General features: G+C 38.6%; 1 protein-coding gene across 4 annotated transcripts; it reads left to right on the top strand.

Annotated features, from left to right (window-relative positions):
• Nucleotides 1-18,016: 18,016 nt before the first annotated feature.
• On the top strand, nucleotides 18,017-65,366 carry ZCCHC4 (zinc finger CCHC-type containing 4). 4 transcript variants are annotated; one of them, XM_067036326.1, is made up of 13 exons: nucleotides 18,017-18,179; nucleotides 18,957-19,075; nucleotides 19,815-19,897; nucleotides 34,581-34,856; nucleotides 35,367-35,447; nucleotides 43,492-43,564; nucleotides 47,754-47,904; nucleotides 49,475-49,575; nucleotides 56,678-56,799; nucleotides 57,044-57,119; nucleotides 58,556-58,607; nucleotides 59,122-59,266; nucleotides 63,200-65,366. In XM_067036326.1, the coding sequence occupies exons 1-13, from the start codon at nucleotides 18,053-18,055 to the stop codon at nucleotides 63,333-63,335; spliced, it is 1,542 nt and encodes a 513-aa protein (XP_066892427.1). In that variant the 5' UTR covers nucleotides 18,017-18,052; the 3' UTR covers nucleotides 63,336-65,366. The 4 variants fall into 4 exon arrangements, with proteins under 4 accessions (XP_066892427.1, XP_066892428.1, XP_066892429.1 ...); XM_067036327.1 differs by lacking the exon at nucleotides 63,200-65,366 and adding an exon at nucleotides 59,399-59,499 and having other exon boundaries at nucleotides 18,030-18,179; XM_067036328.1 differs by lacking the exon at nucleotides 35,367-35,447 and having other exon boundaries at nucleotides 18,030-18,179.
• The last annotated feature ends 5,553 nt before the right edge of the window (nucleotides 65,367-70,919 follow it).

The following is a 70,919-nucleotide window of genomic DNA, read 5'->3' as shown; positions in this document are numbered from 1 at the left end:
TTACTGCATGTGTTAGTAATATAGTTTAATACTTTATCATTCCAAAAGACATATATATTTAACTGGAATCTTTACAACTAGAGACATTTTCATTTTTATTTGAATATAAGCTGCCTTACTCTTCCCCAAACTTGTCAGCAGTTGAAGACTACGGAAACATGTTTTTGCAGTCTTGAAAACGATTTGATTAACAAATTTTTTTTTTAATTAAAGTTTTGTACTAATGGAATTAAAACCTTATTAAAAACAATGGTGACCAGTCCTTTGATCAGATTACATCTTAAATCCTTTTACAGATGTATGAAGAGACAGGCAGCATCTTATGTTTTATAGTCTGCCTTCTTTCCCAAAGTTGCTTGGGCAGCTGTACAGATAGTGGCAGAGATCCTCAGTGTGGCTCTGTTTCCAAGCCTCTCTTATGGTGAGTTTGGAGACATGTAACCAAGTTCTGGCCAGTAAGATGTGGGGATGAGGGGCATATGTGGCTTCCAGACCTGGCAGTAAAACTCACTGCGGCACAACCAGTGGTCACCGTTGACCACTCTCTTGTCTTCCTGTTTGGCTGTAAACAAAGAATTTGCAAAGTGGAAGCAGCCAGGGCATGTGAGTCACTGCTTGGAAACCTACCAGGAGAGCGTACTGACTGCATTGGACTGTGACATGAGCAAGAAACAGTGCTTGTGTTTAGTCACTAAAATTTTGCATTTATTTGTTACAACTTACAATAGTCTGTCCTATCCTGGGCGTTAACAGTGTAAATAGAAAAAAAAATCATTTTAAAATAAAAAACCAATTATAGAAGGCTGAATGGCAGCAGCAGTGAGTATTTAATCTCAAATCCCCATAGAACAACTAGGATAGCAAAAGAAAAATCATTGACACCATCTTCACTAAAATTAGATGATAGAATATCTCTATGGATCCCAGTGGGAACAACAGCTTTGGAGGAGTGAACGGAGGGAAAGTGAGGGGGGCCTGTGATGGTACAAAGAGCCCAGAATCTGCTGACACATGTCGTCAGCCCCAAAAGGAGGCACCCCCAGTGTTCGTGGCAGTCTCAACTGGTGCATCGAAAACCACAATCAAAATTGGGAGAGGGCTGTCCAGCATTCAACTGGCAGCTGTAAAGGGAGCCTGCAGGAAGGTATGAGGGTGCCAGGGCAACCTGGTCTTCAGGGTTCCCAGAAGTAGCTGGTGAGAGCACACAGGCCTGCCCTGAGAGAAGCTACTGGATATAGAAGAGACACTGACAAGGGAAGGACCCTGGAGATAAAGGAGACAAGGTTCTGATACAGATAGAGGAGGGGACCAGATGAGACAATTCAGAAAGTACTAAGAAGGTTCATAAAAAAACATGTCATCTGGGAATTCCCTGCTGGTCCAGTAGTTAGGACTCAGCACCTTCACTGCTGGGCCCAGGTTCCATCCCTGGTCCAAGAACTAAGATACTGCAAGCCAAGCAGCACGGTCAAATAAATAAATAAATAAGAATAAAATATCAGCTATTACAAAAATAATAATAAAAATAAAAGTTATCTTAAAAAATGTTATCTAATACTTTGTAGTAACTATAGAATAGAGAACCCTAGAACTACAAAACCAGGGAACTCCAGGCCTACCTCACCACCTACCCAGGAATCTTCTGAAAATATAGGAGGAAAGTATGACAAAGTCCATCTCACTTAAACATGACTACATCATACAATATGCTTTAAGAAAACAGGATAAAAAAAAAAAAAAAAGAAAACAGGATAACAGTGTGTATAACATACCCACAGAAAATGAAGATATCCTAGAAACTTTTACAAAGCAGAAGAAAACAGTAATATTTGTTAAAATGCTGAAGAAATTCAAGAAATGATAGAAGCTGAGAAAGAACAATATATAACATCAAAATCAGAAAAGCTCAAAAATTAGATGGACGAGCAACAGGAGGAAATAAAATGAGAGCTGACAGAGCTCAGAGGAAATATTGGAGTTAACAGTATGTTTCAGAAATAAACTAGAAGGAACCCAAGAGCAAAATAGACAACATATCCACAGGAACTCTACAGCAGACATCAAACTTAGTGCTGGAAAATCTAAAGCTTTCTATATTTGTGTTCTGTTGCTGTGGTAATAAATTACCACAAATGTTAGTGTTTTAAACAACACAAGTTCATTATCTGACAGTTCTGCGGGTTAGAAGCCTGATACAGGTGTCACTGGACTAAAATCAGGGTGTCAGCAGGGCTGTGTTTCTTTCTGGAGGCTCTAGGGGGGAATCTGTTTCCTTGTCCTTTCTAGTATCGAGGAGCCTCACACATCCCTTGGCTTGTAGCCCTCTCTCTCCATCTCCAAAGCCAGCAACAGCGGGCTGAATACTTTTCTCATCGCATCATTCTGACATTGACTCTTCTGCCTCCCTCTTGCACTTTTAAGGACACTTGTTATTACACTGGGCCCACCCGGGTAACCTAGAATAATCTCCCTATTTTAAGGCCTGCTTATATGTAACCTTAATTCCATCTTCAACTTTAATTCCCCTTTGCCATGTAATATGTTCAAAAATTCTGGAGATTAGGACATGGACATCTTTGGGGGCCAGTATTCTGCCTTCTGCACTTTCTCTCTGAGATCAGTAATGTGACAAGGGTGCCTACTTTCACAATTCATATTCAGTATTGTACTGGAGAGCATAACCAGTGCAGTAAAGGCAGGGAAGAGGTGAAAGGAAGGAGGTTCAGAAAGAAGGAAAGAAAATTGTCATTATTTAAGGATGACATAATTATGCATGTAGAAAATTAAAAAGAATCTACCAATAGCTATTAGAATTGATAAGTGAATTTTGCAAGGTTTATATACCAGCAACATTAGTTAGAAAAAGAAAATTTTAGAAGATACCATTTATAGCAGGAGCAGAACACATCAGATTTCTAGAGATAAGTCCAACCAAAGATGTGTAAGCTTTCTATACCAACTATAAAAAGAGTATTGAGAAAAATTCAAGATTTAAATAAGTGGAGGGCAATACCATGCTTATGTATAAATAATATTAGGATGTGGATGCTCCCAGGTTTGTCTATAGTTTCAACACAATCAAATCCCATCAGGATTTTTTTTTAATTGATAAGCTAATTCTAAAATGTATATGGAAATGTTCTGGCCAACCTATGAGACAAGAGCAAAAGTTGGAGGACTTATATGCTACCTGGTCTCAGAACTTATAAAGCTACAGCAGTCAAAACAGTGGTAATTGGGGTAAAGATAGACATAAGATCAAGGACACAGAAAAGAGAATCCAGAAATAAACCCTACATACATGGTAAACTGATTTTCAACAAAGGTGCCAAGGCATGTCAATAGAAAATAAAATTTCTAGTCACAAACCGGGAGAAAATATTTGACAAATATATCTGACAAAGAATTCCAGAATATATAAAGAGATTGCACAACTCAAGAATAAGAAGTAAAATAACCCATTTAAGAAATGAACATAGGGGCAGGACAGGGAATAAAGATGCAGACGTAGAGAATGGACTTGAAGACACGGGGAGGGGGAAGGGTAAGCTGGGACGAAGCGAGAGAGAGGCATGGACATATATACACTACCAAATGTAAAATAGATAGCTAGCGGAAGCAGCCGCATAGCACAGGGAGGTCAGCTTGGTGCTTTGTGTCCACCTAGAGGGGTGGAATAGGGAGGGTGGGAGGGAGACACAAAAGGGAGGAGATATGGGGATGTACGTATATGTGTAGCAGGTTCACTTTGTTATACAGCAGAAACTAACACAACACTGTAAAGCAATTATACTCCAATAAAGATGTTTAAAAAAAAAGAAGAAATGGGGGTTCCCTGGTGGCGCAGTGGTTGAGAATCTGCCTGCCGATGCAGGGGACTCGGGTTCGTGCCCCGGTCCAGGAAGATCCCACATGCCGTGGAGCGGCTGGGCCCCTGAGCCATGGCCGCTGAGCCTGTGCTCTGCAACGGGAGGGGCCACAACAGTGAGAGGCCCGCATACCGCAAAAAAAAAAAAAAAAAAAAAAAAAAAAAAAAGAAAAGAAAAAAAAAAGAAATGAACAAAATATTTTACACAGACACTTCACAAAACAAGATAAATGAATGGCCAATAAGCACATGAAAAGATGCTCAACATTACCACTAGGGAAATGCAAATAAAACCCACAATGAGTAAAGTTAAACTTACACCTATCACACACCCAGCCATTCCTTTTCTTTTACCCACCCAAGAGAAATGAAAGCAAACGGCTACATAGAAATGTTCACAGCAAACTTTTTTGTAATACCCTAATCTGGACACAACCCAAGTTCACCAACAAGTGAATGGGTAGGCAAAAAATACATCCATACAATGAAAAGGAAAAGTCTATGTGCTGATAAACCCAAAAACATGGATGAATCTCAAAATGATTATGCTAACTGAAAGAAGCCAAACACAAAGAGAACGTACCATATGGTTCCTTTTGTATAAAATTTTCTAAAATAAAAACTAATCCATTGTTAAAGAAAACAATCCAGTGATTGCTTGGGGACTGAGGTGGATTATTGGGGTGGGGGGGATGGTTTGCTTGGGAGCCTGAGGAAATTTCAAGGAATGATGGAAATACTTTGTGTCTTGAGTGTGGTCCTGATTTCACAGGTGAGTACATTTATCAAAGATCATCAAATTGCACAGCTCATTGTATGTATTCTTCATGAAACAATAAACCATGAATTACCACTTCAAACCTATCGGATTCGGGCAAAAGTAAAAGCCTGACAGTTGGTAGAATCATTTCGGAGAGCAGTCTCTAGTAAAATTGAAGATGCAAGTACCTGGTAGTATGTGCATTCAAGGAAACATATACAAGATTGGTCAATGCTGTAGTGTTTATAGTACTGAAAAATTGAGAACAACCTGAATATTAGCAGGAAATGGATAAACTGTGGTTTACCCATACAATAGAAGACCACAGAGCACTAAAAATAAACTGTAGCCACATGTATTGAAATGTACACATAAACTTGAAAACGATGTTGAAGGAAAAAAACTACGTTGCAAAAGGGTTTACACATCTCATTTATGTAAATACAAAACAGTACTACGGTACTTTTTTATAGTTGCTTTTTGACATATGCATACATGTAAGTATATTAAGAAGTGGACGGGAATGTCCTTCTCCAGCTTCAAAACTAGTTGTTACCTCTGGGCTAGGAGGATATAGAAGCAGATCTAAAGGTTACCAAGTACACTTTAAGTATAAAATTTTATCTCTTTAAAAAATAACTGAAGCAAATATGACCAGATGGCCACATTTGTTAAAATCTGGGTGGTAGGTGAGTTTTTATATGTTATTCTCTGTTTTTTTCCGTATGCTTCAATTATTTCAATTTTAAAAGTAAGCTTTTATATGGGAGCACATTTATGTGAATGTTTGCCACAAAGCATTTCGTAATATGCTATGGCAGTCATGAAAAAATATCACAGAGTGGCTTTAAACAATGGAAATATATTTTCTCACAGTTCTGAAGCCTGGGAGTCCAAGATCAAGATGCCAGCAGGGTTGCTTTCTGATGAGGACTTTCTCCAGGCTTACAAATCGCTGCCTTATTGTGTCCTCACATGGCCTTTTCTTATTGCAGTCACATCCTGAGGAAACGGTTCTATTGAATTAGGGCCCACCTCATTTAACTGTAATTACCTCTTTAAGGGCTGTATCTCCAAATATAGTCACATGGGGGCTAGAACTTCAGCATATGAATTTGGGGGAGGGGACACAATGCAGTCCATAGCACTACCCAAACTAAAAAACTATTAGGCACCTCCATATGCATTAGGCTCTCTGAATGTGGCCAAGCTCAGCCTTGACTTTGGCTACTGCTGCAGTCCCAGGTACCACCTTAGAGTCATATCCTCAGTGGAACACTGAAATAATAACACCCATCTGTAAATATTTTCTGAAGTGAAGTCTGAGAGGCTTTCTTCTTAATAATGTGTAGAATTTTTCAACCTGGATTTGTAATAATTATTTTTACAACTGAGATAAATGTCATGCTTGCTGCCTTGCTCCTGGTTCTGTTCTGCATAGTTGTGAACCAGAACAGCTCCGTTTCTCAATCATGGCAGATACATGAATTTACTTTAGCCTTTTCTCATTTGCTAAAATCCCAACACCTGTATGGACAACAGTTTGTATGATAGATAGAAGTCACTCACTGAATTCAACAAACATTTATGGGTACTCACTGTATGCCAGATTCTCCAAAAGGCAGTAGGAAGACAGAAATCAGTAAAATATAGTTTCAGCTCTTGGATTCACTCTTCAGATACTGCTCAAAGGCAGAAGGAAAACCGGAAAATGGTGATAGGTCTAAAGTGAAGTATTTTTGAGGGAATAATGTCTTAATCTTTGATCGTGTGTGCACATCTCTACCTTTGCCTCGTAGACTGTAAATTCTTTGCCTACAGGAGAGGGAAATGAAATGCTTTGTAAACAAAATGCTTCACTGGCTTTGACCTGAGCTGTCAACATTTTTCTTATTTATTAATAGAAGCATATTTTCAATGTCTATGTTTGTATTGTGGAGAGCGTGGCTTTCATTCAACATCTCAATATATTTAATCCATTCTTTGGAGGTATGGGAGTAGATAGTCTCCAAAGATGGCTGTCATCACTTCCTTCCCTCTTTGCAAGCATGTACTTTTCCACCCATGAGGAAGTGGAGTCCACCTCTCCCCCATTTCTATCTGGGCTGGGCTTGCAACTTGCTTTAATCATCAGAATGTAACAAAAATGCAACTATGCCAGTTTGGGCTTAGTCTTTAAGAAGGCTGGCAGCCTCCACTCACCCTGGGAAATCGGCTGCCATGTAAGAAGTCAAATGGGACTTCCCTGGCAGTCCAGTGGTTAAGAGTCCATGCTTCCACTGCAAGGGGCATGGGTTTGATCCCTGGCCAGGAAGCTAAGATCCCACACACCATGTGGCACAGCCAATAAAAAAAAAAAAAGTCCAACTACCCAGAGTCCACCATGCTGTGAGGAAGCCCAAGCTAGTCATGTAGAAAGACTACAATGAAAGAGAAGAGGGTAAGACCATTCTACTTACCATAACATCATCTCTCTAAATTAACAAAAAATTCCTATTATCTGTTATATAGACTGTATTCATATATCTTTAATTATTCACCAAATATATATTTTATAACTAGGTTTCTTTGAATCAAGATCCAATCAAGTTTTATACATTGCATTTGTTGTTCTAGCTTTTAATCTAGAACAGTTCTTTCACTTTCCCCATGACATTAACTTTTGGGATGTTCCCCATACTGGATCTGTCTCATTATTTCCTCTTAGTGTTCAACTTGATTCTCTATCCCCTGTATTTCCTATAAATTGGAAATGAGATCTAAAAGCTTGAATAGGTTCAGGTTAAACATTTTGGGCAAGAATATTTCATAAATGAGTCTGTGTACTTCATGTTGCATTTATATCAGGAGTTAGAAAAGAGAGATTTAATTTTTATCAACGAATTCATCATGTTAGGAGAGGAAATCCCAAAAAAGCCAGAGAGCTGTGGCAGCAGGAACTCTTTTAACAAATCAAAACATATTCTTGTCTATGGAGTGTGGTTAGATTTCCTCCTACCCCCATTTCTTTGAAAACTTTATTCTTGTCCCATCTTTTTTTATCAATGAGTTTTTCTTATTTAGCTTTCTTTTTTGATGATGATAATGATAATGACGATGAGTTGGTTTCCATCAAGCAAGTCTACTAATCTGTCATAATATCAAAAAAATATTGTCATGAATGGTAGTAATTAAGCATAAAATCTGAGGAACAAAATACATAACTTGGAACAAAGTTGTGTATGACTTCTGAGAGCTTTTATGCATTGCCGTGAGCTATTTTGCTTTTACTCAGTGTTTCTCATCTGAAGATCCCTAAATGTTAAGTGGGCCCATGGATTGAACTGTGAAAGTATATAACAAAAATACATTTATCTAACAAATTGCATTATTAATCAGCATCATCTTATTCCGTAAATTTTAACCTGCTTCAGATTCCATGTAAAGAGTTCTCTGAGAAAACAAATCCTTAAGCTTTGAAGTTTTTATTCTAAAGCTAAATAATACAATAGATTTAACTTTTGTCTTTTTGAAATACTGCAAACTTACTTATGTTCTAATATTGCTTATCTTCAATAAATAGAAGATAGGCCACGATTCTCTTTGGCTGAGTCTGAGATTGGAAAAGACCTGTATTGAAGTCCTGCTCTGCTCATTAGCTCCATGCCCCTGGGCAGATCTTACAATCTCCCAGACCAGCTTTCTCTCCACATGTAAAATACATGAGCTAATGCTAACTTCAAAGTTTTGTAACAAAGATGACATATAATGTCATTTCACGTATTTTGTGAAAAGTGTGGTACACATTCTGTTATGGATTCAGTTTTTATCGGAGCAGCTGTCTGTGTGTGTTAGTGGCATTTTTGGATTTTTGGTTTTAGATGATGAAATAAAGCGTACATCTGTGTTTATGGGTTTGGATTATTGCATAAAGTTTTAGATTGGATATCATCTTTCCTGGAGCATGGTGACAGATTTGGAATCAAAGCCTATTTTAAAGTGTTCCGTTGTGTGACACCCGAGGTTGATCTGGGGTTGAGAGGAAAAAGGCACCTGAGGTCACTGGGTAATAGAGATTTGTCCGAACCTGACTCCCTGAGAAACTAAGCAACATTTCAAAAAGGTATCTGTTCATAATCCTGACATCTGGTTCCAGCTGGTGAAATGCTAATCTGGCAGCCGGTGGCTGGTACCTCTGCAGGTCACCTTGTGGGTTTTTTAAGACCTGAAAATGGAAAGCGTGTGATATCAAAAGCAGTTAGGGCTTCCCTGGTGGCGCAGTGGTTGAGAGTCCGCCTACTGATGCAGGGGACACGGGTTCGTGCCCCGGTCCAGGAAGATCCCACATGCCGTGTTGCGGCTGGGCCCATGAGCCATGGCGGCTGAGCCTGTGAGTCCGGAGCCTGTGCTCCGCAACGGGAGACGCCTCAACAGTGAGAGGCCCATGTACCGCAAAAAAAAAAAAGCAGCAGCTAATCTACTCTGTATGCAAAGAGATGTGTTTATATTTCCTTTGACTCCAGGAACCCTGGCTGCTCCTTACCTCTGGTTACACAATTCCCACCTGACTGTTAAGGCTTCTGAAACTATTGAAGCCTTCAGAAGCAGTAGAAAAATCAGGTAGCCCTGCCTTTCCCAAGAGTCAGAAAGTTGTGTAAACATTTAGGGCTGATCCCCTGGGCTGCCGGAACTGGTTTAACCAGGCTCAGCGATGCTTGTGCCCAAAGGCCTGTCAGGGTGAATAAGACTGCCTTTAATCTCAGTGTGGCTTTGGAAACAATCCAGAAAACTATTCTACCCTTCAAGTGTTTGTTTTAAATTGCAGCACTTACAGGTAACTGTATTTCAACCAAGGCACCGGTTTAGACCAAGGTCGCCACTGCCCTGGCATAGTTGCTCAGCAATGTAACATTCAGCTATGCTTACTCTCCGTGCTGTAGATGAGGAATTGGATATGCTTAATTCCCTGAATCTCTCGCTTAAATGCTGCTCAATTACTGGGACAACATCCCCCTTAATATGTTTTGAGGGCAAATATTACTATCTTTATTTTAAAGTTTCGAAAGTCTGTGGCTCAGAGAGGGCAAGTTGTCATTGCTGACGTGGAAATTTGATATAATCTATAGAGGAACGCAGTAGAAAAAGCCTTTGACTCTGAACGAAGAGACGGAAAGGTAGCAGAATATGCCACTTTGGTTTAGGGATGATTTGGAGCTGAAGGCAATTGAAAATCAGCAGATATAAGAAAAGCTCTCTGCCTTCCCCTTATTTGCCTAAATGCAGAACATAATTTGTAAAGATGCCCTCCTCCTCGCCACCTCCCCTCTCTATCAAGAACAGAAGTAAATCACGATAGACAATTCTAGACCTTATTTACCATTAGTTTCCCCATCTCCTCGCCTTCCCACAATTTGCCACCTGTAGGAGCTCAAAGTCCTTCTCATGTCATGTCTCTAAAAATATATTGTTCTTTTGTCAAGATGCTGTGTAAGCCTAGGTTCCAACCACCTCTTTGAGATACTCATCTCTAAGCGCTCCCATGTGTATGCTTGACACACGTGTTTATAAATGTCTGCTTGTTTTTTCTCTTTTTAATCTGTTTATTTGTTAGTTTAATTTGTGGGGCCTCAGCCAGAGAACCCAAGATGGGTAGAGGAAAGAGATTGTTTTTCCTTCCCTACAAGATCAGCTAGATTCTAGTGGAGGTTCTATTCATACATTGGGGAGGTTATTTGAGTTTCCCCTGGATGTATGTGTATATGTATATATGTATATGTATATGTATGTGTGTGGGTGTGTTTACTTATTTAGTTAACTGTGCTACACCACTTATAAAGTTCTTATTTTGCCGTGTACTGTGTTTCTCATGCTGTGTAATCATCCTCTTTTTTCTCCTCCAGATCTGCTCCCCGCTTTCCCCTTCTGCTCTATGTTCTGGGAGGCTGACCTTTATGGACGCCATCAAAAGGCATCTCCACATCTCATCTCTGGCTGTTGTTTTTTTTTTTTTTTCCAGTAAGAGACACTGACAGATGAAAGATCTGAGGGCCAAAGGAGGAGACTGAGGCTGGATATTTATCCCCCCAGCTTCTTCCCTGTGGGCCTGTCATGGTTGGCTGAGGCCCTCTGCTGAAGGCCATAGCTCTGTAGGGGTGTTCCTTCCACATAATTATTCTCTTTGGGTTTCAAGTAACTTCCTTGGCCCTGTAGACCTGGGGTGGAAATAACTTCCTGCTAGTAATAGCCCTAAGGGAATGCACTTTCCCTGGGTAGTTTAACTTAACTCTGCCCACAACCTGGTAAACAGACCCCTTATGAAGCTTCCTTCAGTTACCCCACGTGAATGTGCCATCTGTTTCCTGCCAGGATCCTGAATGTCACACATGTGCGTTCATTTCTTTCTTTACACAACCCAGAAGCCAAGTGTATTATTACACATAGTACAGCTGAGAAAGGCTCAGAGATGTTAAACAACTTGCCTGAAGTGATATAATTAATTTGTGAAGGGTGGAGCACGATTCAAAGTGGGGGTCTGTATGGCTCAGCTACTCCGCTCATCAGGCTGAGCTGTACTGGATTACCTCTATGGTCCCAACCTTTTCCCTTTGTCCTCTTCTCGTAAAAAATACTTTGCCGACCCTCTTGACCCTCTTAAAATGAAATTCATAGATAATGTAATCTAACTAAACACCTAATTTCAAATAAAATACACAAAATATTTTATTTTATTTATTTATCTTTGGTGGTATTGGGTCTTTGTTGCTGCACGCAGGCTTCCTCTAGTTGTGGTGAGCAGGGGCTACTCTTCGTTGCGGTGCGTGGGCTTCTCACTGCGGTGGCTTCTCTTGTTGCAGAGCATGGGCTCTGGGTGCACAGGCTTCAGGAGTTGTGGCTCATGGGCTCTGGAGCACAGGCTCAGCAGTTGTGGCTCACGGGCCCAGCTACTCTGCGGCATGTGTCATCCTCCCGGACCAGGGCTCGAACCCATGTCCCCTGCATTGGCAGGTGGATTCTTAACCACTGTGCCACCAGGAAAGCCCACAAGATATTTGAAAATAAAAGGATGGCTACTTACAATAAAATATGTGTTTCACATGTAAATGCTCAGCATTACCACACTGTTACGGTATAATGAAGTTCTCAGGTACACATACTTTCTTGTAATGAATACCCTTGGATTCAAGATAAGTAAGACAAAACTGAATTTTTCTTTATATATGACATTTTGAAATCAGAGCTAAATTAGGATATTTGTGTAAAATCACTGAGGTGGATTAGATTTTGCTCAAAAATATTCATTCTCTGCCCGCCACCTCCATGGGAAGAGTGTACTTTTATTTTTCCACCCCTTGATTTTGGACTTGCCAGTGTGGCCTGCTTTGGCCAAGTGGGAGAGTCAGGCAAGACTGAAATAAGGCATGAAATGTGCTGTGCAGTGGGACTCGTCCTTTTGTGCCTCTGCCATTATCATGAAAATAACTGCTCCCAGGTGTCTGCTGCCCCTCCAGCCTGGGCCCACGATGAGACACAGTGAGCAGACCTGAGCCCAACCCAAGCTGAGAGCAGGCTCAGCTGACCAAGTGTGAAGCAGGACCACTCCGCTGAGCCCAGCCAAATCAGTCAACCCCCAGCTAACCCAGAGATGTATGCAAGAGAATGACTTGTTTTAAGCCACTATGTTTTAGAATAACTTATTATACAGAAATTGCTGACAAATAAGCAATGAAGGTAACAGCTTTAAAGGAAGATACAGATGGGGTGTACTGGGAGTTTGGATTACATTAGCCGTGTTGTTGTTGATCACGTGAGTTTTCCAGAGTGGTGAAGAATTTTTTTTTTTCTAGACAAAGCAAAGTATAATTGGCCCCCGATATACACAGTTGTTGCATTCCTGGCATATTCAGATATATTAAAACTGTAAGAAACTACTTTGTGTAAATTAAAGTTGGAGTGTAGATTCAAATAACTATAAACAGGTTACTCACCTACATAAGTGTCTTTCCAGACTCTAGAGGAAGTTGTGCAGGATTGAGAGTAGTTAATTCTTCATTGCACAGGACTATCCTAACCATTACAGATCTTTTAGCACAGCCCCTGCCCTCCACATTCCAGTAGTGTCCCCCAATCACTGTCACAACCAAAAACACCTCCTGGCACTTCCAAAATGTGCCCGTAGGAGGTGGCACGGCCCTTGCTGGAATCACTAGATGAGATGACACAATGGTTCCTTCCAACTCAAACATCCTCAGGTTTTTAAAGTCTGATTTTAGTTGTCGTTTAATCAGTAATATGTATTAAATGTCTCTTATGTGCTAGCACTGTGGATATAAGGATTATATATGATCATTGCTCTCAAAGGGCTTACAGGGTAAAGGGTAGCACAAGCCAGCAATCAGGCAATTATAATGTAGAGTGATCATCAATTCCACTGATGTACATTCAGGATGCTACAGGAGGACATAAGAGGAGCATCTAACCTAATCTTGGGGCTCAGGGAAGGCTCTCCCAGAGGAGGTGATGTCTAAGCAATCATGAGAATGGGACTAGGTGTTAACCAAGCAAACAGGAGTAAGAGGTGAACAGATGAGAAGCAGTCAGCATGCTCTTTCCCTGAAGCCAGGACTAGGGTGGCCTATCTGCTGCAGAGGTTGCTGAAGGAGCGTGAGCACTGGAGTTGGAGGGACCTTGGTTCAAATCCTGCCTCATCTCTAACCCTGAGCCATTATAATAACTGCTCACTAAGTTCCAGGCACTTCGGTAAGTGCACTACATGAATTATCTCTTTTTATCCTCCCAACAGTACCTCATCCCTCTGTATACAGAATGAGAAACTGAGGCACAGAAAGGTTAAGTAACTTGCCTAACCTAGCGAGTGGCGGAGTGGGATTAGAACCAAGACCATCTGACTCCAGAGCCAACTTTCCTCACAATTGCCATACACAGCCCAACCTCCGATCCTGTTTCCTCATCTGTAAAGTGTATATAATAGTATAGCTCCCGCGAGTTGATATATAAATGAAACATTTATATATTTAAGCACCAGACGTGGTGGTAGAATTTTTTTTTTTTAATAGCTCTTCAGATTGTAATCCTCCCATTTTCAAAGGAGGAGCATCATAATCTGGAGAGCATATAGTACATGATTTTAGTTACAAATAACATTTTTGAAACCTGAAGTGCCATTACAAAAAGAAAAAAAACCCTACTTTAAAATTAAGTTTGATTATATATCAGAGAAAACACAAAAAACAAGTGGCTTAAACAGACAAGAATTTATTGTCACATAAAAGGAGTTGAGTTTGATAGTCCAGTTCCTCCTATTTGGACCTCAGGGTCCAAAAATGACTGCTGGAGCTTCCATCACTGTATCTGCATTCCACCAGCAGGGAGGAGTAGGGGGAAAGAATAAGGAGATAAACCTCCCAGTTGAGTTGGTTCCCTTAAGAAGGACTCCTACTTAGTCTGGGCTTGGGACTGACAGATGGCAGGGTACAATAGCCCCCATCCCCCGCCAAAGCAGGAAACACCACGGTGCTGTCATGCACCATAGCACCCTGTGCATCAGGCTGAGGCTGGACTCTGCCTCACTTCTACCCCTGCCTTCTCCTGCTTCTCTCACTTCCTTACAGGTTTCTCCTTCAAAAAATCACTTGCACAAGAATCTCCATCCTGGGCTCTGCTTCTAGGAACTCCACAGTATGTTCTTTTTCAGCCAAAATCTGCCTCCTCATAATTTCACCCAGGTTCTACCGTGTTGAGTAATCCAGAATAAATGGAATTCTCTTCCATAGAGTAGCACCTTTATAGGTTGGAACATAGCTGTAAAAGAGGAATGTAATAATATGTACGTATCATTTGGCTGTTGACAAAGAGCTCTTGTGTTCATTTTCTCACGTACTCGAACACTCCCTCTCCTTGACGGTAGATAGTGCTATATTTTTTTTTTAATTCATTTTTGGCTGCATTGGGTCTTCATTGCTCCGCACCAGCTTTCTCTAGTTGTGGCGAACGGGGGCTACTCTTCCTTGTGGTGCGCGGGCTTCTTATTGCAGCGCACGGGCTCATGCCAGCTTCAGTAGCTGTGGTGCACAGGCTTGGTTACTCTGCAGCATGTGGGATCTTCCTGGCCCAGGGCTCAAACCTGTGTCCCCTGCACTGGCAGGCAGATTCTTAACCACTGCGCCCCCAGGGAAGCCCAATAGTGCTATTTTTACAGATGAGGAACCTGAAGCTTAGCTAGTGACTTCTCCAGGGTCACCTGGAAAGTAAACGGTGGGGCTGTCAGCAAGAAGGTCTCAAGACAAAGCCTCAGACAAGGTGCATTAGTTTCCTAGGGCTGCTGTGACACAGTGCCACAAGCCAGGTGACTTCAAACAACAGAAATGTCTTCTCCTACACCTCTGGAGGCTGGATGTCCAAAATCAAGGGGTCAGCAGGGCCATGTTCCCTCCAAAGTCTCTAGGGGAGGAGGAGACTTTCTTGCTTCTTCCTAGATTCTAGTGGCCCCTGGCATTCCTTGGCTTGTGCCAGCATAACCCCAATCTCTGTCCACCTCTGTCCTTACATGGCCTTCTTCTCTATGTCCTCTCCCCTTCTTATAAGGACATTCTCATTGGATTTAGGGCTCACCCTAATCCAGTATGACCTCATCTTGATCATTAACTAATTACTCTGCAAAGACCCTATTTCCAAATAAGGTCACGTTCAAGGTTCTGACTGGACATGGATCTTTGGGGGACACTATTTAGCCCACTACCCATAGGATTTTAACTTTCAGAAGATTTATTTATCTCCAGGTTTCATTTGTATGTGTAGACAAGGAACAGTCACTTTCATGCACGTAAATTCATGCTCTTTTTTAAAAAAAATTATTTATTTAATTTTGGCTGCATTGGGTCTTCGTTTCTGTGCAAGGGCTTTCTCTAGTTGCGGCGAATGGGGGCCACTCTTCATCGCAGTGCGCGGGCCTCTCACTGTCACGGCCTCTCTTGTTGCGGAGCACAGGCTCCAGACGCGCAGGCTCAGTAGTTGTGGCTCATGGGCCCAGTTGCTCTGCGGCATGTGGGATCTTCCCAGACCAGGGCTCGAACCTGTGTCCCCTGCATCGGCAGGCGGACTCTCAACCACTGCGCCACCAGGGAAGCCCCATGCTCTTTTTTGCAACTTGCTCCTGGCTCTCTCACTAGAGGGACATATGCAGGCAGGAAGAAACGTGGAGGGCCAGCCCCTTCAGCGCGCTGATGGTATGCCTGCCGGGGTCCATGTCCTCTGGTCTGCACTGGATTCTAAACGGCCTCCTCCATAATGGCTGCTGTCTGTCGTGTCCTGGGATGCATGCCAAGCCTGGCACATCAGAAATGACCGGTGAATCTCGGTAACTTATTGAAAGGTGTCCTTACTTTCGGGGTGTTTGGTTCAGCAGGGTTGTTGCTGTTTTTCAAAGATGTGTGGAAGGCTACACAAAGCCCCTCTGTGTCCAAGTCCTTCCCCAACCAAACTGTTACAGTTAAGGCTTTTCAGAGGTGGGGAGAGGTCTGCTCTCAGAATTTAAAGCAGAGATCAGAAGTCAAGGGGCATAATGAGTGTCTTAGTCAGTGCAGGCTGCTATGACAGGACTCCATAGACTAGGTGTCTTAAATATCAGACATCTATTTCTCACAGTGCTGGCGGCTGAGAGGTCCAAGATCAAGGTGCCAGAAGATTCAGTTTCTGGTGAGGATACTGTTCCTTGCTTGTGGATGGCCCCCTTCTTACTGTGTCCTCCCTCACATGGCAGAGAGAGAGAGAGAGAGACAGAGACAGAGACAGAGAGAGAGACAGAGAGAAGGAGAGGGAGAGAGAAGGAGAGGGAGAAGGAGAGCATGTGCATTCTGGTGTCTCTGTTTTTTTTTTTTTGTTTTTTGTTGTTTTCTTTTTTTGTGGTATGCGGGCCTCTCACTGTTGTGGCCTCTCCCGTTGCGGAGCACAGGCTCTGGACGAGCAGGCTCAGCGGCCATGGCTCACGGGCCCAGCCGCTCTGCGGCACGTGGGATCTTCCCGGACCGGGGCATGAACCCGTGTCCCCTGCATCGGCAGGTGGACTCTCAACCACTGCGCCACCAGGGAATCCCCTGGTGTCTCTTCTTATGAGGGTACGAATCCCATTTTGGGGGCCTACCTTCATGCCTTCATTTAAACCTAATTATCTTCCAAAGATCCCACCTGTAATACCATCACATTGGGGGGCAAGGCTTCAACATATGAACTTTGGCGGGGGACACAATTCAGTCCATAGAAGTGACCCTTTCAGCAGGGGAGTCAGGATCCAGAACAAGAGAGCAGAGACTGACATGGTAAAGTCTTTTGTAGGATTCCTTTCTTGTCTCCCCTGACAGTTTTCCCCTTAAAGAGAAGTAGGTCTGTGTGCTGATTTTTGGGCAGCAAGGCAAAAGGCAGCTGAGGAGACTGGGTTCCACCACAAGGGCCAAAAGGGACAGATTGGATGGAGGGGAGCATAGCAGGCCGACTGACAGGGATCGTAGCAGGGAGAATGGAGAGCAGAATTAGCTGGTCTTGACTGGAAAAGGGCATCCAGGCATATTAATGAACAGATATATCCATCCAATATTGTGCTGTGACCACAGAGCATTAGTTGACATTCTTGGTTGTGATAGATAGAACCAACCTCATCTCAAACTGTCTTAAGCAGACAGAGGAGTTTGTGATTCAGGTAACTGGAAACTTCAGGCATGGTTGGATCTAGGTGCTCACATGGTATCATCACACATTCCTACCTCCTAGTTTTGCTTTCTCCTTATTGTCTTCTTGCTGAGGCCGGTGCTCCTTAAGTGGTGGGAAACAGTACCACCAGACACGTGGTTGCCCCAGTGAAGAGTGCTTTTGTGATAGACTGTGTCATTGGCTCCAATTCTTCACCCCTTTCTGACCTATGCCCTTTGCCATGTAACTCTGCAATGTTTGACCACATGACTTGCTTGAGCCAAAAGGATGAGGTAGAAGTGACAGTGGCAGCTCTGAGCCTAGGCCTTAAGAACCTTGTCTGTTTCTCCTAGCTCTGTTGTGCTTCTGTCATTCCCATGAAAGGAATATGCCCAGGCTGGCCGGCTGGTTACAGCAGGAGGATGAGAGACACATGGAGCAGAGCTGAGTTACTCTTGCAAGGTGAACCTAGATCAGCCGGTCACTAGACACATGACTTAGCTCAGGTAAGATTAGAGAGCTGAACCCCTCAGATACATGACAAATCACTGAGATGACACATGGAACTCTTACGGCTTCTTTCTCAGACATTGCAGCAGAAGTTGGGTTTCGGGGCGTGACCTCTGCCCCAGGGGCTGAAGCTCCTCCTAGGCGCGCGGGGGCGCTCTGAGTCACGGCGGGTCACGGCGGCGCTCTTTCTCAGCCTCTTTGGTTCGGACTGAGGCTTTCGGGACGGCGGCGGGAAGATGGCGGCCCCCAGGGCGCGGCTCGGAACCGTAGAGGCAGAGGGGAGCTCGGGTCGCCAGGAGAACTCGGGAGTCGAGGTGGTGGTTTCCTCCGATCCTGCCCCGCCCGCCCCGCTGTGCCCTCACGGTGGGTCCGCGTCTGGGCTCAGCCTGGCTGTCGGGAGCCAAGGGGCGTGGGTGAGCCTGATTGTGCGTTGGGCTTTTAGGGCTCCCGGATTCAGATCTCCCTCTCTCTCTCTTCCACCGAGTGTGTTATATAGAAAACGCTCCTTCCTCGGGAAGTTGTGGTTTTCCACTTACTTAAGAAACCGTCATAGAAAGTCCCCACTGTTGTGGTTTTGGCTTTACGGCTGTTACATGTTTTTTGAAGGGACGAGGCAGAGGCTAGGCAAAAAGGATATGTTATTGAATAATTCCCGTTGCCAAGTACTTGAAGATTTCATTTGTTGTTTTACTGTCTTTTCCATTAAAGTTAAAAAAACGTTAGGGGGCACGATAGAATGAATTCTTGCTTAACTAGACCCAGTTTTTCTTGCAGAGAGAGTGTCCAACTCTAAAAGCTCAGATTTTCACTGAAAGGATAACCGAGCGGAGGTGGCAGAGTGCTCAGTTGTTTGGACTCCGTCTTTGTTGTTGTGTCAGGACGCAGGCCGTTCACCATGTGGACTGCAACTGTACTGACGATAGCATTTTCCTTCTGGAGAGACCAGTTTTCAAAATTAATTTCTTAAGTAGTCTTTGCCTGAATGTTGTGACTTTGGGGGAAAAAAATATTGAACAGAGTAGTGCATTTAATTGTGACAAATTGTGCATAAAACTGAAACAAATTTTATTTAAAGCCGATGAAAACTAGGAACTTGAGGTAGATGACTGTTTGACTTATTTTTTCCTATTCTGGAACTAGGACCCACTCTTCTGTTTGTAAAGGCGAACCAAGGGAAAGAAGAAACACGGAGGTTTTATGCCTGCTCAGCTTGTAGAGATAGAAAAGATTGTAATTTTTTTCAATGGGAAGATGAAAAGGTATATCAACTTTTTGGATTATATATATATATATATTTTTTTTTTTAAATTGTTGATGTCTGTGACATTTCATTAAGAATGTATGAGAGAAATCTCTTAAGAGATTAAGATACCATGTTTTTTGGTTTGAGAGACTGGAGTTTATATTTACTCTGAACTTACTCCGATTACTGATGTCTTAAACTACTGTCTCAAAGTCTGAGTTCCCTTTAAGGCTTTCTGAGGTGTTAGTATTGGTTTTGCCAATACAGATTTCTCCCTAAAGAGTGCAGGTCATGATCATTCCAGGAAGTGCTTTAGAAAAACACTTTTTGGGAAGCATTTGCATTGACCATCCCTTATTCTGCTACTGGATGACTGATGATGGCCCTTGGAGATACAGTTATGAGCTTGGAATTCTCTTGGACTCAGCTCCAATTAAAATTTCTGAAAGTTTTGACTAGAAAACTTTGAGCTTTGTTAGGTTTGTTGGAAAACAGTCTGTATGCCACTCTTCTGTAGACTTGTTAAGATCACTATCTGAATTAATCCCTCAGTGCTTTAATATGTTGATTATTGTTTCAAACTGCTCTAGAATTTTCCCAGGTTAATGTGTTGTGTTTTCCCGTGGAATGAATGCTTGTCTACAGCTTAGAGTTGCTCAAATTTCTGGCCTCTTGATGGCAGAATGCGATACCAGTTTTTCTAGGATAGTAGCAAGTTTGATGGTTTATTAAGTTTATTTTGTACTCTGTTTCAGTTGTCAGGAGCCAGACTTGCTGCCCGAGAAGCTCATAACCGAAGATGTCAGCCTCCTTTATCCCGTTCGCAGTGTGTGGAAAGGTACTGATGCCGTGTCATTTTCATTTATTATCCTATTGTTTTTTCCCTCTGTGCCTTTAAGTTTACTTTCAGTAATTAATTTCTTTTTATTGTGGTAAAATATATATATAAGATAACATTTGCCAATTCAGTGACAATTAATTACATTAATCGTGTTGTTCAACTATCGCCACTATCTGTTTCCAAACTTTTTCATCACCCCAAACAAATTCTGTCACCAGTAAGCAATAACTCCCCATTCCACCTCCCTCCCATCCCTGGTAACCTCTAATCTACTTTTTGCCTCTGTGATTTGACCATTCTGGGTACCTCAGATAAGCAGAATCATCAATATTTGTCCTTTTGTGTCTGGCTTATTTCACTTAGTGTCGTGTTTTCAAGGCTCATCCATGTTGTAGCATGTATCAGAACTTCATCCTTCTTATGGCTGAATGATATTCCTTTGTATCCATGTACCACATCTTTTTATTTTTATAAATTTATTTATTTATTCATTTATTTTTTGGCCACGTTGGGTCTTCGTTGCTGTGCGCGGGCTTTCTCTAGTTGCGGCAGACAGGTTCTAGGCGTGGGGGCTCAGTAGTTGTGGCTCGCAGGCTCTAGAGTGCAGGCTCAGTAGTTGTGGCACATGGGCTTAGTTGCTCTGTGGCGTATGGTATCTTCCCGGACCAGGGCTCGAACCTCTGTCCCCTGCATTGGCAGGCAGTTTCTTAACTACTGTGCCACCAGGGAAGTCCCTGTACCACATCTTGTTTATCCATTCATCCATCAGTGGACACTCAGGTGTTTCCACCTTTTGGCTATTGTGAATAATAATCAACACATGCTGGTGTATAGATACCTGTTTGAGCCCCTGTTTTCATTTCTTTTGCATATATACCTAGGAGTGGAACGACTGGATAATATGATAATACTATGCTACTTTTTTTTTTTTTTTTTTTTGCGGTACATGGGCCTGTCACTGTTGTGGCCTCTCCCGTTGCAGAGCACAGGCTCCGGTCGCACAGGCTCAGCTGCCATAGCTCATGGGCCTAGTGGCTCCGCGGCACGTGCGATCTTCCCGGACTGGGGCACGAATCCATGTCCCCTGCATTGGCAGGCGGACTCTCAATTACTGCGCCACCAGGGAAGCCCCTGCTTCATTTTTTGAGGAACTGCCAACCTGTTTTCTTCAGCGGCTGCACTGAAGAAATCCCCATCAGCAGTGAATGAGGGTTCCAATTTTTCTATGTCCTTGCCAACATATATTATCTTCTGTTTTTTTGATTATAGCCATCCTAGCAATTGTGAAGTGGTATGTCATTGTAGTTTTGATTTTCATTTCCCTCATTATTACTGACGTTGACCATCTTTTCATATGCTTTTTGGCCATTTGTATATCTTTTTGGAGAAATGGCTATTCAAGTCCTTTGTCCATTTTTAATGAGGTCAGTTGTCTTTTTGTAGTTGAGCTTCAGGAGTTCTTTATATGTTCTAGATATTACACTCTTATCATATGATTTGAAAATATTTTCTCTCATTCTGTAGATTGTCTTTTCACTTTCTCAATGATGTCCTTTGATAACAAGAGTTTTTAACTTTGATGAAGTCCAGCTTTCAATTTTTTTGTTGTTGTTGCTGTGCTTTTGGTATCATAGCTAAGAATCCATTGCCAAATCCAATCTCATGAAGATTTACTGTAATCTTCCTTTTTGAAATACTAAACCAAACAAAAAAAAAACTTTTAAAAGTTGTAAACATCTGTTTTTAAAAATCTTCATTTAAAAATTTTTTTTTAAGTTTTTTTTTTTTATGTGGACCATTTTTGAAGTCTTTATTGAATTTGTTACAATATTGCTTCTGTTTTATATTTTGGTTTTTTGGCTGTGAGGCATGTGGGATCTTAGCTCCCTGACCAGGGATTGAACCTGCACCCCCTGCATTGGAAGATGAAGTCTTAACCACTGGACTGCCAGGGAAGTCCCTAAAAATCTGCATTTTTAAATTGTTTTATTGGGTGAACTGGAATTGAGTCATAGATTTAATTTTTTGGCAAACTTGTGAAAAGAATTCATCCCTCTCCTTTGTTAATAGGCGTTGTGTTCTGTGTGCTGGGAGAGACTTCTTAAGAAGCCTCTGTCTGGGTTGCTGATGACAAATAGGTTTTCACTCTCATGATAACTACTGCTGGTTACCTGGGCTGCTGTGTTTAGAAGGATTCTGAGGTCATATCTAGGCTAAGTGTAAAGGAATACTGGGATCTGTTAAAAATGTCTTCTTGAGCTTCTTAGTAGCTTTTAAAGTCCTGTGATAGGGGGTGCTTTTCTTGAGATAACTTGATTGCCCCTTAACTGCAATACTTAATCAGTGATTAAGTCTACTTAATTTATGGGAATTAAATCAACAACAAAAAATGTTGAAAAAGGAATTAATGTAAATTGAGCACCACTGAGCTAGGCACTATGCGAGGTGTTTTCCATGATACATTGTTTAAATTCTGCCAAGATGGTTTACTTAGATGAGAAAATTGAGGCCTTGGAGAAGTAAAGTAACTTCATCAACTTCATACTATTAGAATGAATGAGCAGTGACTCAAATTTATGTCTCCCAGATTCTAAAAAGGTATTTTTAAGCATATAAGCAGATAGTAATTAATATGTGATGTGTAGTGATTTAATTTAAGGAGATATAAGGATATAAAACAATTATATAGAGATATATTATTATGAGATTTATTATAATGAGATAGAATATCGAAGATGCAGAAAGTAGAAAAATATCACTAATAGTTTCTCCCTTTGAACCCATCACCTTGGTCATTTTATAGTCTTCCTTCTGGCCTTTTTTCCCATGCAGAGGTTTGTTGTACAAGATTGTGGTCATAATAGGGACATAGTTTTGTTCTCTGCCATATCACTTTTAGCTGATAAGCATGTACTTCATATTATTACATAAGGATATTGGTGATGCAGTTGCACTCTATAAGAAAATTTAGATGATCTTCTTTCCTTGCGTAATAAGATTTTAGTCTGGAGCTAAACCACTGTGCAAGTCTTTGTACTGCCAGAGTATGGTTTTTGATACTGAAGAATTTTCGAAATTCACATTTCATGTTAATTAGAATTTAAAAACACTGGCTAGACTATGGAATATTAAAGAATTTTCAAAAGGTTATTTCTTGGGGGCCATAATTTCATCTGTTATTTAGTGCTGATTCTTGAAAGCATGTCTTAATAAAGCCATTTTCAACATCCTAAATCATCTGTGACCCAAAACCTCAGATTTGTTGCGCAAGCTTCCATCCATTCCGTCCATCCACTCATTTTTTCACTATCTGTTGAGGGTTCAAAAAGAACTTAAAATGCTAGTAATGGAGTTTAGATATATTTAAACATAATACAGTGCAAAAGAAGATTATTTTGTGTTGACAGTATTCATAGAAAAGATTGAGTACTCTGGAAGGTTAGAAGCTTTACAGCTAACTTGTGCCTTAGCTGATCAATTCAGTTTAAGGATATAGTATTCGAACAGGTTTTGGAGGATGGGTAAAAGTTTTTGCTTTTGAAATGTAGTATTGATTTCACTGGATCACTTTATAATTGATGCTCTTATGCTTTCTTACGTGCTTTCGACAAGAGTGAAAAGTTTGAAATCAGTCATTTCTCAAAATTAAAAATTTTGCCTTTTTAAAACCAAAGGCTTACTAAATTACCTCTTCTATGTTATTAATTACTTACTCTCTTAGTTTGTCTTCAGCTTGAGACTGGCAGATTATTCTTGTGTGTAAATGGATGTAAGGATGACGTACTGTTACTTGAGATAATAATTGTTTTCTAATTTAACTTTATACAACTCATGTTATCTATTAAATAACTACTATATTTGAAAGTGTTAAAATGCATTAAAACATTATACCTATTCTATAAAGCAAACTTATCTGTTACTGTGACATAACAATAGCTTTTCATTGACTGATTTAGTTTTGAAATTATTAGAAAGGAATAATGGTAGCTATTGAGATAAATTGACCTTTTTTACTTGATTTTTATTATGGAACTGGCAGTGCTGCACAGACTTCTAGGTTCTACCGAATAGGATTTGATATTCATTTTTCTAATTTCAACCATGCTTTATATTTCATATGTGTTCAGTTGACAGATTTACATTTTGTGCCTGAGACTTGACTTTCCTTATAGTTTTTAGCTGCCTGTTATGCCCTGAAATGTGTTATTCTATTATGTAGTATGTTGACATCTTTATCGTGACTGCTGAAGTGCTAGGGAAGATATATTTTAATGCTAAAATCAGCATTAATTTATGTGCATCTTGATAGTTTTGTTTAGTTGATATTTCATTCGGTTATATTTTTTTCAGAGCTCATTTAAACTCAGATTTTCAAGGTCTGCTATTAGGGAAATGCCATAAACATAATTTGTCTACTCCCAGAAAGTCAAATGGAACATCAAATGGAGATCAATAAAAATGACATTTCAAAATGCTAGCCTGCAGTTTGTGAGTCATGCTGAGCCATGCAGCAGAATGAATTTCTTCTCCGCGCCCCCACCCCCCGGGTATGTGTAGTAAGTACAAGTGAGGAAGGAGCACTGAGTAATCCTTAGTTCCTGAGAGTCTCAAGTTCTTCCTACCAAACTTAAGAAAAACCCCTTGTGTCTGAATGTTACATTTAAAGCCATACAGTTGAATGATAATGATATAGTTTTAAATAGAAATATGCACAGGACATCAGTTGATCTTTTGTCAAGAGAAGGTTAATAAACTAGCAATGAAAGCTTTCTGAAGGACAGTTTTGACCAGGCACAAAATACATCAGTGGAGGTTCATTTAACATTGTTCTTTTTTTCCTTCATTTAAAAATAATTAAACTTAGTGCCTTAAGATAGTCCCATGTAGTGAGTGAATTGCCACACTAGCCTCACTTTGAACTTTCATCTCTTCCTGGTGATTTGGCAGCTTCTGCTGCCTTCAGTTGGCTTCACTTGGTGTGTGATAGGCAGTGCTTTTGACCATATTTGAGTAGCAGAAGCTGGCACAGTATCATCTATTTGGGGAGCTTCCTTTCTCCTTTTTCCTATAAAGCCCTTGATTGCTTTCATCATTAATTCAATGACAAGTATTTACTTCTCTAATATCAAAAGTGTGCTTCTGCTCCATTTCTCTGTTTTGGTCTCTGAGTGCATATACAATAACTTTGTGTTTTGGGACTGAGTCATAGGATAATGGCAGTGACACTCCACCTACAGTCTGGCTGATGGCAGTTATAAATCATGTCTCAATATCCTAGATGCTAAAATGTGAAAATGTTTGCATCTTAGAAGTGATTGGATTTTGCTTTGTGATCCAATCTGACAGGCTTTCTTTTTTAAAAAAAATTTTATTTATTTGTTTTATTTTTGGCTGCGTTGGGTCTTTGTTGCTGTGCATGGGCTTTTCTCTAATTGTGGCGAGCAGGGACTACTGCTGCTACCTCGTTGAGGAGTGGGCGTCTCATTGTGGTGGCTTCTCTCATTGCGGAGTGCCGACTCTAGATGTGCAGGCTTCAGTAGTTGTGGCACACGGGCTCAGTAATTGTGGCTCGCAGGCTCTAGAGCTCAGGCTCAGTAGTTGGGGCTCATGGGCTTAGTTGCTCCACGGCATGTGGGGTCTTCCCGGACCAGGGCTCAAACCTGTGTCCCCTGCATTGGCAGGTGGATTCCTAACCACTGTGCCACCAGGGAAGTCCCCAGGCTTTCTTTAATGGGTGGGTTTAGCCCGTTTTCATAGTGGATATGACATATATGCTTGGTCTTAGATTTGTTATATTATTTTTATACTTCCTGTTTTTATTGCTTCTTTTTATGCTCTTTCACTCTATGGTCTGTGTTTGTTTTTCTTTTTTAAATGTGTGTTTCTTCTGTATTTTTGTTTTAATGGTTGCCTTTGTAACTTTTTTTTTAATGTATATTTTTATTTTTGGCTGTGTTGGGTCTTCATTTCTGTGCGAGGGCTTTCTCTAGTTGTGGCAAGTGGAGGCCACTCTTCATCGTGGTGCACGGGCCTCTCACTATCGCAGCCTCTCTTGTTGCTGAGCACAGGCTCCAGACGCGCAGGCTCAGTAGTTGTGGCTCAGCTATACAGTAGGACTTTGTTGTTTCTGTTTTGTATATAGTAGTATGTATCTGCTAGTCCCAAACTTCTAATTTATCTCTCGCCACCCACCTTCCCCCTGTGGTAACCATAAGTTTGTTTTTTATGTCTGTGTAACTCCTTTATTCTTGAATGGCACGGTACTTAAGTATAAAATTATTTGGGTGTATGTTTTACTTGGGGACTTTGCAGGATTGCTTCATGTCCTCCAGATCAGTGCTTCTTAAATGATCTATGTTAAAGGGTCAGTCTTTTGCTCGTTTGATGTTTTTATTTTTATTTCTAGTCCACTGGGATCAGATACTTCTGTAAATATAATAGAAATAAATAACTAGAAAATAAAATGAAAAAAAGAGAAGACATGCAAAATACAAGGCCACATTTTTTATTATTAGATTGAACAGACCTAAAAGTACTCTGTCTAATTGCTATAAAAGTTTCTGAGCACGTACTCTGGATGTCTGTCTTTGTCTCATCAGGAACTGGAAACATTTGGCGGCCAGCTCCAGTGCATGGCCCTCTTTGCGGAGCACTGTTCTAGAGTACAGTAGGTACTGTAGATATCTGGGGCCAGTTTGATTTTGACCACCCAGCAGTTGACTTGATCTTTTTCCTGCATGCTTAAAAGGAAGTAAATATTTTGAGATCTTGCATTTCTGAAAATACCTTTATGCTAATACTTGATTTATAACCTATACAGATGATAGAATTCTAGGTTGGGAATATCTTTCCTTCAGGGTTTGGAAGGCAGTGCTCCATTGTCTTCTGTCTTCATTATAGCTGTTGAGAAGTTCAAGTTCAACAGGTTCATTCTTGATCTCTTATGTGTGACCTGTGTGACCTCTGTCAGTTGTTTAGAATCTTTTTATTCCTAGGGATGTCACATGTCATGATGATCTATCTGATGTAAGTGTGTTTTATTTTATTTTGCTTGGTGTTAGGTAAATCCTTTCAAACTGGAAACTCATGTTCTTGAGTTCTGAGAAATTTCCCAGATTATGTCCCTATTGCCAAAGAATGAAAAACCAAGTCTCACATGATTTTAGGGCTGAGTACAACCCAGTTCTTGCTTAGTGATCTTCTGGAGTTGTCTTTGTTTTCTTTGAATTTAACTCTTCCCTTTCCTTTAAAGCACTTCTTAATAACTTTTATTTAGGAAAATTTCAAGCATACACAAGAGCAAAGAGAACAGTATACTAAGAACCTCCTGCACCCACACCCAGCTTCATCAGTCATCAGTACGAGGCTAATTTTGTTTCCCCTGTACCCTCTACCCCGACCTCCAATCTGGACATTATATAGTTCTACCTGGAAACACTTCTCTATGTATCTTAAGAGATAAAGCCTTTTAAAAAAACCATGATCACGATACTATTAAAATACCTAAAACATAAACTTTTTTTTTTTGGCGGTACACGGGCCTCTCACTGTTGTGGCCTCTCTCTCCCGTTGTGGAGCACAGGCTCCGGACACGCACGCTCAGCAGCCATGCCTCATGGGCCTAGCCGCTCCGCGGCATGTGGGATCTTCCCGGACTGGGGCACGAACCCCTGTCCCATGCATCGGCAGGCGGACTCTCAACCACTGCACCACCAGGGAAGCCCAACAATTTTTTAATATTACGTAGCATGCAGTTAGTGTTCAGCGTTTCTCTGGTTACCTCATAAATGCCAGTTTATAATTGGTCTGTTCAAATCAGGATCCATAGAAGCTTAACACATGGCAGTTGGTTGATATCTTGAATCTTTTATTCATTGAAGAAACAGAGTCATTTGTCTGATAGAAATTTCCATATTCTGAATTTCGTTGATTGCATCCTATAGTGTCAGCTAACATTTATTCTATCCCCTGTATTTCTTGGAAAGTAGAGGCATCCCCAGAATCAAGTTCAGTTTTAGGAGCAACACTCTTTTGTAAGTTGTGTGGTCTGTTTACTTTTATATCACATCAAAAGGCAGATAATGTCTGGCTGTTCACTTAGTGTGTTATAAGATTGGTTGTGTGTTCAGGTCATATAGGTATAGGCCAGCCAATACCATCCATTATAAAGTTCTATGTCACTGTTTCTTCTAATGATTTCAGCAGTAATTGATGATCATTGCCTAGAGTTATAAGGGTTTACAAATTCCTGTCATCGCTCATGCATTTATTAGCTGCGATTCTTTAAAGAAGGACTTTGTTTCATCATCTGTTGACTTAACTGTGTTACAGTTCATCTGGGAAGTCAAGATAAATGTTTAATTCTTCCCCTCTTATTGTTTGTTTTCAGAATAATGATTCAGTACCCCAGCAACTTACAAAGTTGACTTATCAGGGTCATTGTTCTTTTATTTTTAATATCATTATGAAAACATGTATTTTTAAAATTTAGTTTACTTTTAGTTAATTGAAATTATTCTTCTTGGTATAGCACTTTTTGAATTTGATTTCATTTTTTCAATATTATAGAAGTTATAGGTAGGGTACCCATATAATTTTAATCCAAACCAGAATACTTTTTTTTTTTTTTTTTGTGATACGCGGGCCTCTCACTGTTGTGGCCTTTCCCGTTGCGGAGCACAGGCTCCAGACGCGCAGGCTCAGTGGCCATGGCTCACGGGCCCAGCCGCTCCGCGGCATGTGGGATCCTCCCAGACCGGGGCACGAACCCGTGTCCCCTGCATCGGCAGGCGGATTCTCAACTACCGCGCCACCAGGGAAGCCCCAGAATACTTTCTGAGAGTAAAAGGGGGCACTAACTAAATGGAACTCCAGGACAGCAGAAGTAAACTGGGACTGTCCTGGGCAAACAGGGGTGTATGGGCACCCTGGAGGAATGTGGGTTGGTAGGGGAAAATTAACATTTTTCCCCCAATTTTTCAGCTTTACTGAAGTACAATAATTTATGTACAATAAGTTGCACATATTTAAAATTACAGTTTGATTAGTTTTGACGTGAAACCATCTACTCATGAAACCATCACCACAATTAAGAATATGAACATATATAGGACTCCCAAAAGTTTCCTCCTCTGCCATTGTCCTATATTCCTCCATCCCCAAATGCCACAGATAACCACTGCTCTGCTTTCTGTCACTATAGATTAGTTTGCATTTTCTAGAATTTTATATAAAGGAATTCTACAGTATATAGTATTTTTTGAGGGGATGTGTGTCTAGCTTCTTTTACTTAGCATCAATATTTTTGATGTTCATCCATGTTTAAGTGTTTGTAAAATTAGTTTATTCCTTTTTATTCCTGAATAATACTGTGTTGTATGGATATATTTTCACCTGTTTGTAGACATTCAGGTTGCCTCCAGTTATTGCCTATTACAAATAAAGCTGCTACAAACATTTGTGTATAAGGGTTTGTGTGGACTCATGTTTTTATTTCTCTTAGGTAAATACCTAGGAGTAGCATGGCTGGATCATATGATAAATGTGTTTAACCTTACCAAACTGTTTTCCAAAGTAGCGGCATCATTTTACATTCCCACTAGCAGTTTATGAGGTTCCAGTTTCTCCCCATTCTACACAACACTTATTATTATTTTTAAAATTATAGTCATCATATTAAGTGTGATGTAGTATCACATTGTGGTTTTGATTTGCATTTCCTTTGATTGCTAATGATGTTGAAAATCTTTCCATGTGCTTATTGGCTATTTGTATATCTTCTTTGGAGAAATGTCTGTTCACTTCCATTTTTTCGTTGGTCTAATTCTTTTTATTGTTGAGTTGTAAGTATTCTTATGTATTGTGGATGCAGTTCCTTTACCAGATACACGATTTGCAAACATTTTCTTGTTCTTGGGTTGTCTTTCCACTTTCTTGGTGGTATCCCTTGCAATACAAAAGTTTTTAATTTTGATTAAGTCCAATTTATTTTTTTTGTTGTTGCTTACGATAAGGGTGTCTTTTGAAGAAAAGTTTAAAATTTTGATTGCCAATTTATTGGGGGTTTTTTAATACTTTGTGCTTTTTAAGTCCTATTTAAGAAATCTTTGCCAAATCCAATCATTATTTTCTCTTATGTTTTCTTCTAGAAGTTTTATAGTTTTAGCTCTTATATTTAGGTCTATGATCCATTTTGGCTTAGTTTTTCTTTTTCTTTTTTCTTTTTTTCTTTTTGGCTGTGCTGAGTGGCATGTGGAATCTTAGTTCTCTGACCAGGGATTGAACCCATGCCCCCTGCACTGGAAGCATGGAGTCTTAACCAGTGGACCGGGAGGGAAGTCCTTTCTTAGTTTTAAAATATGATATGAAATAGGGTCAGGCTTTTGAACATTTTAAAATCAGTTTTTCAGTATCTGCAAAACATCCTGCTGAGATTTTAATTGAAATTGTGTTGAACTTATAGATAAAATTGGAAAGAATTGACATCTTAATAATACTGAGTTTTATAATCCATAGCCATGGTATATCTCTCCAGTTACTAAGTCATCTTTAATTTTTCTCTATGACATTTTGTAATTTTCAGGGCACTGGGGTTATATGTCTCTTGTCAGATTTATTCCTAAATATTTTATATTTTTAATGCTATTTTAAATTGTTATATTTCAAATTTCAGTTTCTGATTGTTTATTGCTAGTCTGTAACAATAGAGTTGATTTTGTATATTATCTTTTATACTTGATAAGCTTACTTATTTAACAGCTTTTTTGAAGATTTTCTTAGGACTTTCTATATACATGATCATGTCTGTGAGTAAAGAAGTTTTAATGTTTCCTTTCTAATCTGTGCCTTTTATTTCTTGTCTTATCAAAGTGTCTAGAATCCCTGGTCAGTGCTGAGGAGAAATGGTAAACGTAGACATCCTTGCTTTATTCCAGTCTCAGGAAGAATGCATTCAGTCTTTCATCAGTGGTGTTAGCTGTAAGTTTTTTTTAGATGCCCTTTATCAGGTTATGGAAGTCCCCTTCTATTCCTAGTTTTCTGAGATTCTTTATCACAAATGGATGTTTGATTTTTGTCAAGGGCTTTGTTCTGCATCTAATGAGATCATTTTTTTTTTTTTAGATTTTTAGTATGGTGCATTGCACTGATTGAATTCAAGCATTAAAGCAACCTTGCATATCTGGGGTCAACTACACTTGGTCATGATGTATTACCATCTTTATATATGTGTTTTTGACTGACTAAAGTTTTGTTAATAATTTTGAGTTTGTGTTCATGAAGTATATTGGTGTTTAGTTTTCTTATAATTTTTTTCTGGTTTTGGTATTAGAGTAATGTTGGCCTAATGAAATGAAGTGGGAATTATACCCTCCTTTCTGTTTTTTGGAAGAATTTGTACAGAATTGCTATTGTTCCACTGTTTTCTAATTTCCAGTGAGAAATCTGGTATCATTCTTATCTTTGTTCTTCTGTGTCTTTTTTCCCTCTGGTTTCTTTTAAGATTTTTCTCTTTATCAGCTGATCTTCAAATAATTTTATTATAATGTATCTTATAGTTTTCTTCATTTCTTATGCATGGGGTTCACTGAGCTTCTTTGATCTTTGAATGTAATTTTAGAAAATTTTAACCATTATTTCTTCAAAAATTTTTCTGCCCCCTCCCTCCTTTCAGAGGTCCATTTTCATGTATTTAGGCCCTTTGGTGTTTCATTTTGGATAGTTTCTAAGGCTGTGCCTTCTAGTACACCAGTGTTGTTTTTTTTTTCCTGTAGTGTCTGAACTGCTGTTAGTCACATCAAGGGTATTTTTCATTTCAGACAATTAAAAAATCTTTATAGGTTTGATTTGGGTCTTTTTATATTTTCCATGGCTTTCCTTAGGCTCATACTTTCCTCTACCTTCTTGAACATATGGAATATAGTTATAATAAAATGGCTTGAATGTCTTTGCTTACTGATTATATTATCTCTGTCATTTCTGAGTTGGTTTGAATTGATTGATTTTTTTTTTTCTCTAATCATGGGTCATGTTTTCTTGTTTCTTTGCATACCTGGTTATATTTGATTCAGTGCTGGCAGTGTGATTTTTACCTTGTTGTATACTGGATATTTTTTATTCCTTTACCTATTTTTGAGCTTTGTTTTAAGATACAGTTAAGTTACTTGGCTAATCTTTGATACTCTTGAGCAGGAGTTGGCCAACGACAGTCTGCAGGCCAAATCTGGCCATGCCTGTTCATTTCTGTTCGGGTTTGTGGTTGCTTTTGTGCTGCAGCGATAGAATAGTCGTGACAGAGAGAATGGATGGCCTACCAAGCTCAAAATATTTACTGTCTGATCCTTTATAGTCCCTTGCTTTTGAAGGCTTATCTTTAAGCCTTTTGGAGGACCAGAGCAGCCTTGGGGTAGGGCTGATTTCTTCCTACTCCTGAGGCTGTATGTCCTGAGCACCCTACCTGATGCTTGTGGATTCAGAGGTTTCTCACTCTGGGCCCTGGGTGATGGTTCTACCTGCTCATTTCCAGCAGTCCTCTCTCTCTTGGTAGGTAGTCTTTTCATGCACCTGCTAATCAGTGCTCAGCATAGACTGGAGGGGAATCTCAGCAGGCTTTGGAGCACTATCTCAGTGTCTGCTGTCTGCCTTCCGTGTACTCCATGTGTACCATCCAGGGCTCTGCCTTGTGGATCCAGCTGCCTTGGCCTCCACGATTTCTCAACTCTACCTCATCAACTTGTTGTGCTATGTTTGGGGCCTCCATCCTGTGCAGCCAGCTCTCCACAGGCAGGAAGCTGAGCAGCTGTACTGCTCACTCATCTCTTCCCTTCTCTTGGCGTTCACTGTTTGGGCTGCCAGTTGTCCAATATCTTTTTTTCCTACATTTTTCCTTTATCCAATATCTTAAAACTGTGGTTTCATATATTTATCAATTTTTTGAGGGCCAGGATGGTAAATCTGGTCTCTGTTGCTTTTTCGTGGCTGAATGTGGAAGTCTTCAACAATGAACAGCTACTAATGAATGGTAATAGTAGTAAATTCAGTGTGTCTGTTGCCAAGGAGTGTGCTGATTCCTTCCACTTGCATCTCATGTCTTAGGGGCCCTTTTCTCTACTGACACTCTTACTTTGAATTACTATTAAAGTTTCTTCTAATATCATGCTCCTTTTTCTTTCCAGTCATAGATAAAGCTGTCAAAAGAACAGTTATCATAGAAATAGATTTCCAGATTTAAATTACCAGCATGATGAGCTTATTTCTTGCTATCACCATTCAGAATATCTATTTCTCACTGCCTTGGGTGCTTTGAGTGAAACTGTACTTATATACAGAAAGTTTTCATACCCACTTTGATTCTATGTTAAGTTCACAGTTTTTACAGTACAGTTCAGAGTTCAGTTCAACTGAAATCATATGACTGTTCTCAAACTCTAAGAATCCTTTAGTGCACTATTTGACATGCTTAGATCTAGACATTTCTGACCCTCTATGAGCCATGATAATCTTACTTATTTTTCTTTCGTTTTCTTACTCTACTTTCTTTTTTTAAATTTTAAAAAATTTATTTATTTATTTATTTTTGGCTGCTTTGGGTCTTCATTGTTGTGCGTGGGCTTTCTCTAGTTGTGGTGAGCGGGGGCTACTCTTCGTTATGGCGCGCGGGCTACTCTTCGTTGTGGCGTACGGGCTTCTCATCGCGGTGGCTTCTCTTGTTGCGAAGCAGGGACTCTAGGCACAAGGGCTTCAGTAGCTGTGGCACACGGGCTCAGTAGTTGTGGCTCATGGGCTCTAGAGCACAGGCTCATTAGTTGGGGCACATGGGCTTGGTTGCTCCACGGCATGTGGGATCTTCCTGGACCAGGGCTCGAACCCACGTCCCCTGCGTTGGCAGGCAGATTCTTAACCACACACCAGGGAAGTCCCATCTTACTGTGATTTCTTAGCTGGATTGCATATACAAAATCAGCAGTTTAAAAAATGTCCTGTGATTGTCTTCTCTCTTTAATCATCAGTAATAAAATGAAAAGAGAGGGGAAAAAAACCCCAAAGTAGTGACTTTGAAATCAGATATAAAGTTGACTTGAAAGGGATCAAATAGGCTATCTGGTATTGTATTTTTTAAGGCTTTGATTATTGTTTTGCTGCTTTGGGGGTGAGCTTCTCAGAACTGCCTCCATCAGTACTGCTAAGAATAGAGGAACTTTATGGGAACATTTTTTTCTTTTAGGAGGTAATTTTTCTTGCTAAGTATGCCATAAGAAATTGAAGAATGATCTTAATTTCTCATTTGAAAATGACTGTCTTACTGAGCCAGACTGTTTAACACCTCCAAGTTAGAACACATGGATTTGTCAATAAATTTAAAGGTGATAGTAGTCTCCATTACTACTAAGTTGTTTGAATAATGTATTATATTCACATTTTAAATGGATATTGATCTTCAGCCAGTGACTAAATTGGAGCATCTCAATTTTTAAGAAATCGCTGATTCTTTTCCACTTTGTAGGTATACAGCCAGACATAAATCCTAGTCAACATTCCACAGATTGTTTTGTACCTTTGCTTCTTCATGCAGTACTCTTTAGGAAGTAATAATACTTTTTGCATGTTAAACCTGGCGAAAATCGATTGGCCTTAAAGCAACAAACTTAAAATGTATTCCTTTGTGTTTTGTTGTGTCTTGAAGGTACTTGAAGTTTATTGAGTTGCCCTTGTCTCAGAGAAAGTTTTGTCAAAGATGTCAGCAGTTGCTGTTGCCAGATGATGAGGAAAAGCATCACAAGCATCAGATAGTGGGTGATATTTCTATCACCCAGTTAAAAAGGCCCAGTCAACTCCTTTATCCATTGGAAAACAAGAAGACAAATGCCCAGTATTTGTTTGCTGATAGGAGCTGTCTGTTCTTGGTGGACCTACTCTCTACCCTTGGGTTCAGAAGAGTACTGTGTGTTGGGACACCAAGGTATGTTATATGGTATTTTAAACATTCTCCCATCACCACTATTTAAACTGTAAGAAAATTTATTAAGTAGTTATTTATTGGGTTGGCCAAAAAGTTCGTTCAGGTTTTTCCGTAAGATATGGAACTTTTTGTCCAACCCAATACTATGTGCAGGTTCCAGCATGAAGCTTCAAGTATACAAAGGAAGTATAAAGCATGGTCCCTCTCTGAGGAGTTTGTAATCTTTATTCCATTTGAGAGAAATCTTTATAGATTTCTGATATATGACAGGAGATTCTTTCTGATTTGATTCTTAAGTTATTTATTATTTTAGAGTTTTCTGTTTCAGATGAGATCCATCCACTGTTTTAAAAATATTTGTGAAATTTAAACCTTGCTTATACTTGCCAAATTTTCTTTAGTGTTTCACTGAAATATTAGAAATATCAGGAGAACATTGATGGGTTTTTTTGTTTGCTTGTTATCTATGGCATTTGTAATTTATTAAATTTGTTTCACTAATTGCTTTAGGTTGCATGAGCTGATCAGGTTGAAAGCATCAGGTGACAAGAAGTCTAACATTAAAAGCCTTTTATTGGATATTGATTTTCGGTAGGTTTACAAAGTATAATATTTATTATCCTTCATTGTGTTCTGTTTCTTTTTAATGTTTTTGCCTTATTAATCCTATTACAGTCCTTTACTTAACATTTAGAAGTAGTGATTGGTTATAAGGTATCATTTTAGTCATATAGACTCAACATGTAATCTTCCATATTTCAAACAGGGAGGTGGTAGATTTCTCCTTTTGCTAGTGTGCTTCCTAAATTTTCTCTGTGAATATGTCTAGTTGTCTTTGGCTTATAATTTAGAGATACATTTCAATTGAGTGAAATTTCTTCTGATATACTTATTTTTCAAGGGTAATTCCAAATTTCCTCCAGAATTTTGTTTCATCATGATGTTTTAAGTGTGATAAGACATGTATTTTAATATTTTTACTGGATGATGTGCATACTGTCTTTCACTGGACATGACCTGAAGTGAAGGGAGCGCTAACTAAGAAATAGAAAAGTTCCGAGGCAGAGGATAAGCAAATAGATAAGCTTTGTGGGAGAGGGTCAGATTTAAATGGCACCTGATGTGTTGGAACAAACAGATGAGACAGTGGACCACATCTTGAGTCCTCTCTCTCGTGGTAATTGAGAAGATACAGACGTTTGATTTACAACACAGGATGGCAGTCTTCAGACTCTCTGATTCTGTAAACTTGAAGTACTCTTCCTAGTTTCTGTAATTGTTTGATTTCCAGGAGTTCATGGTGAGTATGTAAGACATTGTGTTCTTAGTATATTTTACTTGTTCTTGAGTGTATTGAAGGAATCGGGCTTTGAGTTTCTTTTTATTTAATCTGATAGAGTCTATTTGGCCAATATTCCAGCATTTGCTGGATTCTCTCTAGTATTATTACTCAGGTTCTCTATGAAATTACATATGCTTTTTCTCCCTAAAAACAGGCAGACAGATTTTTAAAGTGTAGAAAGTCACAATTAAAAGTACAGCTTTTGTTATTTATTTTTCTTTAGATTTCCAAGTCAACTTTAGGTTATCTAATATAAGCACGTATGTCTCTCAGAAATAACCCACACTTTCTGTAACCCTCATCCCTTATTAACAGGACTAGCACAGACTTTACAAATACCTGCTTGATGTGAGTAATCCTCGGGAAAGTGGAATTCCATAAGTGATAATATGGACTTCTTCTTAAACTCAAATTCTTTTTTTAAATTGAGGTATAATTCTCTTAGAATTTACCATTTTAAAGTGTGTATTTCAGCAGTTTTTGGTATATTCATTAGGTTTTGCAGCCATCACCCATGATTCCAGAACATTTTTAATCACACTAGAAAGAAACTCCTTACTTCCCCTAATAACCATTAATCTGCTTTCTGTCTCCATGGATTTGTCTATTCTGGATGTTTTATATAATTGGAATCATACAATGTGTGACTTTTATGTCTGGCCTCTTTCACTTTAGCATAATGTTTTCAAAATTCCTCCACGTCATAGCCTATAACTGTACTTCCTTTTATGGCTGTATAATATCCCATTGTATGAATATCTCAATTTCTTTTTTAACTACCATGTTTCTTTCCTAAAGTATTATTGTTAAATTATTATAAATGTATTATTTTAAAGGTAGAAATTTAACTTTTGAGGTCTTATAATAACAATATTAACAATAACTAGTATTTAGTGAATACTTGTCACGTGTCAAACCCTATTCTAAATCCTTTGATCCTCACAATAGCCCTATAGGGTAGATTCTATTAACATTCTCCATTTCCTCAGAATAGAAAACTGAGGTACAAAGAAATTAAATAACTTGACCAAAGTCACAGTTTATAAATGTCCAGCTCAGGATTCAAACCTAGTCAGTCTGGCCCCCAAAATTAAATTATCCTCTGGAAATAACTTCGCTTTTTGAAGTGTATATAAGCCTTTCTTATATAGCCTATATTTCTCTCTTGTCATCCTTTTAGCTTTCCCTTTTTCCACCTATCCCCCTTTGTTCCACAACAGTTTTCAAATGCGTTAATAACTGGTTTCCATGTTATTCATGTATTTAGAGTCAGGCATTCATATTAGTCAGGAATCTTTCTTTCATTAGAGTCCCAGAAATCCATTTCTGTCACTGCAAATGTATTGGCTCACACTGCTGGAGTCTAGGGTATAACAGGCTTCAGTCCAATTGAGATCCTGGGTCTCACATAATATTTTAGAGCTCTGTCTTTCTCGCTCTACCTCTCATTCTGTGTTTCTCTCTGTACTGGCCTTATCCTGCAGACAGCTTCCTTCATTCTGCCAAGGACTTTGGTGGGCAGCAGCTTTAAACATACATAGTCTCAGCTGAACTGCCCAGTAGAAAAAGAATCTTTCCCGAGAGCTCCAGCAGCAAAATTCCAGTGAGTACTCTGCCTACCTTGCCTGGGGTTACATAGCCATTCCAGAACCATCACTGTGGCCTGGCAGGTAGGGTGCTATGGAGTGGGTTCTCCATAGGAAATAGGTGTTTGACTGAAACAAGGGGAGATATAGGTGCTGGAAAGACAAAAAAAAAAGATGTCCACAACTGAATTATTCAAGTCAATATATGTCAGTTGTCAGCAGCACATACGTTTTCATCTCACTTGGGTATTGTATTAATTTGCTAGGGCTGCCATAACAAAATACCACAGACTGGGTGGGTTAAACAATAGAAATTTATTTTCCCACAGTTTTGGAGGCTAGAAGTCGAAGATCAGGGTGTCAGTAGGTTTGGTTTCTTCTTTTTTTTTTTTTTTAATTTAGTTTATTATTTATTTATTTATTTTTGGCTGTGTTGGGTCTTCGTTGCTGTGCGCAGACTTTCTCTAGTTATGGAGAGCAGGGGCTACTCTTCATTGTGGTGCGTGGGCTTCTCATTGCGGTGGCTTCACTTGTTGCAGAGCACGGGCTCTAGGCATGCAGGCTTCAGTAGTTGTGGCACACAGCCTCAGTAGTTGTGGCTCGTGAACTCTAGAGCACAGGCTCAGTAGTTGTGGTGCATGGGCTTATTTGCTCCATGGCATGTGGGATCTTCCCAGACCAGGGCTCGAACCCATGTCCTCTGCATTGGCAGGTGGATTGTTAACCACTGCGCCACCAGGGAAGTCCCAGGTTTGGTTTCTTCTGAGATCTCTCTTCTTGGCTTGCGGATAGCTGCCTTCTAACTGTGTCATCACATGGTCTTTCCTGTGTGTGTGCACATCCCTGGTATCTCTTTATGTGTCCAGATTTCCTCTTCTTATAAAGACACCGGTCATACACATTGGGGCCCACCCTAATGACCTCCTTTTAACTTAGTCACCTCTTAGTACACCTGAAACTAACATAACATTGTACATCAATCATATTTCAATTTAAAAAATTTTTAAAAGGATAGATGCTTAAAAATTAATTTAATTACCTCTTTAAGGGCCCTCTCTCCAAATATAGTTACCTTTTGAGAGACTGAGGGATCAGTGCTTCAGCATATGAATTAGTTGGGGGGACACAACCGAGGCCATAACAGGTATATACCTAGGAGTAGATTGCTTGGTCACGTGGTAATTCTATGTTTAACTTCTTGAGGGACTCCCAAACTGTTTTCCAAGGTGACTGCACTGTTTTACTTTCCCAACAGCAATGTATGAGAGTTCCAGTTTCTCCACATCTTTGTCAACACCTGTTATTGTCTGTCTTCTTGAAATAGTGTCTAATTGTGGTTTGTTTTGCATTTTATTGGTGGCTAATGTTGTTGAGCATCTTTTCATGTGCTTATGGCCAATTGTTTATCTTTTTGGAGAAATGTCTATTCAGTCCTTTGCCCTTTTTTTTTTTTTTTTTTTTTTTTTTTGCGGTACGCGGGCCTCTCACTGTTGTGGCCTCTCCCGTTGCGGAACACAGGCTCTGGATGCGCAGGCTCAGCGGCCATGGCTCATGGGCCCAGCCGCTCCACGGCATGTGGGATCTTCCCGGACCCGGGCACGAACCCGTGTCCCCTGCATCGGCAGGCGGACTCTCAACCACTGCGCCACCAGGGAAGCCCATGTTTTTTCACTTTTGATGGAGTCTAATCATTCTGTTTTCTTTGGTTGCTTGTGTTTTAGGTGTCATACCAAGAAACTATTGCCTAATCCAAAGTCATGAATATTTACACTTGTTTTCTTCTAAGAGTTTTAAATTTTAGCTCTTACATTTAGGTCATTGATTTATTTTGAGTAATTTTTATATATGGCGTGAGGTAGGGGTCTAGCTTTATTCTTTGCATGTGGATATCCAGTTTCCTTGGTACCATTTGTTAAAGTGATTATTCTTTTCCCATTGAATGGTCTTGGAACCTTATTGAAAACCAAATGACCATAAATGTATGGATTTATTTGTAGACTCTAAATTCTATTCCATTGATCTATGTCTGTCCTTATGCCAGTCCCAAGCAATCTTGATTATTGTTGCTTTGTAGTGAGTTTTGAAATTGGAAAGTGTGAGTCTTTCAACTTAATTCTCTTTCAAGGTTGTTTTGGCTATTGTGGGTTCCTTGCACTTCTATATGAATTTTAGAATTACCTTGTCAGTTTCTACAAAAAAGCCAACTGGCCTTTTTATAGGGATTGCATTGAATTTATAGATCAATTTGAGGAGTATTTTCATCTTAATATTAAGTGTTCTGGTTCATGAATATGAGATGTCTTTCCATTTATTTAGATATTCTTTAAGTTCTTTAAACAATATTTTGTAGTTTTCAGTGTGCAGGACTTGTACTTCTTTTGTTAAATTTTTTCCTAAACACATTATTCTTTTTGTTGCTATTGTAAATAAATTGTTTTTTAAAATTTTATAATCTATTGTTCATTGCTACTTCCCTGTTTACTTGTTTTTCAAAAAATTGTAGTAAAGTACACATAGTAAATATAAAATTTACCATTTTTTAAGTGTATAGTTAAGTAGTGTTAAGTAAGTGAAGGACATTCATATCGTTGTACACATTCTCCAGAACTCTTTGCATCTTACCTGATATACTTTTAATTTGAAAGATTTATATGGCCCTTTAACTCTTTTACCTTAAATGCCATGCCTTGTAGTTTTACCTTTCTTGAGCCTGTAATTCAAATCCCCTGGTCAGGATAGGGAGTAGGGAATGTGGATAAAGTTGTTTTATAACCTATGGAATACACAGATGCTTTTTTTCTTTGTGTCTATAAACCCCTGTGTGTGTGTTGCAGACAAAAGCTGAAGGTATAGTACTGTGGTATCCTAGCATAGCTTCTTTGATAGCTACTCTGTTTCTGAGTCAGTTCTGTAAAAGGTCAACATTGGGTGCTAAGGTAGAGCTGGTTTATTGACATATGTTTGTAGCCAGAATGAACTCAGCCTGTTGCCTGTATTTACACAATGATAGAGTGTGGGGTTGGTTCAGATTTCTCACAAGGACCTCAGTTAAATCAGGGAAACATTCCTTTGTGGTATAAAGTGGTACTGAATAGTTCCTTCTGGCACTTTGACTTTGGCTTGTTGTTGCCCTATGTAAGGTCTGTGCAAGGCTGCAGAGAACTGCCTCAACTCCAGGACTGTATGTAGATGTGTGGTAAATGTCCTTTTCTGGGGGTCTAAGATATGAAGTTAACATTTGCTAAGATGGATTTCTATATGCTCTAATTTTAGCATGAAAGATATGAAACTCTGTTTGGCAAACTATCATCCAAATAAAGTTGTATCAAAAAATGTATTTCTTAGGCTCATTTCATGAACTAGTTTTATTCAGCTCTTGATTACATTTCCTTTGTGTAGAACATGTTTCATACTTGGTAACTGACTGATTTAAAGAGAATGAATGGCCAAATTAAATGAATGTCCTTTTGAGCAGTTTTCAAGTGCATGCATTTCTGATTGGTTTTGTTTGCCTTATTCAATAGAGAGAATAATTCTTTGTGGCCAATTTCATTCTAAGAGGGTGATGTTGAGTGATTTTTCATAATTTAAAATATGAATAATTATGCTTCCTTGTTTGTGTTTGATGGAAACTTAGAGCTGAAATCTTGGCTTTTTTCTCTCTCTGGCTCTGCCCACTGCTGCCCACAACATTTTGGATGAGTGTGCTATGCTGAATTTTATGTAAATAAATTTTTTTTTTAATTTTAAAAAATGACTATTGCATCATGAAGCAATGAAAATAAATGGAGGTGGGTAGAAATATATTTAAAAAGAGATTGTATTTTCCCTTGCTCACACAAAGCAATGCAAGAGCGAAGAACTCTCAAATGATGGTTGATCCACCGCTGTACTAGTATTAATATATATGTGTAAATTAAGTAACTGGTATAGCTATATTATCAGCCATTTGGGATTTGGTTAAAGAGGAAGACATTTGTTTATTAATGGTAATTTACATTGTCCCACAGTGTTTTGGATGTTCCTTGGGTTACAGTATATAGTTTAAATATTTTTCAGTTATTCAAACCTTCTGTTTATTTCTTCAGTGCAAATTTGTTTTATGAAATCAGCAGATGTACTAACAGTATCTTAAGTGATATTAAGGGTTATTGTACTGAGAATGACGAACAGCTGTTCTTCCATCTCGACAGAATAACAGGAAATGGATTTAGATTACAGGAGGAGATATTTTGATTGGGCATAAACATAATTCCCTAACATTAGAGTCACTGAGACATACATTTTTATAGCTGGTATTTATTAAAATAATGATACCTGACATTTCAGGGTATGCTTTGTAGCTGGCATTGTATTTAGCACTTTATATACATTAGCTTATTTATTCTTACCAAGTCCTATGAGGTATTATAGAAACTATTTTCCTATTTTGTAGATGAAGAAATGGGGGCTCAGATAGGTTAAATAACTTACTAAGATTACACAGCTAATAAGTGAGAGACCCAGAGTTTGAAACCAGACCACCCGACTGTACAGCTGTACTCTTAGCCTAAGTGTAATAGGAAGAGGATAAACTAGGCTTGTCCATTGTATTAAATACTCAGCATGGTTGGTGATCAGTTATAGACGGTCATGAATAACTGCGAGTAGAAGTAGAGGCAAAGAAGCGCCGCTATCGTGATTTGATTAAAGAAGCTGTGAAAGTAAGGATGTGTCCCTGATTTTTTCTCAGTCTTTCCACTAGGTTATGAATTCTGTAGAATGATGGTGTGGTTCATATGTGAATTGTTTATGACAAAACTGTGGAAGTTCAGAATCCTACTGAGGTAAAAGACGTTCCTATATTATACAAAAAAACCTCAGAAATCAGCAAGAAAGATATTAAGGCCCATAGACATAAATGGGAAAAACAGAGCTAGGCAGTACAAATTAAATTAAGGAATAAAGAAAACTCAGTTTTGTAAGAACTCAAATAAATGCAAATTTAAGCCATAATGAGGTATGAATTTTGCCTAGTAAATTTATAAAATGTTAATACCCAAAGCTGGTACTCTCATTCATTACTGACTGCAGTTTAAAGTAGTATGTTAGAAGAATAAAATGATTCAATCAGTAAATAAATATCCTCTTTCCTGGCACTAATTCAGTATATATGAAATGCACATATTTCTTTTCTCTTACATATTGAGAAGCATATTTTATTAAGCTAATTCACAATAGACAAGAAAAACTCTGTATTAAATACCTTTTTTTGTTAACCATGGAAGAAAATAATTAACAGGTGTTCAGAAGAAATGTTGATTCAATATTTTCCTTAAAATTATTAACTATGAGACATGTATTTTAATTGCCAGCCCATCTCAAGCTTAAGTTGCATAATAATCTATCAGGAACATGATTATTTATGTAAAATCTTCTGGTCCATAGGAACCAGAAGATTATATGTGTTTTTTATATATGAGTGTTCTGTAATTTCACCACTGGTTTATTAAACTTGGGATAACTTAAGTTTGTTATTCATCCACTGTTGCTGACTTCTTGAGATTTGGGGAAAGTATTCTTTATTTCAGAAAACTAAAGGATGATGAAATCGATTTTATTAAAGGTGTGATTTCATAGTTTTAAAATTTAGTTTACATTTATTTATTTATGTATGTATAACTATGACCAGACAAGTAACTGCCGTAATAAACAAATTATCTTACAGGTATTCACAGTTTTATATGGAAGATAGTTTTTGCCATTATAACATGTTTAACCATCACTTCTTTGATGGAAAGGTAAGAATTATGACAATTATCTCTTTCTTTTATTGTATTTCCTTCATTATTTTTCTAGGGTCCCTCAAGAGCAAATGGTGGCTTTTCTACCATTTATTGACATTTATTTTTGTTCATTCGCTGAGTGTGTATTGAGAACCTAGAGGTGATCATGTTATTCATCTTTCATGACTTTTCACTGCTTCTTGGGTGAAGAGCCACTTTCTCACCAAGACTCACGTAGCTTTTTGTGATCTGACCCCTGCCACTCTCCAGCCTGTCGTCTCCCTGTTCCTGCTTTGCTGTTCGTGTTCAGGACATATGACCTTCATCTCAAACTGGCCTTTCCACCACAGGGGCTTTTGCCCATGCTGTTCCCTCCACCTTCTACTCTCTCTTTGCCTTGTTAATATCACCTCATCCTTCAGAACCCTGTTCCAAGTCACTTTCTTTAGCCTCCCCTGACCCTCAGACAAGGTCAGGTTCTCCTTTGTAGATTTATGATCCTGTAATTAAATAATTCTGTGGTTAGTTGTTTGCTGTCTGCCTTCCTGATAAATTTCATGTCCCAGTTAAGGGAATTTATGGTTTTATTAAACTAATCCTTAAAAAAATAGACAGTGTCAAGAGTTAACTCCAATCTATGAACTCTGGGTGATAATGTGTTAGTTTAGGTTCATCACTTTTAACAAATGTCCCACTCTGGTGGGTGCTGGTTGATAGTGGGAGCAGTTATACATGTGTGGGGCAGGGGGTATGTGGGGTATTGCTGTACTTTCCTCTCAATTTTGGTATAAACCTAAAACTACTCTAAAAAAATAATCTTATAAAAAAGGGAGAGTGGTTTAAAAAAATCTTCTTTCAATATGATGTTAATAACATCATTGTGAATAAACAGCATAGCAGAGCTGATATTTCTACTCCTAATTTGAGCTCTTTGTCAGTCCCATTACAAAAAAGAATCTATAACCAACCACGTAATCACACCTGACAGGAAGTTGGTCAAAAATGTTTGAAATTATCAAGACTACTTGAAGCATATCCATACATATATGTGATGGGTATATATCAATTTTTAAAGAATTGTGAGTCATGTTTAAGTATATGTTGTGCTTTAAGATATTAGCTAATGATAGAATGAAAACCAAGCAAGGCTAAAAAACTAAGCATTCAGGAAATGAAAATAGATCCTAAATTGTTGGTTGGGATTGAAAAAATGAGACTCATTGAAAAATGAGATTTAGTAAGTATAGCCAGTGATGTACTCCTTCCATCAGAATCCGTTTAGCATGGGGATACATATTTTTCAGCCGCAAAAGCTATGAAAACCAAGTATTGAAGTAAATAACAGTTAGAATTAGACTTCACTGTTTCCCAAAGCGCTTGTGTGGTTGATAACCACTAGAATTTGAGAACTGATTAGATGAGCATGAAGGAGAAAGAGGAATTGAAAGATCGCTTGACAGTAGATGAAGAGGGGCTTCTCACCTCGGACAGTGACAGTGGGGAAAAGAGAGGAAAGAAGTGGATTCTGAAGGCATTTCACAGATGAAAACCAGAAGACTTGGTGTAATTACTCTGTGTACACCTGAAACTAATATAATGTTATACATGAATTATACCTCAATTAAAAAAAAAAAAAACTTGGTGATAAGTGTACCGGGGGTGAAGTCAAAGATGACATGGGGCTGTGACCTGGATTCATCTTCCATTCTTCAAAACAGAGAGTAGAGAAGTGTGGAAGTGACATTTGGAAGTGTTGAGTTTGTGGGGCTGGCACGGCATCGACGTGCAAGTGTCCATTCTGGTCTCTTGAAACTGTGGGGCTTTGAGTTCAGGGGGCTTGTCAGCATTGGTGACACAGCTGAGGAAGGAACTGAGTTCATATTACTGCTTGATGCTGCAGTAGTGGGTCAGGTATTTGTTTATTTGTTTTTAGTACCGGACCATGATTTTGCTTTTTAACTTGAACAATAGAGACAAGAGTAAAATTACGTTTAAATACCGAAGAGTTGGCTAACAATTTCATATATCTTAAGAAAGTAACATGTAAGTAGCCTTTTCTAGGAAATTCTATGTAGCTTTAACTGAGAGTTTATAGAACTACCTTACAAGTTTCTAGAATAACGGTTGGAATAAGATGCCAAGACTGAGCTCCATGTTCTGTTTCACAGAAGAAAACAGTCATCTAGCTCAGGCTCTACTTTCTCTATGTTTTAGGAGCAGCCACTAAATAGCACTGCAACTGTAGAGAATGACCTACAGAAAACTATTGTTTAATGATTTTACTGTCTCCCCTTTTTCTACCTACTTACAGAGTCAGGGTTTTCAGTAGAGATTACCATCAACTAATCAATCACCAAAGTACTTAAATGTCTACTAGGTGTCTGTCTGTGAAGGCATATAAGCCTTTGAGGTACCATGTGCCTTTGAGGATCTAAGCCTCTGCCACTGCACAGAAGCTCTTCACAGTTCATGAGATTAAAAAGTAGGAGTTTTCTGCACAGGATTTTTTTCATAGCAAATAATATAGTCTTTGGGTAATAAAAAATGTCATATGCCTTATTGGTAAGGTGGTTAAAGTGTGTACAGAGGGTGGCTCTTTAAAATGCCAAGCACTTTTTTTTTTTTTTTTTTGCGGTACGCGGGCCTCTCACTGTTGTGGCCTCTCCCGCTGCGGAGCACAGGCTCCGGACGCGCAGGCTCAGCGGCCATGGCTCACGCGCCCAGCCGCTCCGCGGCATGTGGGATCTTCCCGGACCGTGACACGAACCCGTGTCCGCTGCATCGGCAGGCGGACTCTCAACCACTGCGCCACCAGGGAAGCCCCCAAGCACTTTTTTACTGATGACTGAGGTGAAGAACAGAGTTAAGTTATTGTCAACCTTGGTGGCATAAGCAAATGTCTGTTTCCCATAGGTGGTCAACATTAGGACCCTCAGCAACCTAGGACGGGACATCCCACCATTGATTCTTACCTGGGAAGATATTCTTTAATTTCTTTTTTAATTTGGTTAAGAGTTCAGGCCTCGTTCACTTACTTATTTTCTTTTTTCTAGTTTTAACTCTAAGGGGTTTTAATTAATTTATTTATTTTAAAATTTGTATTGGAGTATAGCTGATTTACTTTAAGGAATTTGAAAGTTTTTCAGTAACATCATCTGTACTTTTAGTCCTTGTTCGTGTAGGCAGGTTAAGGAAGTGCCAGGAAGCACTTGAAAAATGATTAACCTTCTTGACACCATCCTTTGCTGTAGGACTTTCAGGAGGAAGTTAATAAAGACTTTACTAGAGAAAAGGGATTAGGATGTTGTGATTTTTTTCCTTTCATCAGTTGGGTCTTCTAAGTTGATTTAGTAGTAGAACAATATATATTTTATTATAAAGTACATATAGGTTTATTAAAGCTTAAATGCCATTAAGCTTTCAAATCTTCTGCCATTTTGTATACTGTAAGTGTTGATTTGCTTTTATAGATAAGTACTTGAAAGCAACTACAAAGTCAGTGGGTTAGAGCTAATATTATTGGTCTCTTGCTGACTTCTCCCAATGCAAAAGAGTGATAAATATCCTAGACAGTTTTTAATGTTAACTTTGCAATCACTAAAAACACGTCATGCTTGTTGGGAAAATGTGTTAATAGCATGGTTTCATGGCCTGGATAAGCTTTATTTGTGAGCTTTCATTTATTTACTTTTCATGTTCAAATATGCCTGTCATTTACCTGGCACTCAAAAACATGTGCATGTTTAACTGGTAATTTGGCTCTCATTAACCTGAACTTATGGTGGTGGACAAAGCAGACAGGAAAAAATATGTCTTATTCGTCTTTGTGTCTCCAGTGTTTAGCACAGTCCTTGCTTCTGTTGAATTGAATTTAGCATTTTAGATAGTCCTCATGGGTAATGAGTTTCTCTCTTTTAGGTTACTAAATTTAGTTTTTTAATTTAACCATTTGAATGTGTAGTCCTCTGATAGTGATGGTGTTTGAATTTGCAATTTTAAAAACCCACTTATCAAGGAACCCAAAGATAAAATCTTACGGGGGCTGAATGAGAGAGGCTTCAGGATGTCACTGAGGGACTCTGGGGTGGCAGGATGGGTGAAGTTCAGTCCGAAGAGTGAGACTGAGCCTAATGCATTCTCCTCCCAATAGGATGAAGTACCTCCCTTTAGTCCTAATTTAGAAATGAATTTCTGTTTGTTACAGGCTGCCCTTGAAGTATGCAGAACATTTTTACAGAAAGATAAAGGTGAAGGAGTCATTATGGTGACAGATCCTCCTTTTGGTGGCTTGGTTGAACCTCTGGCTGTTACATTCAAGAAGTTAATTGCTATGTGGAAAGAAGGTCAAAGCCAAGGTGTGTAATTTATTACTTACTGCAAAATAAACATGTATCTATGTATATACTTGCTGTCAAATATTAGCAGAGCTCAGTGAACCAGCACTGATAAAATATACATGTCTTGCGTTCTCTTCTTTTTTTAAAAAAATAGGCTTATTTGATAATAACTTTATCGTCATGATACACTTCGTATTATTCTAATCATGTGTTTTAAAAATAGCTCATAGGTAAAGTATTTGGTTTTGGTGGCATAAGGGGACATTATGAAGAATAGCAGTGAACTGTTGGCATTTCTTCAGTGAATATTTCCTGAATGGCCACTATGTTCCAGGTACTGTTTAGGTGCTGGGAATGGAAGGGTGAACAAGACAGACACTTATCTCTGCCCTCTTAGACCTTACATTTCCTCTTCCAAAAGTCTTGCCCAGAACTCTAGGAGGGCACCCAGCCCCTGGTCCACAGCTCTAAACTGTGCCAAGATTTGTGTGGGAAGGTTGGCTGTCCAGTAGCCTCAGTAGCCTAACAGTGGTTATCAGTGTCACATGGATACCCAACCCTAGAATTGGGTTGATGACTGGGGGATATTCAGCTTAAAATGGCTTAGGACTTCAAAGTATTCTATGTAATTATCTAATTAGTCAGTATAATCATTTTTCAGTTTCCAGCCTGCAAGTTGATAAATGTAACAGTGTCAGGAATTTGTGATCAAGCTTCTCCATTAATTGTGCTATATAAATAGTGTGCTTTGGGGACGGGATGCAAATGAAATTTAAAACATGACTCACAGTGCTAAGTATTCCACTTATTTTTGGTTCTGAAGTGTCCTTATCAGAATGGATAAAGTCGTTGTTGTTGGGAAAGCAATAAAAAGCTTTGTGAGCTTGAACTGATTCTGCTGCTTATTAGCTGCATGAATTTGAACAAATTGCTTAAATTTTGCTGCTTCAGTTTCCGCATCTGTGAAATAAGTTTACTATATTAACATCTAACTCCAGGGGTTATTTAAGGAGATAACATACAGAAAGTACCTAGCATTGTACTAGCCTGTATCAGGTGATCTGTAATTAATAGCTATGTCCACTGCCTCTCAAAATTAATTTGGATAAAATTGTTCATAAGAGTCTTCCACGATTCAGAAAAGATGGATTCACCCTGAAAACTGGCATAGTGAGTTATGGCAGAGCTAAGATTCAGACCTAAGGCCTTCTGCCTTTTGGTCCAGGATTCCTTCTACCATATCACAACCACCTTTGTGCTTCAAAGTGATGCTCATTTTTTATCTCCCACTTTTTTTGTAATATCTTTGCCTTTAGCTAGATTATAGTGATATGCATGTAAAGATAACTTTTACATACCGTGTGTAGCTGTGTTTAGATATAAAAGTGTTTCCACTGACTTCTGGGAAAGGTCAAGTTGTAAATGAATGGTACTCTGGTAAATCATCTCTTCTTTTGTATGATTTAAATGTATTGAAGGATTACAATTTCTCCCAATACCATATGTTTTTCAGTAACAGCTTTCTACTTTATTTTTTTCTTTAGTATCAGTTTCTTATTTTCTTTTCTCTATTTTTGTGATCCATCAGATAACAGTCACAAAGAACTACCCATATTCTGGATTTTTCCCTATTTTTTTGAATCCCGAATTTGTCAGTTTTTCCCAAGCTTCTGCATGCTGGATTACCAGGTATAGTAAATATTTTGTTTTCTGACATGGTTGAGGAATGGATATTCTGCTTAAATAAATATTCTGATAAGACAATTCATCAATTTTAGTAAATGCAAACACTATAAGCTGTATCAAACACTAAAACTGTATCATATGTAACAGTGCAGTAGTTCCTAAATGTCTGTAATCTCTAGGGTGCTTATTAAAAATATAGATTCTTAGGTACCAGAATAAACCTACTAAATCAAAATCAGAGGATAAAGCCCTAAGAAAAGATATTTTACCAAGTTTCCCAGGTGATTCTGAACTGTAGCCAGGTTTTAGACCAAATGATCTGATCTTTCATCATCACCAGAAGATTGGGCAGCACGCCAGGATCATCATTATGAACATGGGTTTTCTCCATTCAGAGGTTGTAGAGAAGTAAATTACTTTTTCTGGTGGGTGGAATGCCATGTACACTTCACTTTGCTGCTCAGAGGATGCCAGGAGCTCTAAGGAGGGGTGTGCCCAAGGTTGTGGCGTGTCAGAGAAGCAGAGATGCTGAGAGGTGTGGTTGTGCTGATTCAGGGCAGACTGACTAGACCTCCTCCTTTGCATCCTTGTCCTTCAACTCCTTCTGTTTCAATGTCCACTCTCCTGGATTCGTTACCTTGGGTTCTGAGGTTAACCCTGTTGTTGCCATCTCTATGTGTGGTCACCAAGCGGGCACTGCTTCCACTTTTGTAATGACATTTTTCTATTTGATTTTTCTGAGCAGTTGACTAGCCTCTGATTAAGGCTTTTCAGCTCTAGAACAGTAAACGTCTTCACTAGTTGTTCCAAGATAGCACTTGTTTCTTTTTTTTTTTTATAGTTGATTTACAATATTGTGTTAGTTTCAGGTGTACAACATAGTGGTTGAGTATTTTTGCAGATTATATTCCATTATGTATTATTACAAGATAATGGGTATAATTCCCTATAGCACTTGGTTCTAATCTTTGTAGTCTTGAAGATATACACTATTATGAAAATTATTTAGAAATAATGAAACAGGGTTACCAGAAATGAGGGGACAGATCCTATCTGTGATTCTACCTCACATAGCAAATATTATAATTTTGAGGTACAGTTGACTCTTGAACAACAGGAGGACTAGGGGTGCAGTTGGAAATTGGTATATAACTTATAATCAGCCCTCTGTATGTGAGGTTTCTCCATATCTGCAGTATCACATCTGTGGATCCAACTAAGTTTGGTTCAGTATTTACTACTGAAAAAAATCCACGTATAAGTGGACCCGCGCAGTTCAAATCATGCCATTCAACAGTCAGCTGTATTCACATCCAGTCTTTTTAAAAAATACTTTTACATATTTGTAATCATAGAAGATGAATCTTAATTCTGCTTTCTTCATGGTGCCTTATATAAGTGTATATTTTAAAATGTAGCTACATAATCTTATGCTTTTAATAAGTAAATTATTCCATTAATAGGCTATGTTATCATTCTCTTTTTCTTGGACCTAGAGGTTGCTCCCACCTTTAAGGTACTATAAATAACACCACCATGAACATCCTTTATTCATATAATTTTTCCATATTTTCCATAACTCCCTTAAAATAAATTTCCAAAACTAAAATAGAATTATAAAAGTTACGTTATCAAAGTTAATGGACTTTTTTATGGCTCTTGAACCATATTAACAGTGTCCTTTCCAAAAGTGTGTAGCACAAGTCATTTTAACCTTGACTTCTTGAGCTCTGCTTTAGGCAAATCCATACCATATATCTTCTCAAAGCTGGTTTACTTTCCTTTTTAGGGCATCCAGTTTTCTGTTTCTTATCTGAAGGATGCTTCTAATATGGACATTTGCAATGCAGAAATAGCTGACATATCCTAAAGATGTTAACTAAGTAAACTATTTCTGGTTTCCAGGAGCACCTGGTGCCTTTGACAGTGAATAATCAGCTAGAACAATGTTTGGCACGTAGTAGGTGCCCTGTACACGTTGAATGAATATTTGAATGAAAAAGAGCACGAACTCTGGAGTTGAAAAGGAACTGGGTTATAATACTGGTTCCGCCACCTACTAGCTAGGCCTACACATTTTATCTAACTCTCTGAAACTCATCTTACCTGTTAAATGAGCATAGTAATAATATATCTGCTTCATAAGGTTTTAAGAATTATTTGAGATAATACATTAAAAGATTTAGCCTCATCCCTGACACACAGCAAATATAGAAAATAGGTTATTGCTATTAGCATTGTCATAACCATCACTATAGTCATCATTCAGATGGCCCCAGAGTGGGGGTAAAACTTTTCTTCAATTTTAATGTCACAAAACACATTATTTTAACTGCAAAACACATCGTTACTCAGAAAACTGTTTCATCCACATTTAGAGATGAGTTTTCACTGTGGGCAAGAGTTTCAATTGGTGAGGAGGCAAAAGAAGGCAGATCCAGAATAAAGCAGATGAAAGCGATTATTAATGTGGAGTAACCAGTTATTGTTTGTTTAGACAGCCTGTGTTACTAGAAAAGAACTTTTGGAAATACTGTAGTTTTAATTTTAAGAACTAGTTCCAAGGTCCAAGCTTACTGAAAGTAATCGTATGATTCAGTGCATTGGTGGAAAAGGTTCTAATTAGGCCATGTGTATCAGGGTGAAAAGCAGTCTTTCCAATAAAGAGAAAGCCAACCTTTGAGAAGAAGAATTAGAATAAAACCTATAAAACAAAAAAAAATCTTCATTTTTCATGATTCCTACTAAAGATAAGAACACTACTGCCCATTACATGCTCAGTGGGAGAAACTGATTTTGCCAGATCTCCTAGGGTATATGTAAACTTTGTTTGTTGTACCTCCCCTTTGATGATTTTTCTACTTTTTTTTTTTTTGAAACTCTCTCTGGACTATTATCCTTTCTGAGACTTTTGCATTCTTTTTTTGTTTTTCTTTTGTTACTGTAACTTCATTTTGTGGTAATTTTTTCCTTTTGTATTAGCCACCTTCATCAAATGAAAAATTTGAAAGTTTCCTCTCCTTCACAGGTCTTTTCCCATAGATCTTGATTAGGCCTTCTTTCTCACTTTACCTGAGATGATTATAAGCCCCAAAACCACAATGCAGTAAAAAAAAAAAAAAAAAAAAAAAAAAAATCACTAAATCTCTTTTTTTGGAAATACTTTTTAGGTAAGAGGAAGGCAGAAATGCTGCAAATCTTCATAAACTATAAATCATGTAGACTTTTCAGTGATAAAGCACTTGATGAGTACAGAATAAAATAGCTATCAAAGACCTAGAAAACCAAGAGCTTTATTAAGGGCAGATTAGAAAGGAAGGATTTGGTAATGAAAAGAAATTCTGATTTAGAGTCAGAAGAAGTTTAGAAGATTAAATATAATCTTGAGGGAAGTCACTTTATCTTTCCAGGCCTCTGTTTCCTTACCTATAAAATAAAATGACTGAACCAGAAAAAGGATGCCAGATAAGTTTTACTTTTAGACTTAAGCCTGATAAATTGGTAGTGACTTTCTGGAGAATTTGTTGAGAATACCAGGCTCAGTGGCAGAGAGTAGCGTGACTGATTAGTGATGTCTGCCACAGGGTCAGGGTCAGGGAGTGATAGCATTCAGGTCCTGTATTTACCATATCTGAACTAGATCTCACTTCCCTTCCACCTTGAACATGCTATGATCTCTTGTTTCTGCTTAATATGGGAGATTAGTCTGGATTGTTAAAAGTAGAGATCTTTGCTTTTTTTTTAAAGCTGCCTTTTAAAAACTCATCCTGTTTAGAAAACTGTTTGTTTTTCTAGTCTGGTTTCATGTTCAGAAATGATTGTAAATTATAAGGTGACACGTGAAATTCTCAAAATTCAATATACAATAAACATAAAACATTTAATGGATTTGAAGTGATGAGGAATAACACACACACATATGTATGTGTATGTCTGTGTATATATCTATACATATGATATTTAAAATAAGAAGTTACATGGAATATGGTGTGACTAAAAAACCTTATTGCTAAGGTAGAAGTTGACTGATGGAGCTGAAGAGTTCACTTGGAATCTTCTGAATATATTGAAATTAAACAGAACACACTTTAGGGATTTATGAAAATACAAACATGTACTCTGTTTTATTTAAGCTCTGTTTCCTAGCATGATATGTGGAGCATAGTAGGTGCAGAATAATAAATGTTTGTCAACTTGAATGTCTTGTTTTCCGTATAACTAGTTTCAGTCTCATGTTGCAGAAGAAATTTGTGTATAGATAAAATTAAAAGTTAGGAATTGCAGAGATTTTGTGCTTTCCCTCATTTCTATACAGTACTTCATCACATTAATCAGTTCCATGGGAGAAATTTTCTATTCGAAAATGCCTCTCATCACCATTGTGAGTGAAATGTCAGGGATAATGATGGGAAAATGGTGTATCAGCTCTACCACTAGTGATACGCAATTTGCAAAATTGTGTTTGCTTTACAGCACTTCCATAGGAGGTTTATTTGTGTGGATGAAGCTATGAAATATGGATGTATGTTAGAGGTACATTAATTTACCCTAGCAGCATGCATTTTACATACCATATGTTTATAGTTAATTAGCACAACAAACCCACATTTAAAAATAATAATAATCTCAATTAGGTTATGCAAAATCAAGTAATCAACCAGCTCCCTGATGCACACATTCTCTGACTCCTTAGGTAACCATAAAGAAATTCTTTTTTCCCTCTCTTCCATCTGCTATCTATTATATTGCATGGACTGTTCCATTTACTAAAAATCTTTCTAAGATACTCTTTTCCAGCATTTGAAAATCTTCATAAGATTCTCTTGGGAAGAATTTTTCTTCTTATGACACTCATAAATGTTCAAAATATCTTTGTTGAATTTAATATGGTACCATATATTTACTGAATACATAGAAAAGGTGCATTAGGGAAAAATTATGAATTTAAATCATTTTAAAAGAAAACTACTTAAGGTACTATTTTACGGTGATTTTGAAGTAAAATCTTCTTTTGTATCTTAGCCTCTAATAGGTAACGTATATTCATAGAATTTTAAAGTTGTAAAGACGCATAGCCTTAACGTAGGCTGACTTCCCAATGTAATAATCCTTTCCACTAAATTCATGACAAGCAGTCATCTAGTCTCACTTGAATGCTTTCCCTGAGCAAAGTCCTACAGCCTTACAAGGCAACTCAATTTATTTAATAGCTCTAATCGTTAGAAAATTTTCTCATATGAAGATAAAATATGCTCCCTATTAACTTCTAACCATTGGTCCTACTTCTGTTTTCCGAAGCAATAAAGGATAAGTCTAATTTCTATTCCACATGACACCCCTTCAGTTATAACATAGCTATCAGATTCTCCCGGTCTTCTCTTTTCTGAATAAACACCCCCAATCTGTTAAACTATAAGCCCTATTTATTCCCATTACTTTCAGTAGAAATGAACTGGCTTTATTAATGTCTCTCTTAAAATGTAGCAGCTGAATGGAGGGCTTCAAATGTGATCTAACTTCGTCTCCTTTCCTTGTTACGATATTACAGTTCTGTGTAAGCCGGCTGTGAGCCTGCACCAGCTCTTGCACCTTTGTGATAGTCTGTGGACTCCCCACGTTGGACAGTGCGTGCTCACATGCCGAACGCCCTAGGGCTTTTTTTTTTCCCCTACTGTCATTTAGCTGAGTCTCCTCAACCTATACTTATTTTTTTCCCACTGCTGAAGCTTGTTAATCAGTCTTCCTAAATGTGTTCACCTGTAAATCTAGTAGGCATTGGCATAGCCATGGAGAGAGCTTAGGAATCTCCCTCCCATTAAAGGCCTCTCTTTCCATTGTCATCAGTTCCTTACATTTTTGTAATTCTCTCATTAAATAGCTACTTTGCAAGTCGGTTCTGTTGTAAATTCTTAAGTGTAACCTTATTTAGAATCTAAAGAATTTATTACAACTTACTTGAAAGTTGCAATCTACCTGTATTAGCCTTATAAAAATCTCATGGTATTCTTGTGGATCATGTAAAGCAGTGGTTCTCAAACTTTAGTGTGCCAGGAGGGCTTGTTAAAAATAACAGATTGCAGGGTCCCACCTCCAGAGTTTCTGTGTTATTAGGACCTAGGTGGGGCATCATCCCAGGTGATGCTGATGTTGCTGATCCAGACACCACACTTTGAGAATTACTGATCTGAAGATGGATGGACTTTGTGGCCAGGTGGATTCATGGCAGGTTTAAAACCAAATTGAGAATGTGTATGGATGATAGGGTGGAGGAGGAGACGGGAGCAAGAAGCTAATAGAAATCATGCTTGTTGGCCTCAGTTTACTTTCCAGATAATCTGCAGAAATGGAAACTTGAGTTAGGGATCTTGAGGAGAGAGGTAAACGTTCGAAATAGACATTGTTGGGAAAACAACTATAGTTATAGATTTCCCTCTGCACTCCATCCTTCTATGTGTCTCTACCATATGCCAGGTCCTGAATTCAGTGTTTTACATACATTGTCTCATTTAACTTTCATAACAACTCTAAGGTAGGTATCAGTAACCTCCTTTTCCAGATGAAAATGATGCAGACTTGCCTGAGGTCACATAAAAAGTGAGTGGCAGGGCCACTGCCTGGCCCCCACACCTGGCTCTGTCAGAGAGTGATGGTGGAGGGCCACACTGAAGCTGCACTGAGCCTTGGGGAATTGAAAACGGACATGCAGTGAATTTCACAGGCAAAAAATGAAAAGCCCTATACAAGCTGGCACAGATCATCAAAGGTGGAATGTTTTAATGCCCAAAGCTAAAGTCTTAATTATATAAAAGCCTTTCCTGCAAAGTCTGTTGCATTGGATAAAAGATTAGAGTTGTTTTTTGAATCCTAGGTAACATGAATGTGTCATAACAAATTTTACCTTTTTTATAATGAAATTTTACTCTCATAGAGGCCCCTCTGAGGCTGTTGATTAATAAGTAAACTCTTGCTTTTGAGAACTTCTTATTAAATACTCTGATTTAATTTGTATCTTGGCATCAGTTTGTTCATTTATTGGTTAAAGAATCTTAACGAATGTTGACTCATTTGAGAAATTTTTCCTTTTTAATTTTTTTAAACTTTCTAGGTAGATTATGATAATCATGCACTTTATAAACATGGAAAGACAGGACGGAAACAGTCTCCTGTGCGTATTTTCACCAATATCCCACCCAACAAAATAATTCTTCCTATTGAAGAAGGGTACAGGTAAGAGAGACCTTGAAATACACGAGTCACTGAAAATAAAGTTCCATATATCTAACACCAAATGCCTTTCATATTGACTCATGTACTTCTTTTATTACTTTTAAATTTGGCCTATAATGTTATATTGAATTTAATTTGAATTACACCAAACTTTTGTAACAAATGTCTTGTGAACTTTTATCTACCTTGTGAATCTCAATAAGTATATGTAGCTGATTTCTTCGAGTCTTTATTTTCTCCTTAGATTTTGCCCTCTGTGTCAACGATATGTGTCTCTAGAGAATCAGCACTGTGAACACTGTAATTCTTGCACATCCAAGGTACAGTTTTCTTTAGAATGTGTTTTTACTCAAACGTATTAGTTTTATTTTAGGTCACTAGTTTCATTACATTTGTTTAATGTTATTTTGTTAATATTATAGTTTGTATTAATGTATTATTTATTAATTATACTTTAATATTTTTTCTCTAATTACAAAGTACAGCAGGCTTTTAAAAATACTTAGTTGCCTTCATCATCATTAACAACTATTTGAGTTATTTTTATATGGTACTGTATGACTGCTAAAATTATTAGTGTTTCAAATAAGGCACTAAATAAGGGCTAAATTTTGTTGAGGGCAAAATTAAGGTGTTTTAAATAAGGAATTGAACTATTCGATACCACCACTGTTCTGATGAAGCAATAATTAATAACATGTGCTGTGTATTTACTCCTCACAGCACTAGTAGACAGGGCTTTTTACAGATGAGGAAGGACTACGGGGGACATACCTCATAGTTATTTTTTTAAGAGGGTGAGATCACCTTTAGGCTACTCGGTTATTTTAACTAAATCCAGTCAGAAAGAACATGTGAGTTTAGTTGGCTGATATGCACATATTATTCTCCAGAGGAAAGGCTATATTTTTATAACTATTGGAAAGTACATTTTTTATAACTTTATATTACTGGTTATACTGGTTTTTAACTATGGTAACACATCTGATTATATATTTCCAATTAGTTTAGAAATTATCTGTATTCTTCATTTAAAAAATTATGCTCAGATCATACAAAATACAAAATAAGGAAAACAAAATTTTATTATTTAGAGATGCACACGTAAGTGGAAAAAATAAACAAAAGCAAGGAAGTGACCATCACAAAAACCAAGATAGGTGTTTCTCAGTGGGGAAGGAGGAATGCTGGGTTGGGAAGGGGCATGTGGGGAAGTGTCTAGAGTACTGATGGTATTGTCTCTTGACTTGCTGGGTTCATCAGTGTTCACTTTATAATACTCATTAAACTGGACATATGCATCTCATGTACTTTTTTAGGTATGTTTTATTTCACAGTTTTTAAATTACCCAAATAGTAACCTCTATCCTTCTAAATTACATTAAGTTCTCAGATATGAATGTTATTAAGGATTATACCAGCTAGACACATGAAAACTATGAATCATTAATTCTCTTGAAATTTTCATTGAGTCCTTCTTTATGCAGATTGGGTTGCTCGATCTGGAGTGGACTTTCAAGATCATTTAGATAAATCCTCCAGTTTTAGAGTTAAGGAAATTGAGGCCCATCAAGGAGGCGTTTGAGTTGAGTAGAGAAATGCATAAATTAAAATCAAAGTATTTAATAGTAAAGCCCAGGAAAGTGAGAAATAAGGAATGAATAATTTACACAGAATTTAATAAGACATTTTAATTTTTAATTGTGGAAATTTGATTTTTAGTGACAAGTTAAACATAATTTAAATGTTTTTGTAGGATGGCAGGAAATGGAATCATTGCTTTCTCTGCAAAAAGTGTGTAAAGCCTTGTAAGTATTCAGACTTAGTGTTTGAGATCTTCTGAAAATATTTGACTTTTTCTTCATCTAAATAGGATTTTTATTTAACTGTATTTACAAAAGAAAAAAATAATATAGAGACTTGTATTAATTTACTTGCTTTTTAATTTTTACACTTGCCAAAATGTACATTCTCTCCTTCAAAGAGAGACATGACTTTACCCTGTTTCAGTGTTGCATTTGCTTTGGCTTGTTTTAACAGGGTTTTGTATCACTCAGCAAGCCCCCATTTTGTCAGTGGCTCTAAGCTCATGACTCATGGCAGAAGGGCTGAATTTGTTGCCATGTATCAGAAAGAAGTTAGCTGGTTTACATGGGATTCCAACCTCTTAACCTTGGCCTCTTTAGCCAAATTATAATTAGCTATGCAAAGTAATCACAATATTTGAAGTAAACACTATTCACGCTTCCTTATCATAAAGGTTAATCAAATGAAAAATTATATTAAATGAACCTATTCTAATACCTAATTTTTATTTTACAGCCTGGATCCACTGTAACATTTGCAATCACTGTGCTCTTCCAGATCATTCTTGCAACAGCCCTAAACATGGCTGCTTTATTTGTGGTGAATTAGATCATAAACGGAGTACTTGTCCTAACATCTGTACATCTAAGAAAGTTAACAAGTTAGTTGAATTCTTTTATTTACTAGAAAAAATTTTCCTTGTATATTTGTACAGAGCAATCCACAGAAGTACACAATAATCAGAGGATCCAGAAATGCTAAATGCTAAATTAATTGTTGCTTTCACTGTTAGGTATTGTTTGCATAGATGGGGAGAGGGAGGATATGAAGGTGAGTCAAAGAGCTTAAAATTTTACAGGTAAGGCATGAAAATAACCAAAATATAAGGTAGAAAGTGACTAACTTCCTATATATTTGTGTAATATAGCTGTGTAATTCAGAGCAAAGTTATACCAATGATAATAGTATATTTAGAAAAACTATTGGTATTTCAACTGGGCTAACTTAAATGTTACACTTTTTTCCTTTTAAACTGAAGGGATTATAGCTATTGAGTCCTCTTGTTTTACTGATGTGAAAACCAGATAGCCAAGTTTAACATTACATGACTGTTGAGATCAGGATAAAAATTTTGAGCTATCATATGACTTGTGATGAAAAAAAATCTATTATTATTAGAAGTATCTGATGGTTTAGTAGCTACTTGTGATTATATTAGAATTCTTTTCCATTTGTTTTCTTTTGGTCAGTAGAAATCATTTTTTTCCATTAAGGCCCAGCCATTTGAATTCTGCCTAGTATTTAAACTACCTTTCCATTACTTTTAATCAAATTTACTTTAAATATTTATTTCCATTAAGTAATCTAGGGTAGAAGTGGAATTTTAAAAATTAATTAAAGAGGTGTATTGAAGAGTCTTATAAAATATTTTTTATAAGGCTTTAATAGTAGAATACAACCTAATAAAGGATAGATCTGGGGTTGTTGCACTGTTACAGTGTAATTCTGCTTGCAAACAACATGCTCAGCCTTTGATTCTGTGATCTTATGACACGTGGAAACTGAATTTGCATTTTGGTAATACAATGTAGGCTCTTTATTGGTTCTTAAATAGCCCTGACTAGTCTATTTGATAGTAATGTGTCGTTTTCATTGAGGGAAATCATGTAGTATCTCTTAGTACTAGATTTTATCAATTTTAATTCAAGACCAAATTCCTTAGGATGTGGTATACCTGATAGTTCTTAAATAGTATCACTTTCTTCTCTTAGAGAAGACTCCTAAACTGTGAACAGTGATCTTCAGATATTGCTTTCAAAAAAATTTTACAATGAAATAGACAATGCAAAATTTTTTCTTTATAGTAGTAAAAAATAATTTTAATAGCTTTTTTAGCATATATGGCATAAAAGATCTTTTCATCTTATATGTTTTATAGTTGTCATGTTAATTTGGTTTTCCTTGGTATTAATTTTCCTTTGGTTGTGATCTGGAATGGTGCTGGCTCCCTCTTGTGGTTAGAGCTCATTTTATCAGTTACATAAATACCTATAATTTAGAGGACAAATACTAGGTCAATTTAATTTTAAGGCAAAATAAAACAATCAGTTTATTATACTCAGTTTATCACTGTTGAGAGGCTTTATCTCTGGAAAGTTTTGTTTATTCCTATTACAAATGAACATTTTCTTTCTGTTTTTGTTTACTGTATCTTCTAGTGAAATCTGGTTCATGTTTAGTTCTTCTGAGTGGACAAACAAAAGAAAATTTGTTTAAATTTTGTATACTGACATGCATAGCTTCATTGACTTTGCAATCAAGAGATTATACTTCATTAAATTTGCAAAATCATCACTTATCAGGACATTATCCTACTTTTTAAAAATGGCTGGTGGGAAAGGAGATTTATGTAACATGCACAAAACAGTATAAAGATGACTGTTTTGTTTTATTTTCAACTTACAGGATACCCCAGTCCATGGTGAAAAATCTAAACATGGAAAACTATAAAACTGCCAAGCAAAATTCTGGGTAGTAGTCATGTGGAGCTACTAATAATAGCTAATACTTATTTATTAATTACTGTATGCTTAGCATTTTACATACCTGAATAACTTATAGTAGAGTATGTAGTATCAAGGTAACCAAGAACACAGTTTCCTGAATCAAACTAGTTTTGCCACTTCCTCGTGGATGATTTCATAGCCTCTGTTTCTTCCCCTAAAAAAAATTGGGGGGAAGGAAAGGGAAGGGTGACATATGCCTTGTCTCAGTCTCCCAGCTCCCTGAAGTCAAAGACTGTGTCCATTCCTTTTTGTATTCCCAACACTTAACATATATACTGAATGAACAAAAGGAGAGGCTGAGTTTGGTCCACTAGGAGATTATATACTGTTTATGAAGCTCCTTTCCCAGGTTTTGGTCCTGGGAATATCAAGAAGAAGCATTTCCCTTAGGACTTGTGGTGGTTTAGGAGAAGTGAATCTAACAATTGATATTGCTGGGCAGCCATGGAAATGCTCAGGTTTGCCATTACTGGCAGCCCCAGCCCATCCCTTCGTTCATGATATGATAAATGGCATGATTCTGCTAGCTTGGAGAAAATGAATGGATAGACCAGTAATCTTCCTCAGCTATAAATTGCCTGTAATGTAGTTCAGAGAGCACCTGAAACAAAGGATCTGGGTTTTTGGTTTTGTTTTTTTTTTTTCTGGTATGATTTAATGATTTTTAGAGAGTGAGTTTCAACTTGTTCATTTTTAAAAAGAATATCTTTATTGGAGTATAATTGCTTTACAACGTTATGTTAGTTTCTGCTGTACAACAAAGTGAATCAGCTATACATATACATATATCCCCATATCCCCTCCCTCTTGAGCCTCCCTCACACCCTCCCTATCCCACCCCTCTAGGTCATCACAAAGCACCGAGCTGATCTCCCTGTGTTATGTGGCCGCTTCCCACTAGCTATCTATTTTACATTTGGTAGTGTAAATATGTCCATGCCACTCTCTCACTTTGTCACAGCTTACCCTTACCACCCTGTGTCCTCAAGTCCATTCTCTACATCTGCATTATTTATTCCTGCCCTGCCACTAGCTTCATCAGTACTGTTTTTTTTTAGATTCTATATATGTGTGTTAGCATACAGTATTTGTTTTCCTCTTTCTGACTTACTTCACTCTGACAGACTCTAGGTCCATCCCCCTCATTACAAATAACTCAATTTTGTTACTTTTTATGGCTGAGTAATATTCCATTGTATATACATGTCACATCTTCTTTATCCATTCATCTGCCAATGGGCATTTAGGTTGCTTCCATGTCCTGGCTATTGTAAATAGTGTTGCAGTGAACATTGTGGTACATGACTCTTTTTGAATTATGGTTTTCTCAGGGTATATGCCCAGTAGTGGGATTGCTGGGTTGTATGGTAGGTCTATTTTTAGTTTTTTAAGGAACCTCCCTACTGTTCTCCATAGTGGCTTCAACTTGTTTATTTTGAGGCTAGTCTTCAAGAAGAGACCACAAAATGTGGGCATCCTGTATGGCACTTGTCAGGACTTTTAGATCTACTGAGGAAAGGAAAATTGGCTGTAGGACTATAAGATGGGCCTCTTTAAGCCTTTTCAGTTTTTTCCATTGTGCTATTTCATTTTTCTACCACTGCTAACTGCCAGTATATTGGTCTTTTTTTTGAAAAATGTAATTCAGGGATTTGGAGATTGAAGTGCTGAGTTGAGCAGTACAAACGTACCAAAAAAAAAAAAAGAAAGAAAGAAAGAAAAACCAACCAAAAAACCTCCCAACTCATTGGCCTAACTATTTACTTCTGTGGTGTGTTTGTCCTGAATAGATTGTTCTCAATCTGTAGTCACCATCTTTCAAAGAAATTTCTTTTCTCAAACATTTTGCTTGGTCAGGACTCTATCTCCTTGTTATTATGGTTAGGATTCTGAGGATTTATGCTTATAATACAGTAAATTCTTTCTGTGCTGTTTTCTTATTTGGTTAGCTAGTTAATTAAACTTCAACATAATTACATAATTCACTGTGCTCATTCTACAAAATAATTTAGCACCTTGTTTTTCAGAGCTGTCAGAAAGCAGAAGCAAAGAAAGAGCAATAAGATGAAAATGGAGACCACTAAAGGACAGTCCATGAATCATACATCTGTTACAAGGAAGAAGAAAAGAAGAGAAAGAGCTCATCAATATCTTTGCTCTTAAATGTCCAGTGGCTTGCGAATAAGAAAGATTTATAGTCCAACCTTTGATGCCATTTTCTGAAAGTGCCTCACTGGACTTAAATTCTGTCGCTTTCAAAGGTATGCACCTCTCTAAGCTTGAAAGTAGGCAGGTGGTATTTCCTGGTTTATAGACCTCCTCACCCTCAGCAGCCCCTCTGGAGACCTTGGGAGTTGTTCCATCCTTAGCTGGTTTGCTAGCTCTCAGTGCCTTTTTTCTCTCTTTAAATCTCTTCCAGTCGTATTATTTTAGCCTCTTTTATCTGAAAAATGGGCATAAAGCATCCTTTTGCAGGAAGAAAGAAGAAAATGAGAATGAAAACCTGAGGTTTTGTTTACATTGAACATAAGAGTATGTTAAGTTCGATATTTTAAATATTAAAGTATAGTACAATGGCTTAAACCCCACTTGTAAAGAGAAATACAATGTATAATATTTTTTTTAGACAGAATCTGAAGATGATGGAAAGAATTTTGACAAAGGCAGTCTAAAGATATAAAGATTATGATTATGGTTACATTATTATTATTAAATATTTATTTTTCAAATACTTTTTGCAGTTGTCCTTTGATGGTATAGAATCACCTAAATGTTCGTTGAATCAGTGAGGTATTTAGAATTATGACTTGCTCTGTCATCTTAGTGTCTTTTAACCTAGGCAGTACGTTTCTACTTTGTAAAAGTAGTAGCAGAAGGCAGGATATTTTGGTGATCATTTTGGTGATCCTCATTCCTATTCTAACACTTCCTGGCTGTATGTCCTTATCCAGGTCATTCATTCTCTAGAAGCTACTGTTTCTTCGTTATTATTATGGGGACAATAATAGTTAGACCTCAGGTTTGTTTGTGGTGAAATTAAATGAGGCACATGCCCCTGGCTCTCAGTTCTCCTGCTACCAGGTGAGAAACATTAACAAATGAAGATGGCTAAGGAGCACTAATGATAATCACTGGGTGGTCAGGTATTGTAGCATGGAAGGGAGTAGTTTGAACAAACAGTTCATTGTCTCCTTAAGACTTAGTAGTTTAGAATGGCTTGCATTTGCACAGTGACTCTTCTCTCTTTCCCAAATGACTGCTTTAGAGCAGGTTTGGAGGCGGCTCTGCTTGGGCTTAGCTAGAGCCCTGAGAGTAAAGGTAGAAGAACTGCACTCCATCTGATATTTAAATTCCACCTGGTATTTAAGTTAGGATGGTTTGTTGCCTAATGTGGAATACGCACATGTGGCCCTGGTAGATCAGGCAATATCAAAAGATGAGCCAAGCTCCTGGACTTAACAAACATCAGAAAACTCTTGTCTTGCCCCCTTTTTAACATGGGTTCCTGTGGCGATAGGAGGGGCAGATTTTGAGGTGACTGGATGAGGTATGAACCTTGTACAATCATTGTGAGAGTTCCCCTCTCTGATTCAGGCACAGATGTGGACATTGCCTGACTTTCATGGTGTCCACGATACCATGGTTAAAATCTGTTGAAATCTCCCCAGAAACTCAGACAGCTGAGGGACCATGACTGCTGAAGAATTGGGTCCTGATGGCCAGTGGTTTTTATCATCACCATATTTTCTTAGTTTTAAGATACCATCAATTGTAAAATGCATTTTCTATGTAATCATAGCTTTTCAGGGAGAAAACACCTTTATCTCATTAATTGTATATATTAAATTTTAGATGTATCTTTTTTCAGAAATATTGAAATGTGAAAAAACTGTCCATCTTAGTACTGAGCAAATAGGGTATTACTTACAATCAGGAATTCTGTACTTAAAAACTTCATTACCTCCTTAGAGAGTTAAAAATAGGAAATTTGATGGTTCTGTTTTTTTGTTCAATTAATACTAATTTTAAGAATTTAATCTCTTTCTTTTCTCAGAGGATAAACTAATAGAATGTAAAAATGTCTCTGGGAGGTAAAGTGTGATGGGAGATGAAGTCATTTGTTCTAATTAGAAATCTGCCTATCTGTACATGAAGATACTTACTCCAAATAGCAATAAAAGAAAATTCCTGAAATTTGACAGATAAAACTTTCTAAGCTTTTTTAAAGGACATTTTTCTTAAATAACTACAGCTAAATTTCATTCTACTTCTTGTTTATATTATAAAATGTAATGAAATACAAAGTTACTTTGTAGGCCCTGGCTGATCAGATTTCAGTTTTTTTCCCTACATTTAGTCTAATATTTAGACTAATTTATTTCTCCAGTATGTCCCAATCTTTTCATCCTATTCTCTTCTTTCTGTTTGGAAAATTTCCCTCCATACAGCTGTCTGTTAAAGTCTTATGGAGCCTTTAGGCCCTGGCCCAAGTCCCACTCTCTCCTGGGAAGCCTCACATGAGTCCCTGATAGCAGCCAGTACCTTCCTCTCCAAACCCCTTGCTATTCTGCGCCACATTTGAGGCACTTTTCATGTATTATTCTGTGATTATATTGACAGATTCTGTTTCCCTGAAAGGTTTCAGTTTCTTCAGGTCAGTACCCACTTCTTATACTCTCATGTCTTTCTTATGTATTGTAAGTGCTCAGTAAAAAGTTGATGAAAACATGGAATTTTCTAGAGGTTTTCAGGTGGTAGGTGTATTCATTTGCTAGGGCTGCCATAACAAAAATCACAGACTGGGTGGCTTAAACAACAATAATTAACTTTCTCACAGTTCTGGGGCCTGGAAGTCCAAGATCAAGGTGTCTCCTGATTCAGTTCCTGGTGAGATCTCTCTGCCTGGCTTGCAGATGGCACCTTCTCACTGTGTCCTCACATGGTCTTTCTTCTATGTGTGTGTATTCCTGGTGTCTCTCTGTGTCCAAATTTCCTCTTTGTATAAGGATACTAGTCAGATTGGATTAGGGCCCAGCCTAATGGCCTCATTTTACTTGTCATCTCCTTTTTAAAGGCCCTGTCTCTAAATACAGTTGCTGTCAGAGCTACTGGGTGTTAGGACTTCAACGTGCAGATTTGGGGAGACACAATTCATTCCCTAACAGGAAGCATGCCTAAGATATGGAGAGGACTTGCTTTTTTCTCTTTCTTAGAAGGACTGAAAAAAGGAAAACAGACCTAAACAATATTGGGAGGAATTCAGAGCCAACAGGAGGACTATCCCCACACTGAGGGTTTAAATGTTGGGATGTGCTGTGTGAGCAAGATCGGCAGCCTTATCTGGAAGCCTTTAAACTTAGAATAATTCAGCTTTCAAGGTTATTTTAGGAAAAACACTTAAGTTGATTTCTGCCCTTTTCAAAGCAGTTTATAAAATACTAGGCATCTGGGAGAAGCTTGACTATAGGCAGACATCAGAGAAGTATTGTGGGTTTGGTTCCAGACCACCACAATAAATGGAGTATCTCAGTGAAGGGAGTCGCATGAATTTTTTGGTTTCCCAGTGCATCTAAAAGTTACATTTATACCACACTGTAGTCTGTTAAATGTGCAGTAGCATTGTCTAAAAAAAAAAAAAATCCACATACCTGAATTTAAAAATACTTTATCACTAGAAAATGCTAAAACATCATCTCATAACACAGGGATGCCACAAACCTTCAATTTGTAAAACAAACCACAATATCTGCGAAGCACAATAAAACAAGATATTTAATTTTTTTTTTTGGTGGTACGCGGGCCTCTCACTGTTGCGGCCTCTCCCATTGCGGAGCACAGGCTCCGGATGCACAGGCTCAGCGGCCATGGCTCACAGGCCCAGCCGCTCCGCGGCATGTGGGATCTTCCCAGACCGAGGCATGAACCCGTGTCCCCTGCATCGGCAGGTGGATTCTCAACCACTGCGCCACCAGGGAAGCCCAAGATATTTAATTTTTAAATATAAAATCACAGCCTATAAAAGGTCCTTGTCTGATACCACCTCCTTCGTGATGTCCTTGTTGGTGTCTCCAGTGGAACAGTACGTCTCTTACCAGTGAAATAAAAATAGGTGTGTGGGGCTTTCCCTGGTGGCGCAGTGGTTGAGAGTCTGCCTGCTGATGCAGGGGATGCGGGTTTGTGCCCCGGTCCGGCCCCGGTCCGGGAAGATCCCACATGCCGCAGAGCGGCTGGGCCCGTGAGCCATGGCCACTGAGCCTGCGCGTCCGGAGCCTGTGCTCCACAACGCGAGAGGGCACAACAGTGAGAGGCCCACGTACCGCAAAAAAAAAAAAAGGTGTGTGTGTCTTTTCATTTCTACTTTTCAGGTACTTAAATCATGCCCTGCATTAGAACAACTCTTTGTGCTTGTTTCCCCTGTGTAGATTAGAAACTCGTTGATGACAGGGGCCCGTGGACATCACTGTGAAGGTTCACTGGCTCCCAGAGCTGTGTCTTGCACATGGCGATGTTAGAGACAACCAGTTGCAGTATGCATGGCCTCATTCCTCCTCCCACAAGCCTGGGAAGCAGGCGCCCAGGCTAACACCGTTCTCCACCCTCCAAGTAGAAGCTGCTGGTAAATACAGACCGGGTGAATGGAGATGGTCACTTATGCCTCCAAACGCAACTGTGCTCTCTGACAGTAAGACACTAAAACACTTAGAGCTGCCCAAGGAAGAAAAGCTTAAAAAAATGCAAAGGAAAAGCCAATTTGACTTACTTGATGTGGCTTTAATTGGAACATTAGGACATGGGTTAAATTACTTGAGGGTCAGCTAGAAGGTCACTGCAAAAAAGTGAAGATAAGAACTCTACTATTTGATTTCAAGCGACTTAGTATAAATGTTAACTCAGCAAGACTGAGGGGGAAAAAAGCACCAAAAGTAAGCAAGCAGATCTCAGAGATCTGAGGGGTGAGTTTTATCCCATTAGCTGGACAGTCACAAGAGTCTCACACTACTGTGTTGCTTAGTACCCCTGCAGACTAGCAGTGTGACATCCGGTGATCTCTAAGAAACTAAGCCTGATTAGATGGGCCAGCTTCTTCATCTGAAAATGTGGAGGTGAGGAATGGAAGAAAACTAGAGATAGACAGCCTAAACATTCCACATGCTTAAAGAGGACAAAAGGAAATAAAAGTTGCTGCCTGCTAACTTTACAATTAATACATGAGCCAGGTAAGTCAAATAAAATGAAAAGTAACTCTAATTCTACCACCCAGACATAACCACTGTCACACTTATGTGTGTGTTCTTCCAAAGATTGTTTCTAGTGTAAAAGCTAGACACTAAAATTTCCCCCACAAAAATGGAATTATTAAAATATACTGTTTTGGCCTTCCCTGGTGGCACAGTGGTTGAGAGTTCGCCTGCCGATGCAGAGGACGCAGGTTCGTGCCCCAGTCAGGGGAGATCCCACGTGCCGCGGAGCGGCTAGGCCCGTGAGCCATGGCCGCTGAGCCCGCGCGTCCGGAGCCTGTGCTCCGCAACGGGAGAGGCCACAACAGTGAGAGTCCCGCGTAACGCAAAAAAAAAAAAAAATAAAAAATAAATAAAATATACTGTTTGTAATCCTCTCCTCATAAACATGTTGTGAACATCAATTTATACCTATAACAAGACTATTATTCTTCAGTATGCATGTACTGTATTTAATCAGTCTCTTATGGTTGGACATCTAAGTTGTTTGCATTTTTCGCTAGTGTAAACAACTCTATGGTGAACGTACTTATACTCAAATTTTTTCTTATTTCCTTAAGGTAAGTTCCTATACATACAAATACTGGTTCTGTAGCTCTTAGCACTTTTTTTCCAGATGGGAGTCACATGAGTTGGTCTCCGAACAGCATCTGAAGTGGTCGTGGGAGACAAGCAAGGCACCACGACCTGATAGTCTAGACCCACATCTCCCAGACGCACTTCAAACGTAAAACCACCCTTTGAGTGGTAATGATTGATTGTCGTGTTGAACACTATAGATGGGCCGCTTCGCCACCATCATTCCCACCCGTTCCATTGTGTGCCTGCTGTGGGATTTGGGGGAGGGTTGACTGACATCCGCTCCAGCTCTTGGGGAGGAGTTTTTATAGGGCATAATTCCATCCCCTTTACCTGTGAGTGATTTCAGCAAGGCTCAGGATAAGGGCTGGTCTAATTACAACGCAGCTCAGTACTTTAGTCTTGTGACTGGTGAAGAGACGCTCATTCTTCCTTCTGAATGAGGAAGCCTGTAGCTCCAGGTGCTGTCGGCAGTCTTCCAGCAAACACATGGGGAGCCAGCCTTATGGTAGTGCACACCTTCAGCTGGGTCCCTGGTGACTCCAAGTTGCTGGATCTAGTCTGCCCTGAAGTTGGCCCCATGACTGGACTTGTAATTTACATGAGCTGACACATTCTAGTTATTACTTGTGCCACTGCAACCATGGCAGAGCAGAGAGATTCTATCACTAACATTTATTTCTTTTTCCAGCAAATCCAGTTAATTTGCTTATTTTGTATGTTTCACTTTATTTTTTTGACTTCAAAATAGGCCTCTCAAAATAACAGCCTTTCCACCTGGCCTAGATCAGTCACATCCCACACAACTCCATCTTCCATCCCTGTACACTGTGAGTCCCACATCTCTGCTCAGGCCCTGACCTTTCCCCTTCACACCTGCCTTTTCAGCTTCCTTTTGGCCATCACAGATGGATTTTCACACCACACCTCCACCTGAACGTAGTCCTCACTGAACTCCTTTGCTCTGGTCTACTTTCCCTCCCTTCCCCTCATACTTCCCTTGTATCCCACCCCACCCAACAACAACCAGTTCTCTACTCCCTGAGTCAGTGCATCCAAATATCCCAACCTGTCTTGACTACTCCCTTGCTTTCATTCCCCTGATCTAATCAATAATCTGTTCATGTTATCCTACTTCAGAAATGTCTCCGGAATCACCTCCTGCAACCCCCCTCTCCCCTCCCCCACCTCTGCCCAACTAGTCTTCCTTCCTTTCTAACCCATCATCAGCCTTGGCACAAGAATTAAGGTCTTGCATGACCGATGAACCAGTGTGATGCCTTCAACAACACGCCCCTCCACCAACAATGTCTGTTCTCAACTTCCTGCCTTTCAGAATCTAACCCCACACCGTTATAACATGCGGAAAGGTGCCATCGGTGTGAGCTAGCCCAAGGGGTGTAGTGATCAAAGAAACAGCCTAGCTACCAAAAAGTTATTTCAAAAGAGCTAGCCACTGCATTTTCTTTTCAAGCACTAGGAAGAGGATAGATTAATATACATCATGGGAATTCTTAAAGTCTATTTTCTCTTCATTTCCCTCACCCCTTTCCCACTTACCACTATGCACATTTGTATCTCCTGTCTTTGCCTTCTTAAAAAGCACCAATGCCTGATCCCTGGGCCTTTCCCCCTTTTCCTTTTGATCCTGTGCCACGTAAGCACAAGTAAACCAATTTGACAAAGCAGTGTTTTCCTTAGAGAATGGGGAAGGCAAAGAAACGGAGTGGGTAAAGCCAAAGTCTCCTTTTATGGGGCAGTGAGAAAAAGAAAAGGCTAGAAATACCGTGTGTTAATCGCTCTTGTCCTATGGCTACTTTGGATCATTTCCAGTAACAATCCCTGCCACCCACTCCCACTGACACGCATGAGGTGCTATGGCCACATCTGGAACTTCACACCTATGCTGTTTTCCTGTGTTGTTATATAT

Source organism: Kogia breviceps, chromosome 6, assembly GCF_026419965.1.
Source record: "Kogia breviceps isolate mKogBre1 chromosome 6, mKogBre1 haplotype 1, whole genome shotgun sequence".
Taxonomy (NCBI): Eukaryota; Metazoa; Chordata; class Mammalia; order Artiodactyla; family Physeteridae; genus Kogia; species Kogia breviceps.
Note: the sequence above shows the minus strand (reverse complement) of the source record. Positions and strands in the feature narration are given on the sequence as shown.

Coding starts and splice junctions, on each gene's coding strand:
- ZCCHC4 (XM_067036326.1), top strand. CDS start 18,053: ATGGCGGCCCCCAGGGCGCGGCTCGGAACCGTAGAGGCAGAGGGGAGC. Junction 19,898..34,580: donor CGTTCGCAGTGTGTGGAAAG/GTACTGATGCCG, acceptor TGTGTCTTGAAG/GTACTTGAAGTTTATTGAGT. Junction 59,267..63,199: donor ACATCTAAGAAAGTTAACAA/GTTAGTTGAATT, acceptor CTTGTTTTTCAG/AGCTGTCAGAAAGCAGAAGC.